Source organism: Oncorhynchus mykiss, chromosome 21 (genome assembly GCF_057628025.1).
Source record: "Oncorhynchus mykiss isolate SJ-2025 chromosome 21, ASM5762802v1, whole genome shotgun sequence".
In the NCBI taxonomy this organism is placed as follows: Eukaryota; Metazoa; Chordata; class Actinopteri; order Salmoniformes; family Salmonidae; genus Oncorhynchus; species Oncorhynchus mykiss.
This window is the reverse complement of record NC_143042.1, coordinates 32,635,690-32,707,778: the sequence shown is the minus strand read 5'-3', so window position 1 is coordinate 32,707,778 and position 72,089 is coordinate 32,635,690. Positions and strand designations below refer to the sequence as shown.

Below are 72,089 nucleotides of genomic sequence, written 5' to 3'. Positions count from 1 at the left end.
TCATGCAGCAGCTGTATTCTGTAGCTGTAGAGTAATTACACTTCTACATCATGCAGCAGCTGTAGTCTGTAGCTGTAGAGTAATTACACTTCTACATCATGCAGCAGCTGTAGTCTGTAGCTGTAGAGTAATTACACTTCTACATCATGCAGCAGCTGTAGTCTGTAGCTGTAGAGTAATTACACTTCTACATCATGCAGCAGCTGTAGTCTGTAGCTGTAGAGTAATTACACTTCTACATCATGCAGCAGCTGTAGTCTGTAGCTATAGAGTAAATACACTTCTACATCATGCAGCAGCTGTAGTCTGTAGCTGTAGAGTAATTACACTTCTACATCATGCAGCAGCTGTAGTCTGTAGCTGTAGAGTAATTACACTTCTACATCATGCAGCAGCTGTAGTCTGTAGCTGTAGAGTAATTCAACCTTTTACTGCAGTAGGTTAAATCAGGGTCACACAGTGTTTCTTGGTAGTCTTCAACATATCTACTTTGAGACAAAAGTACACACCTCACACACATGGCGATGGGCTTAAAAAAAGAAGACACCTGGACCATGTCAGATATAGAGTTGAAATGTGTTACATTTGTAGTTTGTATCCCAATATTAAACGTTTTATACATCACAGAAGACTGAACTACAACAAAATCGTTTGACATAGAAACACCAGATTTTCAGCGTTATTAAAAAAAAAAAAAAGTTGATTAATTATTAAAAATATGAATCAAATCAAATGTATTTATATATCCCTTCTTACATCAACTAATATCTCACAGTGCTGTACAGAAACCCAGTCTAAAATAACATTCCACCCATGAGGCCACTAGGTCATTTGACTGCAGGAAAGGGCTACTTTTCTTCAGCATGCAGCAGCTGTAGTCTGTAGGGTAATTCAACTTCTACATCATTCAGCATCTGTAGTCTGTAGGGTAATTCAACTTCTATATCATTCAGCAGCTGTAGTCTGTAGGGTAATTCAACTTCTACATCATTCAGCAGCTGTAGTCTGGAGAGTAATTCAACTTCTACAGCATGCAGCAGCTGTAGTCTGTAGGGTAATTCAACTTCTACATCACTCAGCAGCTGTAGTCTGTAAGGTAATTCAACTTCTGCATCATGCAGCAGCTGTAGTCTGTAGCTGTAGAGTAATTACAGTTCTGCATCATGCAGCAGCTGTATTATGTAGCTGTAGAGTAATTACACTTCTACATCATGCAGCAGCTGTATTCTGTAGCTGTAGAGTAATTACACTTCTACATCATGCAACAGCTGTATTCTGTAGCTGTAGAGTAATTACACTTCTACATCATGCAACAGCTGTATTCTGTAGCTGTAGAGTAATTACACTTCTACATCATGCAACAGCTGTATTCTGTAGCTGTAGAGTAATTACACTTCTACATCATGCAGCAGCTGTATTCTGTAGCTGTAGAGTAATTACAGTTCTACATCATGCAGCAGCTGTATTCTGTAGCTGTAGAGTAATTACACTTCTACATCATGCAGCAGCTGTATTCTGTAGCTGTAGAGTAATTACACTTCTACATCATGCAGCAGCTGTAGTCTGTAGCTGTAGAGTAATTACACTTCTACATCATGCAGCAGCTGTATTCTGTAGCTGTAGAGTAATTACACTTCTACATCATGCAGCAGCTGTATTCTGTAGCTGTAGAGTAATTACACTTCTACATCATGCAGCAGCGGTAGTCTGTAGCTGTAGAGTAATTACACTTCTACATCATGCAGCAGCTGTAGTCTGTAGCTGTAGAGTAAATACACTTCTACATCCTGCAGCAGCTGTAGTCTGTAGCTGTAGAGTAATTACACTTCTACATCATGCAGCAGCGGTAGTCTGTAACTGTAGAGTAATTACACTTCTACATCCTGCAGCAGCGGTAGTCTGTAGCTGTAGAGTAATTACACTTCTACATCATGCAGCAGCTGTAGTCTGTAGCTGTAGAGTAATTACACTTCTACATCATGCAGCAGCTGTATTCTGTAGCTGTAGAGTAATTACACTTCTACATCATGCAGCAGCTGTAGTCTGTAGCTGTAGAGTAATTACACTTCTACATCATGCAGCAGCTGTAGTCTGTAGCTGTAGAGTAAATACACTTCTACATCATGCAGCAGCTGTAGTCTGTAGCTGTAGAGTAATTACACTTCTACATCATGCAGCAGCTGTAGTCTGTAGCTGTAGAGTAATTACACTTCTACATCATGCAGCAGCTGTAGTCTGTAGCTGTAGAGTAATTCAACCTTTTACTGCAGTAGGTTAAATCAGGGTCACACAGTGTTTCTTGGTAGTCGTCAACATATCTACTTTGAGACAAAAGTACACACCTCACACACATGGCGATGGGCTTAAAAAAAGAAGACACCTGGACCATGTCAGATATAGAGTTGAAATGTGTTACATTTGTAGTTTGTATCCCAATATTAAACGTTTTATACATCACAGAAGACTGAACTACAACAAAATCGTTTGACATAGAAACACCAGATTTTCAGCGTTATTAAAAAAAAAAAAAAAAGTTGATTAATTATTAAAAATATGAATCAAATCAAATGTATTTATATATCCCTTCTTACATCAACTAATATCTCACAGTGCTGTACAGAAACCCAGTCTAAAATAACATTCCACCCATGAGGCCACTAGGTCATTTGACTGCAGGAAAGGGCTACTTTTCTACAGCATGCAGCAGCTGTAGTCTGTAGGGTAATTCAACTTCTACATCATTCAGCATCTGTAGTCTGTAGGGTAATTCAACTTCTATATCATTCAGCAGCTGTAGTCTGTAGGGTAATTCAACTTCTACATCATTCAGCAGCTGTAGTCTGGAGAGTAATTCAACTTCTACAGCATGCAGCAGCTGTAGTCTGTAGGGTAATTCAACTTCTACATCACTCAGCAGCTGTAGTCTGTAAGGTAATTCAACTTCTGCATCATGCAGCAGCTGTAGTCTGTAGCTGTAGAGTAATTACAGTTCTGCATCATGCAGCAGCTGTATTATGTAGCTGTAGAATAATTACACTTCTACATCATGCAGCAGCTGTATTCTGTAGCTGTAGAGTAATTACACTTCTACATCATGCAACAGCTGTATTCTGTAGCTGTAGAGTAATTACACTTCTACATCATGCAACAGCTGTATTCTGTAGCTGTAGAGTAATTACACTTCTACATCATGCAACAGCTGTATTCTGTAGCTGTAGAGTAATTACACTTCTACATCATGCAACAGCTGTATTCTGTAGCTGTAGAGTAATTACACTTCTACATCATGCAACAGCTGTATTCTGTAGCTGTAGAGTAATTACACTTCTACATCATGCAGCAGCTGTATTCTGTAGCTGTAGAGTAATTACAGTTCTACATCATACAGCAGCTGTATTCTGTAGCTGTAGAGTAATTACACTTCTACATCATGCAGCAGCTGTATTCTGTAGCTGTAGAGTAATTACACTTCTACATCATGCAGCAGCTGTAGTCTGTAGCTGTAGAGTAATTACACTTCTACATCATGCAGCAGCTGTATTCTGTAGCTGTAGAGTAATTACACTTCTACATCATGCAGCAGCTGTATTCTGTAGCTGTAGAGTAATTACACTTCTACATCATGCAGCAGCTGTAGTCTGTAGCTGTAGAGTAATTACACTTATACATCATGCAGCAGCTGTATTCTGTAGCTGTAGAGTAATTACACTTCTACATCATGCAGCAGCTGTAGTCTGTAGCTGTAGAGTAATTACACTTCTACATCATGCAGCAGCTGTAGTCTGTAGCTGTAGAGTAATTACACTTCTACATCATGCAGCAGCTGTAGTCTGTAGCTGTAGAGTAATTACACTTCTACATCATGCAGCAGCTGTAGTCTGTAGCTGTAGAGTAATTACACTTCTACATCATGCAGCAGCTGTAGTCTGTAGCTGTAGAGTAATTAAACCTTTTACTGCAGTAGGTTAAATCAGGGTCACACAGTGTTTCTTGGTAGTCTTAAACATATCTACTTTGAGACAAAAGTACACACCTCACACATGGCGATGGGCTTAAAAAAAGAAGACGCCTGGACCATGTCAGATATAGAGTTGAAATGTGTTATATTTGTAGTTTGTATCCCAATATTAAATGTTTTATACATCACAGAAGACTGAACTACAACAAAATCGTTTGACATAGAAACACCAGATTTTCAGCGTTATTAAAAAAAAAAAAAAGTTGATTAATAATTAAAAATATGAATCAAATCAAATGTATTTATATATCCCTTCTTACATCAACTAATATCTCACAGTGCTGCACAGAAACCCAGTCTAAAATAACATTCCACCCATGAGGCCACTAGGTCATTTGACTGCAGGAAAGGGCTACTTTTCTACAGCATGCAGCAGCTGTAGTCTGTAGGGTAATTCAAATTCTACATCATTCAGCATCTGTAGTCTGTAGGGTAATTCAACTTCTACAGCATGCAGCAGCTGGAGTCTGTAGGGTAATTCAACTTCTACATCCCGCAGCAGCTGTAGTCTGTAGGGTAATTCAACTTCTACATCATTCAGCATCTGTAGTCTGTAGGGTAATTGAACTTCTACATCATTCAGCAGCTGTAGTCTGTAGGGTAATTCAACTTCTATATCATTCAGCATCTGTCATCTGTAGGGTAATTCAAATTCTACATCATTCAGCATCTGTAGTCTGTAGGGTAATTCAACTTCTACAGCATGCAGCAGCTGTAGTCTGTAGGGTAATTCAACTTCTACATCACTCAGCAGCTGTAGTCTGTAAGGTAATTCAACTTCTGCATCATGCAGCAGCTGTAGTCTGTAGCTGTAGAGTAATTACAGTTCTGCATCATGCAGCAGCTGTATTATGTAGCTGTAGAGTAATTACACTTCTACATCATGCAGCAGCTGTAGTCTGTAGCTGTAGAGTAATTACACTTCTACATCATGCAGCAGCTGTAGTCTGTAGCTGTAGAGTAATTACACTTCTACATCATGCAGCAGCTGTAGTCTGTAGCTGTAGAGTAATTACACTTCTACATCATGCAGCAGCTGTAGTCTGTAGCTGTAGAGTAATTACACTTCTACATCATTCAGCAGCTGTATTCTGTAGCTGTAGAGTAATTACACTTCTACATCATGCAGCAGCTGTAGTCTGTAGCTGTAGAGTAATTACACTTCTACATCATGCAGCAGCTGTAGTCTGTAGCTGTAGAGTAATTACACTTCTACATCATGCAGCAGCTGTATTCTGTAGCTGTAGAGTAATTACACTTCTACATCATGCAGCAGCTGTAGTCTGTAGCTGTAGAGTAATTACACTTCTACATCATGCAGCAGCTGTATTCTGTAGCTGTAGAGTAATTACACTTCTACATCATGCAGCAGCTGTAGTCTGTAGCTGTAGAGTAATTACACTTCTACATCATGCAGCAGCTGTAGTCTGTAGCTGTAGAGTAATTACACTTCTACATCATGCAGCAGCTGTAGTCTGTAGCTGTAGAGTAATTACACTTCTACATCATGCAGCAGCTGTAGTCTGTAGCTGTAGAGTAATTACACTTCTACATCATGCAGCAGCTGTAGTCTGTAGCTGTAGAGTAATTCAACCTTTTACTGCAGTAGGTTAAATCAGGGTCACACAGTGTTTCTTGGTAGTCTTCAACATATCTACTTTGAGACAAAAGTACACACCTCACACACATGGCGATGGGCTTAAAAAAAGAAGACACCTGGACCATGTCAGATATAGAGTTGAAATGTGTTACATTTGTAGTTTGTATCCCAATATTAAACGTTTTATACATCACAGAAGACTGAACTACAACAAAATCGTTTGACATAGAAACACCAGATTTTCAGCGTTATTAAAAAAAAAAAAAAGTTGATTAATAATTAAAAATATGAATCAAATCAAATGTATTTATATATCCCTTCTTACATCAACTGATATCTCACAGTGCTGTACAGAAACCCAGTCTAAAATAACATTCCACCCATGAGGCCACTAGGTCATTTGACTGCAGGAAAGGGCTACTTTTCTTCAGCATGCAGCAGCTGTAGTCTGTAGGGTAATTCAACTTCTACATCATTCAGCATCTGTAGTCTGTAGGGTAATTCAACTTCTATATCATTCAGCAGCTGTAGTCTGTAGGGTAATTCAACTTCTACATCATTCAGCAGCTGTAGTCTGGAGAGTAATTCAACTTCTACAGCATGCAGCAGCTGTAGTCTGTAGGGTAATTCAACTTCTACATCACTCAGCAGCTGTAGTCTGTAAGGTAATTCAACTTCTGCATCATGCAGCAGCTGTAGTCTGTAGCTGTAGAGTAATTACAGTTCTGCATCATGCAGCAGCTGTATTATGTAGCTGTAGAGTAATTACACTTCTACATCATGCAGCAGCTGTATTCTGTAGCTGTAGAGTAATTACACTTCTACATCATGCAACAGCTGTATTCTGTAGCTGTAGAGTAATTACACTTCTACATCATGCAACAGCTGTATTCTGTAGCTGTAGAGTAATTACACTTCTACATCATGCAGCAGCTGTATTCTGTAGCTGTAGAGTAATTACACTTCTACATCATGCAGCAGCTGTAGTCTGTAGCTGTAGAGTAATTACACTTCTACATCATGCAGCAGCTGTAGTCTGTAGCTGTAGAGTAATTACACTTCTACATCATGCAACAGCTGTATTCTGTAGCTGTAGAGTAATTACACTTCTACATCATGCAACAGCTGTATTCTGTAGCTGTAGAGTAATTACACTTCTACATCATGCAGCAGCTGTAGTCTGTAGCTGTAGAGTAATTACACTTCTACATCATGCAGCAGCTGTATTCTGTAGCTGTAGAGTAATTACACTTCTACATCATGCAACAGCTGTATTCTGTAGCTGTAGAGTAATTACACTTCTACATCATGCAGCAGCTGTAGTCTGTAGCTGTAGAGTAATTACACTTCTACATCATGCAACAGCTGTATTCTGTAGCTGTAGAGTAATTACACTTCTACATCATGCAACAGCTGTATTCTGTAGCTGTAGAGTAATTACACTTCTACATCATGCAGCAGCTGTATTCTGTAGCTGTAGAGTAATTACAGTTCTACATCATGCAGCAGCTGTATTCTGTAGCTGTAGAGTAATTACACTTCTACATCATGCAGCAGCTGTAGTCTGTAGCTGTAGAGTAATTACACTTCTACATCATGCAGCAGCTGTATTCTGTAGCTGTAGAGTAATTACACTTCTACATCATGCAGCAGCTGTAGTCTGTAGCTGTAGAGTAATTACACTTCTACATCATGCAGCAGCTGTAGTCTGTAGCTGTAGAGTAATTACACTTCTACATCATGCAGCAGCTGTAGTCTGTAGCTGTAGAGTAATTACACTTCTACATCATGCAGCAGCTGTAGTCTGTAGCTGTAGAGTAATTCAACCTTTTACTGCAGTAGGTTAAATCAGGGTCACACAGTGTTTCTTGGTAGTCTTCAACATATCTACTTTGAGACAAAAGTACACACCTCACACACATGGCGATGGGCTTAAAAAAAGAAGACACCTGGACCATGTCAGATATAGAGTTGAAATGTGTTACATTTGTAGTTTGTATCCCAATATTAAATGTTTTATACATCACAGAAGACTGAACTACAACAAAATCGTTTGACATAGAAACACCAGATTTTCAGCGTTATTAAAAAAAAAAAAAAAGTTGATTAATTATTAAAAATATGAATCAAATCAAATGTATTTATATATCCCTTCTTACATCAACTGATATCTCACAGTGCTGTACAGAAACCCAGTCTAAAATAACATTCCACCCATGAGGCCACTAGGTCATTTGACTGCAGGAAAGGGCTACTTTTCTTCAGCATGCAGCATCTGTAGTCTGTAGGGTAATTCAACTTCTACATCATTCAGCATCTGTAGTCTGTAGGGTAATTCAACTTCTACAGCATGCAGCAGCTGTAGTCTGTAGGGTAATTCAACTTCTACATCCCGCAGCAGCTGTAGTCTGTAGGGTAATTCAACTTCTACATCATTCAGCATCTGTAGTCTGTAGGTTAATTCAACTTCTACATCATTCAGTAGCTGTAGTCTGTAGGGTAATTCAACTTCTACATCCTGCAGCAGCTGTAGCCTGTAGGGTAATTAAACTTCTACATCCTGCTGCAGCTGTAGTCTGTAGGTTAATTCAACTTCTACATCATTCAGCAGTGTAGTCTGTAGGGTAATTCAACTTCTACATCCTGCAGCAGCTGTAGCCTGTAGGGTAATTAAACTTCTACATCCCGCAGCAGCTGTAGTCTGTAGGGTAATTCAACTTCTACATCATTCAGCATCTGTAGTCTGTAGGGTAATTCAACTTCTACAGCATGCAGCAGCTGTAGTCTGTAGGGTAATTCAACTTCTACATCCCTCAGCAGCTGTAGTCTGTAAGGTAATTCAACTTCTGCATCATGCAGCAGCTGTAGTCTGTAGCTGTAGAGTAATTACAGTTCTGCATCATGCAGCAGCTGTATTCTGTAGCTGTAGAGTAATTACACTTCTACATCATGCAGCAGCTGTAGTCTGTAGCTGTAGAGCAAATACACTTCTACATCATGCAGCAGCTGTATTCTGTAGCTGTAGAGTAATTACACTTCTACATCATGCAGCAGCTATAGTCTGTAGCTGTAGAGTAATTACACTTCTACATCATGCAGCAGCTGTAGTCTGTAGCTGTAGAGTAATTACACTTCTACATCATGCAGCAGCTGTAGTCTGTAGCTGTAGAGTAATTACACTTCTACATCATGCAGCAGCTGTAGTCTGTAGCTGTAGAGTAATTACACTTCTACATCATGCAGCAGCTGTAGTCTGTAGCTGTAGAGTAATTCAACCTTTTACTGCAGTAGGTTAAATCAGGGTCACACAGTGTTTCTTGGTAGTCTTCAACATATCTACTTTGAGACAAAAGTACACACCTCACACACATGGCGATGGGCTTAAAAAAAGAAGACACCTGGACCATGTCAGATATAGAGTTGAAATGTGTTACATTTGTAGTTTGTATCCCAATATTAAACGTTTTATACATCACAGAAGACTGAACTACAACAAAATCGTTTGACATAGAAACACCAGATTTTCAGCGTTATTAAAAAAAAAAAAAAGTTGATTAATAATTAAAAATATGAATCAAATCAAATGTATTTATATATCCCTTCTTACATCAACTGATATCTCACAGTGCTGTACAGAAACCCAGTCTAAAATAACATTCCACCCATGAGGCCACTAGGTCATTTGACTGCAGGAAAGGGCTACTTTTCTTCAGCATGCAGCAGCTGTAGTCTGTAGGGTAATTCAACTTCTACATCATTCAGCATCTGTAGTCTGTAGGGTAATTCAACTTCTATATCATTCAGCAGCTGTAGTCTGTAGGGTAATTCAACTTCTACATCATTCAGCAGCTGTAGTCTGGAGAGTAATTCAACTTCTACAGCATGCAGCAGCTGTAGTCTGTAGGGTAATTCAACTTCTACATCACTCAGCAGCTGTAGTCTGTAAGGTAATTCAACTTCTGCATCATGCAGCAGCTGTAGTCTGTAGCTGTAGAGTAATTACAGTTCTGCATCATGCAGCAGCTGTATTATGTAGCTGTAGAGTAATTACACTTCTACATCATGCAGCAGCTGTATTCTGTAGCTGTAGAGTAATTACACTTCTACATCATGCAACAGCTGTATTCTGTAGCTGTAGAGTAATTACACTTCTACATCATGCAACAGCTGTATTCTGTAGCTGTAGAGTAATTACACTTCTACATCATGCAGCAGCTGTATTCTGTAGCTGTAGAGTAATTACACTTCTACATCATGCAGCAGCTGTAGTCTGTAGCTGTAGAGTAATTACACTTCTACATCATGCAGCAGCTGTAGTCTGTAGCTGTAGAGTAATTACACTTCTACATCATGCAACAGCTGTATTCTGTAGCTGTAGAGTAATTACACTTCTACATCATGCAACAGCTGTATTCTGTAGCTGTAGAGTAATTACACTTCTACATCATGCAGCAGCTGTAGTCTGTAGCTGTAGAGTAATTACACTTCTACATCATGCAGCAGCTGTATTCTGTAGCTGTAGAGTAATTACACTTCTACATCATGCAACAGCTGTATTCTGTAGCTGTAGAGTAATTACACTTCTACATCATGCAGCAGCTGTAGTCTGTAGCTGTAGAGTAATTACACTTCTACATCATGCAACAGCTGTATTCTGTAGCTGTAGAGTAATTACACTTCTACATCATGCAACAGCTGTATTCTGTAGCTGTAGAGTAATTACACTTCTACATCATGCAGCAGCTGTATTCTGTAGCTGTAGAGTAATTACAGTTCTACATCATGCAGCAGCTGTATTCTGTAGCTGTAGAGTAATTACACTTCTACATCATGCAGCAGCTGTAGTCTGTAGCTGTAGAGTAATTACACTTCTACATCATGCAGCAGCTGTATTCTGTAGCTGTAGAGTAATTACACTTCTACATCATGCAGCAGCTGTAGTCTGTAGCTGTAGAGTAATTACACTTCTACATCATGCAGCAGCTGTAGTCTGTAGCTGTAGAGTAATTACACTTCTACATCATGCAGCAGCTGTAGTCTGTAGCTGTAGAGTAATTACACTTCTACATCATGCAGCAGCTGTAGTCTGTAGCTGTAGAGTAATTCAACCTTTTACTGCAGTAGGTTAAATCAGGGTCACACAGTGTTTCTTGGTAGTCTTCAACATATCTACTTTGAGACAAAAGTACACACCTCACACACATGGCGATGGGCTTAAAAAAAGAAGACACCTGGACCATGTCAGATATAGAGTTGAAATGTGTTACATTTGTAGTTTGTATCCCAATATTAAATGTTTTATACATCACAGAAGACTGAACTACAACAAAATCGTTTGACATAGAAACACCAGATTTTCAGCGTTATTAAAAAAAAAAAAAAAGTTGATTAATTATTAAAAATATGAATCAAATCAAATGTATTTATATATCCCTTCTTACATCAACTGATATCTCACAGTGCTGTACAGAAACCCAGTCTAAAATAACATTCCACCCATGAGGCCACTAGGTCATTTGACTGCAGGAAAGGGCTACTTTTCTTCAGCATGCAGCATCTGTAGTCTGTAGGGTAATTCAACTTCTACATCATTCAGCATCTGTAGTCTGTAGGGTAATTCAACTTCTACAGCATGCAGCAGCTGTAGTCTGTAGGGTAATTCAACTTCTACATCCCGCAGCAGCTGTAGTCTGTAGGGTAATTCAACTTCTACATCATTCAGCATCTGTAGTCTGTAGGTTAATTCAACTTCTACATCATTCAGTAGCTGTAGTCTGTAGGGTAATTCAACTTCTACATCCTGCAGCAGCTGTAGCCTGTAGGGTAATTAAACTTCTACATCCTGCTGCAGCTGTAGTCTGTAGGTTAATTCAACTTCTACATCATTCAGCAGTGTAGTCTGTAGGGTAATTCAACTTCTACATCCTGCAGCAGCTGTAGCCTGTAGGGTAATTAAACTTCTACATCCCGCAGCAGCTGTAGTCTGTAGGGTAATTCAACTTCTACATCATTCAGCATCTGTAGTCTGTAGGGTAATTCAACTTCTACAGCATGCAGCAGCTGTAGTCTGTAGGGTAATTCAACTTCTACATCCCTCAGCAGCTGTAGTCTGTAAGGTAATTCAACTTCTGCATCATGCAGCAGCTGTAGTCTGTAGCTGTAGAGTAATTACAGTTCTGCATCATGCAGCAGCTGTATTCTGTAGCTGTAGAGTAATTACACTTCTACATCATGCAGCAGCTGTAGTCTGTAGCTGTAGAGCAAATACACTTCTACATCATGCAGCAGCTGTATTCTGTAGCTGTAGAGTAATTACACTTCTACATCATGCAGCAGCTATAGTCTGTAGCTGTAGAGTAATTACACTTCTACATCATGCAGCAGCTGTAGTCTGTAGCTGTAGAGTAATTACACTTCTACATCATGCAGCAGCTGTAGTCTGTAGCTGTAGAGTAATTACACTTCTACATCATGCAGCAGCTGTAGTCTGTAGCTGTAGAGTAATTACACTTCTACATCATGCAGCAGCTGTAGTCTGTAGCTGTAGAGTAATTCAACCTTTTACTGCAGTAGGTTAAATCAGGGTCACACAGTGTTTCTTGGTAGTCTTCAACATATCTACTTTGAGACAAAAGTACACACCTCACACACATGGCGATGGGCTTAAAAAAAGAAGACACCTGGACCATGTCAGATATAGAGTTGAAATGTGTTACATTTGTAGTTTGTATCCCAATATTAAATGTTTTATACATCACAGAAGACTGAACTACAACAAAATCGTTTGGCATAGAAACACCAGATTTTCAGCGTTATTAAAAAAAAAAAAAAAGTTGATTCATTATTACAAATATGAATCAAATCAAATGTATTTATATATCCCTTCTTACATTACTGATATCTCACAGTGCTGTACAGAAACCCAGTCTAAAATAACATTCCACCCATGAGGCCACTAGGTCATTTGACTGCAGGAAAGGGCTACTTTTCTTCAGCATGCAGCATCTGTAACGGCTTTCTTCGATCTCCTCCTCTGATGAAGAGGTAGAACAAGGATCGGACCAAAATGCAGCGTGTAGATTTTGATCCATGTTTTAATAAACAAACGTAAAACACTTATCAATACAAACACTACAAAATAAAGGACGTAATGAACGTAACGAAAACCTAAACAGCCTATCTGGTGAAAACACATAGACAGGAACAATCACCCACAAACACACAGTGAAACCCAGGCTACCTAAATATGGTTCCCAAACAGAGACAATGACGAACACCTGCCTCTGATTGAGAACCATATCAGGCCGAACATAGAACTGGACAAACTAGACATGTAACATAGAATGCCCACTCAGATCACACCCTGACCAACCAAAACATAGAAACATACAAAGTAAACTATGGTCAGGGTGTGACAGCATCTGTAGTCTGTAGGGTAATTCAACTTCTACATCATTCAGCAGCTGTGGTCTGTAGGGTAATTCAACTTCTACATCATTCAGCATCTGTAGTCTGTAGGGTAATTCAACTTCTACATCATTCAGCATCTGTAGTCTGTAGGGTAATTCAACTTCTACATCATTCAGCAGCTGTAGTCTGTAGGGTAATTCAACTTCTACAACATTCAGCAGCTGTAGTCTGGAGAGTAATTCAACTTCGACATCCTGCAGCAGTGTAGTCTGTAGGGTAATTCAACTTCGACATCCTGCAGCTGCTGTAGTCTGTAGGGTAATTCAACTTCTATATCATTCAGCAGTGTAGTCGGTAGGGTAATTCAACTTCTACATCCTGCAGCTGCTGTAATCTGTAGGGTAATTCAACTTCTAGATCCTGCAGCAGTGTAATCTGTAGGGTAATTCAATTTCTATATCATTCAGCAGCTGTAGTCTGTAGAGTAATTCAACTTCTACACCATTCAGAAGCTGAAGTCTGTAGGGTAATTCAACTTCTGCATCATTCAGCAGCTGTAGTCTGTAGGGTAATTCAACTTCTACATCATTCAGCAGCTGGAGTCTGTAGGGTAATTCAACTTCTACATCATTCAGCAGTTGTAGTCTGTAGGGTAATTCAACTTCTACATGCTGCAGCAGTGTAGTCTGTAGGGTTATTATATTTCTACATAATTCAGCAGCTGTAGTCCATAGGGTAATTCAACTTCTACATCCTGCAGCAGTGTAGTCTGTAGAGTAATTCAACTTCTACATCATTCAGCAGCTGTAGTCTGTAGGGTAATTCAACTTCTACATCATTCAGCATCTGTAGTCTGTAGGGTAATTCAACTTCTACATCATTCAGCAGCTGTAGTCTGTAGGGTAATTCAACTTCTACATCATTCAGCAGCTGTAGTACGTAGGGTAATTCAACTTCTACAGCATGCAGCATCTGTAGTCTGTAGGGTAATTCAACTTCTACATCATTCAGCAGCTGTAGTCTGTAGGGTAATTCAACTTCTACAGCATGCAGCATCTGTAGTCTGTAGGGTAATTCAACTTCTACATCATTCAGCAGCTGTAGTCTGTAGGGTAATTCAACTTCTACAGCATGCAGCATCTGTAGTCTGTAGGGTAATTCAACTTCTACATCATTCAGCAGCTGTAGTCTGTAGGGTAATTCAACTTCTACATCATTCAGCAGCTGTAGTCTGTAGGGTAATTCAACTTCTATATCATTCAGCAGCTGTAGTCTGGAGAGTAATTCAACTTCGACATCCTGCAGCAGTGTAGTCTGTAGGGTAATTCAACTTCTACATCATTCAGCAGCTGTAGTCTGTAGGGTAATTCAACTTCTACATCATTCAGCAGCTGTAGTCTGTAGGGTAATTCAACTTCGACATCCTGCAGCAGCTGTAGTCTGTAGGGTAATTCAACTTCTATATCATTCAGCATCTGTAGTCTGTAGGGTAATTCAACTTCTATATCATTCAGCATCTGTAGTCTGTAGGGTAATTCAACTTCTACATCATTCAGCAGCTGTAGTCTGTAGGGTAATTCAACTTCTACAGCATGCAGCATCTGTAGTCTGTAGGGTAATTCAACTTCTACATCATTCAGCAGCTGTAGTCTGTAGGGTAATTCAACTTCTACATCATTCAGCAGCTGTAGTCTGTAGGGTAATTCAACTTCTATATCATTCAGCAGCTGTAGTCTGGAGAGTAATTCAACTTCGACATCCTGCAGCAGTGTAGTCTGTAGGGTAATTCAACTTCTACATCATTCAGCAGCTGTAGTCTGTAGGGTAATTCAACTTCTACATCATTCAGCAGCTGTAGTCTGTAGGGTAATTCAACTTCGACATCCTGCAGCAGCTGTAGTCTGTAGGGTAATTCAACTTCTATATCATTCAGCATCTGTAGTCTGTAGGGTAAATCAACTTCTACATCATTCAACAGCTGTAGTCGGTAGGGTAATTCAACTTCTACATCCTGCAGCTGCTGTAATCTGTAGGGTAATTCAACTTCTACATAATTCAGCAGCTGTAGTCTGTAGGGTAATTCAACTTCTACATCCTGCAGCAGTGTAGTCTGTAGAGTAATTCAACTTCTACATCATTCAGCAGCTGTAGTCTGTAGGGTAATTCAACTTCTACATCATTCAGCATCTGTAGTCTGTAGGGTAATTCAACTTCTACATCATTCAGCAGCTGTAGTCTGTAGGGTAATTCAACTTCTACATCATTCAGCAGCTGTAGTACGTAGGGTAATTCAACTTCTACAGCATGCAGCATCTGTAGTCTGTAGGGTAATTCAACTTCTACATCATTCAGCAGCTGTAGTCTGTAGGGTAATTCAACTTCTACAGCATGCAGCATCTGTAGTCTGTAGGGTAATTCAACTTCTACATCATTCAGCAGCTGTAGTCTGTAGGGTAATTCAACTTCTACAGCATGCAGCATCTGTAGTCTGTAGGGTAATTCAACTTCTACATCATTCAGCAGCTGTAGTCTGTAGGGTAATTCAACTTCTACATCATTCAGCAGCTGTAGTCTGTAGGGTAATTCAACTTCTATATCATTCAGCAGCTGTAGTCTGGAGAGTAATTCAACTTCGACATCCTGCAGCAGTGTAGTCTGTAGGGTAATTCAACTTCTACATCATTCAGCAGCTGTAGTCTGTAGGGTAATTCAACTTCTACATCATTCAGCAGCTGTAGTCTGTAGGGTAATTCAACTTCGACATCCTGCAGCAGCTGTAGTCTGTAGGGTAATTCAACTTCTATATCATTCAGCATCTGTAGTCTGTAGGGTAAATCAACTTCTACATCATTCAACAGCTGTAGTCGGTAGGGTAATTCAACTTCTACATCCTGCAGCTGCTGTAATCTGTAGGGTAATTCAACTTCTACATAATTCAGCAGCTGTAGTCTGTAGGGTAATTCAACTTCTACATCCTACAGCAGCTGTAGTCTGTAGGGTAATTCAACTTCTACAGCATTCAGCAGCTGTAGTCTGTATGGTAATTCAACTTCTACATCATTCAGCAGTTGTAGTCTGTAGGGTAATTCAACTTCTGCATCATTCAGCAGCTGTAGTCTGTATGGTAATCCAACTTCTAGATCATTCAGCAGTGTAGTCTGTAGGGTAATTCAACTTCGACATCCTGCAGCTGCTGTAATCTGTAGGGTAAATCAACTTCTACATCATTCAGCAGCTGTAGTCTGTAGGGTAATTCAACTTCTACATCCTACAGCAGCTGTAGTCTGTAGAGTAATTCAACTTCTACATCCTACAGCAGCTGTAGTCTGTAGAGTAATTCAACTTATACATCCTACAGCAGCTGTAGTCTGTAGGATAATTCAACTTCTACATCCTACAGCAGCTGTAGTCTGTAGAGTAATTCAACTTATACACCATTCAGAAGCTGAAGTCTGTAGGGTAATTCAACTTCTGCATCATTCAGCAGCTGTAGTCTGTAGGGTAATTCAACTTCTACATCCTACAGCAGCTGTAGTCTGTAGGGTAATTCAACTTCTAGATCCTGCAGCAGTGTAATCTGTAGGGTAATTCAACTTCTACATAATTCAGCAGCTGTAGTCTGTAGGTTAAATCAACTTCTACATCATTCAGCAGTGTAGTCTGTAGGGTAATTCAAATCCTACATCCTGCAGCAGTGTAGTCTGTAGGTTAAATCAACTTCTACATCATTCAGCAGTGTAGTCTGTAGGGTAAATAAACTTCTACATCATTCAGCAGCTGGAGTCTGTAGGGTAATTCAACTTCTACATCATTCAGCAGCTGTAGTCTGTAGAGTAATTCAACTTCTACATCCTGCAGCAGTGTAGTCTGTAGGGTTATTCAATTTCTACATAATTCAGCAGATGTAGTCCATAGGGTAATTCAACTTCTACATCCTGCAGCAGTAACGTCTGTAGAGTAATTCAACTTCTATATCATTCAGCATCTGTAGTCTGTAGGGTAATTCAACTTCTACATCATTCAGCAGCTGTATTCTGTAGGGTAATTCAACTTGTACATCATTCAGCAGCTGTAGTACGTAGGGTAATTCAACTTCTACATCATTCAGCAGCTGTAGTCTGTAGGGTAATTCAACTTCTACATCATTCAGCAGCTGTAGTCTGTAGGGTAATTCAACTTCTATATCATTCAGCAGCTGTAGTCTGGAGAGTAATTCAACTTCGACATCCTGCAGCAGTGTAGTCTGTAGGGTAATTCAACTTCTACATAATTCATTAGCTGTAGTCTGTAGGGTTATTCAACTTCTACATCATTCAGCAGCTGTAGTCTGTAGGGTAACTCAACTTCGACATCCTGCAGCTGCTGTAGTCTGTAGGGTAATTCAACTTCTATATCATTCAGCATCTGTAGTCTGTAGGGTAATTCAACTTCTACATCCTGCAGCTGCTGTAGTCTGTAGAGTAATTCAACTTCTACATCACTCAGCAGCTGTAGTCTGTAGCGTAATTCAACGTCTACATCATTCAGCAGCTGTAGTCAGTAGGGTAATTCAACTTCTACAGCACGCAGCAGCTGTAGTCTGTAGGGTAATTCAACTTCTACATCATTCAGCAGCTGTAGTCTGTAGGGTAATTCAACTTCTACACCATTCAGCAGCTGTAGTCTGTAGGGTAATTCAACTTCTACATCCCGCAGCAGTGTAGTCTGTAGGGTAATTCAACTTCTACATCATTCAGCAGCTGTAGTCTGTAGGGTAATTCAACTTCTACATCATTCAGCAGCTGTAGTCTGTAGGGTAATTCAACTTCTACATCCTGCAGCAGTGTAGTCTGTAGGGTGTTTCAACTTCTACATCCTGCAGCAGTGTAGTCTGTTTGGTAATTCAACTTCTACATCATTCAGCAGCTGTAGTCTGTAGGGTAATTCAACTTCTACATCCTGCAGCAGCTGTAGTATGTAGGGTAATTCAACTTCTAAATCATTCAGCAGCTGTAGTCTGTAGGGTAATTCAACTTCTCCATCCTACAGCAGCTGTAGTCTATAGAGTAATTCAACTTCTACATCCTGCAGCAGCTGTAGTCTGTAGGGTAATTCAACTTCTACATTATTCAGCAGCTGTAGTCTGTAGGGTAATTCAACTTCTCCATCCTACAGCAGCTGTAGTCTATAGAGTAATCAACTTCTACATCCTGCAGCAGCTGTAGTCTGTAGGGTAATTCAACTTCTACATTATTCAGCAGCTGTAGTCTGTAGGGTAATTCAACTTCTACATCATTCAGCAGCTGTAGTCTGTAGGGTATTTCAACTTCTACATCATTCAGCAGCTGTAGTCTGTAGGGTAATTCAACTTCTACAGCACGCAGCAGCTGTAGTCTGTAGGGTAATTCAACTTCTACATCATTCAGCAGCTGTAGTCTGTAGGGTAATTCAACTTCTAAATCATTCAGCAGCTGTAGTCTGTAGGGTAATTCAACTTCTCCATCCTACAGCAGCTGTAGTCTATAGAGTAATTCAACTTCTACATCCTGCAGCAGCTGTAGTCTGTAGGGTAATTCAACTTCTACATTATTCAGCAGCTGTAGTCTGTAGGGTAATTCAACTTCTCCATCCTACAGCAGCTGTAGTCTATAGAGTAATTCAACTTCTACATCCTGCAGCAGCTGTAGTCTGTAGGGTAAATCAACTTCTACATTATTCAGCAGCTGTAGTCTGTAGGGTAATTCAACTTCTACATCATTCAGCAGCTGTAGTCTGTAGGGTATTTCAACTTCTACATCATTCAGCAGCTGTAGTCTGTAGGGTAATTCAACTTCTACAGCACGCAGCAGCTGTAGTCTGTAGGGTAATTCAACTTCTACATCATTCAGCAGCTGTAGTCTGTAGGGTAATTCAACTTCTACACCATTCAGCAGCTGTAGTCTGCAGGGTAATTCAACTTCTGGATCATTCAGCAGCTGTAGTCTGTAGGGTAATTCAACTTCTACATCCCGCAGCAGTGTAGTCTGTAGGGTAATTCAACTTCTACATCATTCAGCAGCTGTAGTCTGTAGGGTAATTCAACTTCTACATCATTCAGCAGCTGTAGTCTGTAGGGTAATTCAACTTCTACATCCTGCAGCAGTGTAGTCTGTAGGGTGTTTCAACTTCTACATCCTGCAGCAGTGTAGTCTGTTTGTTAATTCAACTTCTACATCATTCAGCAGCTGTAGTCTGTAGGGTAATTCAACTTCTACATCCTGCAGCAGCTGTAGTATGTAGGGTAATTCAACTTCTAAATCATTCAGCAGCTGGAGTCTGTAGGGTAATTCAACTTCTCCATCCTACAGCAGCTGTAGTCTATAGAGTAATTCAACTTCTACATCCTGCAGCAGCTGTAGTCTGTAGGGTAATTCAACTTCTACATTATTCAGCAGCTGTAGTCTGTAGGGTAATTCAACTTCTCCATCCTACAGCAGCTGTAGTCTGTAGAGTAATTCAACTTCTACATCCTGCAGCAGCTGTAGTCTGTAGGGTAATTCAACTTCTACATTATTCAGCAGCTGTAGTCTGTAGGGTAATTCAACTTCTACATCATTCAGCAGCTGTAGTCTGTAGGGTAATTCAACTTCTACATCCTGCAGCAGTGTAGTATGTAGGGTAATTCAACTTCTGCATCATTCAGCAGCTGTAGTCTGTAGGGTAAATCAACTTCTGCATCATTCAGCAGCTGTAGTCTATAGGGTGTTTCAACTTCTACATCCTGCAGCAGTGTAGTCTGTTTGGTAATTCAACTTCTACATCATTCAGCAGCTGTAGTCTATAGGGTAATTCAAATTCTACATCCTGCAGCAGTGTAGTCTGTAGGTTAAATCAACTTCTACATCATTCAGCAGTGTAGTCTGTAGGGTAAATAAACTTCTACATTATTCAGCTGCTGTAGTCTGTATGGTAAATCAACTTCTACATCCTGCAGCTGCTGTAGTCTGTAGAGTAATTCAACTTCTACACCATTCAGAAGCTGAAGTCTGTAGGGTAATTCAACTTCTGCATCATTCAGCAGCTGTAGTCTGTAGGGTAATTCAACTTCTACATTATTCAGCAGCTGTAGTCTGTAGGGTAATTCAACTTCTAGATCCTGCAGCAGTGTAATCTGTAGGGTAATTCAACTTCTACATAATTCAGCAGCTGTAGTCTGTAGGGTAATTCAAATTCTACATCCTGCAGCAGTGTAGTCTGTAGGGTAATTCAACTTCTACATCATTCAGCAGCTGTAGTCTGTAGAGTAATTCAACTTCTACATCCTGCAGCAGTAACGTCTGTAGAGTAATTCAACTTCTACATCATTCAGCATCTGTAGTCTGTAGGGTAATTCAACTTCTACATCATTCAGCATCTGTAGTCTGTAGGGTAATTCAACTTCTACATCATTTAGCAGCTGTATTCTGTAGGGTAATTCAACTTCTACATCATTCAGCAGCTGTAGTACGTAGGGTAAATCAACTTCTACATCATTCAGCAGCTGTAGTCTGTAGGGTAATTCAACTTCTACATCATTCAGCAGCTGTAGTCTGTAGGGTAATTCAACTTCTATATCATTCAGCAGCTGTAGTCTGGAGAGTAATTCAACTTCGACATCCTGCAGCAGTGTAGTCTGTAGGGTAATTCAACTTCTACATAATTCATTAGCTGTAGTCTGTAGGGTAATTCAACTTCTACATCATTCAGCAGCTGTAGTCTGTAGGGTAACTCAACTTCGACATCCTGCAGCTGCTGTAGTCTGTAGGGTAATTCAACTTCTATATCATTCAGCATCTGTAGTCTGTAGAGTAATTCAACTTCTACATCCTGCAGCTGCTGTAGTCTGTAGAGTAATTCAACTTCTACATCACTCAGCAGCTGTAGTCTGTAGCGTAATTCAACATCTACATCATTCAGCAGCTGTAGTCAGTAGGGTAATTCAACTTCTACAGCACGCAGCAGCTGTAGTCTGTAGGGTAATTCAAATTCTACACCATTCAGCAGCTGTAGTCTGCAGGGTAATTCAACTTCTGGATCATTCAGCAGCTGTAGTCTGTAGGGTAATTCAACTTCTACATCCCGCAGCAGTGTAGTCTGTAGGGTAATTCAACTTCTACATCATTCAGCAGCTGTAGTCTGTAGGGTAATTCAACTTCTACATGATTCAGCAGCTGTAGTCTGTAGGGTAATTCAACTTCTACATCCTGCAGCAGTGTAGTCTGTAGGGTAATTCAACTTCTACATCCTGCAGCAGTGTAGTCTGTTTGGTAATTCAACTTCTACATCATTCAGCAGCTGTAGTCTGTAGGGTAATTCAACTTCTACATCCTGCAGCAGCTGTAGTATGTAGGGTAATTCAACTTCTAAATCATTCAGCAGCTGTAGTCTGTAGGGTAATTCAACTTCTCCATCCTACAGCAGCTGTAGTCTATAGAGTAAATCAACTTCTACATCCTGCAGCAGCTGTAGTCTGTAGGGTAATTCAACTTCTACATTATTCAGCAGCTGTAGTCTGTAGGGTAATTCAACTTCTCCATCCTACAGCAGCTGTAGTCTATAGAGTAATTCAACTTCTACATCCTGCAGCAGCTGTAGTCTGTAGGGTAATTCAACTTCTACATTATTCAGCAGCTGTAGTCTGTAGGGTAATTCAACTTCTACATCATTCAGCAGCTGTAGTCTGTAGGGTAATTCAACTTCTACATCCTGCAGCAGTGTAGTCTGTAGGGTAATTCAACTTCTACATCAGTCAGCAGCTGTAGCCTGTAGGGTAATTCAACTTCTACAGCATTCAGCAGCTGTAGTCTGTAGGGTAATTCAACTTCTGCATCATTCAGCAGCTGTAGTCTGTAGGGTAAATCAACTTCTGCATCATTCAGCAGCTGTAGTCTATAGGGTGTTTCAACTTCTACATCCTGCAGCAGTGTAGTCTGTTTGGTAATTCAACTTCTACATCATTCAGCAGCTGTAGTCTATAGGGTAATTCAAATTCTACATCCTGCAGCAGTGTAGTCTGTAGGTTAAATCAACTTCTACATCATTCAGCAGTGTAGTCTGTAGGGTAAATAAACTTCTACATCATTCAGCAGCTGGAGTCTGTAGGGTAATTCAACTTCTACATCATTCAGCAGCTGTAGTCTGTAGAGTAATTCAACTTCTACATCCTGCAGCAGTGTAGTCTGTAGGGTAATTCAACGTCTACATCAGTCAGCAGCTGTAGCCTGTAGGGTAATTCAACTTCTACAGCATTCAGCAGCTGTAGTCTGTAGGGTAATTCAACTTCTACATCATTCAGCAGTGTAGTCTGTAGGGTAAATAAACTTCTACATCATTCAGCAGCTGGAGTCTGTAGGGTAATTCAACTTCTAGATCCTGCAGCAGTGTAATCTGTAGGGTAATTCAACTTCTACATCATTCAGCAGCTGTAGTCTGTAGGGTAATTCAAATTCTACATCCTGCAGCAGTGTAGTCTGTAGGTTAAATCAACTTCTACATCATTTAGCAGTGTAGTCTGTAGGGTTATTCAATTTCTACATAATTCAGCAGATGTAGTCCATAGGGTAATTCAACTTCTACATCCTGCAGCAGTGTAGTCTGTAGGGTAAATCAACCTCTACATCATTCAGCAGCTGTAGTCTGTAGGGTAATTCAACTTCTACATCATTCAGCAGCTGTAGTCTGTAGGGTAATTCAACTTCTACATCCTGCAGCAGTGTAGTCTGTAGGGTAAATCAACCTCTACATCCTGCAGCAGCTGTAGTCTGTAGGGTAGTTCAACTTCTACATCCTGCAGCAGTGTAGTCTGTAGGGTAATTCATCTTCTACATCAGTCAGCAGCTGTAGTCTGTAGGGTAATTCAACTTCTACAGCATTCAGCAGCTGTAGTCTGTAGGGTAAATCAACTTCTGCATCATTCAGCAGCTGTAGTCTATAGGGTGTTTCAACTTCTACATCCTGCAGCAGCTGTAGTCTGTAGAGTAATTAAACTTCTACATCATGCAGCAGCTGTAGTCTGTAGAGTAATTAAACTTCTACATCCTACAGCAGCTGTACTCTGTTGAGTAATTAAACTTCTACATCATTCAGCAGCTGTAGTCTAGCTTTAGGGCAAATTCAACTTCTACATCATGCAGTGTCTATTACACACCATTTAAAACCAAGCTAGAGGCCTTTCCTGAATATGCAATATGGCACTATCATCAACTTTTTTTGCCATTGGAAAGGGAAATGGAATTTATATCACCACCAATGTGTCTGCATGCCTGCCTGCCTGCCTGCCTGCCTGCCTGTCTGTCTGCCTATCTGTCTGCCTATCTGTCTGCCTATCTGTCTGTCTGCCTGCCTCTGTAATAGCTGGATGCAAATTAAAGTTTAAGATCATAAATAATTCTCTATTAGCCTACACAACCTCACTAAAAACCTAGCCTACAGGCCTTTCCAGAATATGCAATATGGAACTATTATAGGCCTTTTTCGACATTAAAATAGGAAATAAGGTGCGGGTTTTAAATCACCACTGTGTCTGTGTGTCTGTCTGCTCTCTGCCTGCCTGCATTTGTGTGTGTGTGCGTCTGTCTGCCTCTGTAATAGCTGTAGGCGAATGAAAGTTAAACATCATGCATAGTCTATTACACACCCTCACTAAAAAAACAAGCCTACACGAGATTCCTGAATATGTCATATGGCATTTACACAATTGGAATAGAAAATAACGGGATTTAAATCACCACGGTGTCTGTGTGTCTGTCTGCATCTGTAATAACCTGAAAGGAACCGCCCTACGCCGCCGTTGTAACGTATGATTCCACCACGCTGTGGCTTGTGCTGCTGCGCCAACCTACCACCCCGTCGTTTCTCCACCAGCGCACAGCGCCATATTCGCACTGCAGACTTTTGGGTTCAGTTGCAGCAAACTGTTTGCCACTGTCGCACGGGTGCCGCCACAAATAAATATTTTTTGTAGATCAAACTAACAAAAAACTGTTAGATTGCAGCAACCAGACTCACGGATAAAATATACGTCGATTTATGGTTACAGTGTAAAGTTATTGTATCACTCGCTTCAGAACCAGTGTCGATTCAACACCGGACGGACGAATTTCAAACATGGGCACATTTTCGGCATGGTCGATCTTTCTGGTGGTCTCGCTGCTTGCTGTGAAAGGTAAGCGTTTCGCCCAACCCCTCTCTCTCTTCTTTGTTGCAGTTCACGCTATTGCATAGTTCATCAGTTTTTTGTTGCCTCGGTCTGTTGTTTGTAACCAGTAGGCCCAATTTCTTTATTCTAAAGAGAATAACGGTACACGGGCAGCAGCAACTCACCGCTGCATAGTTCATTAGCCTACGATCGAGACAGGGTTATTGCATAGTTACGCGTTGCGGTCTAACATATGTTTTAGCCTAACTACCCAGTCATGCCTGTATGTAGCCTGCTACGTTAGTCTGGTTTGGACTTAGAGCCATATTGACCAGCCAGTCTGGCTGCGAACTAATGTTCCATATGTTTGATTCCAGGACCCAAATGAATCACGTTCTAATCACGCTTTTGTCGAGGTGAATATTCGAATTAATCAAACAAGAGGAAGCTTTATGTGAAGATGTGGGGTGGAAAAACGTTCCCCGAGATGCTGATTTCGTTGCAGTCTAGTCACATAACAGTCAGTATGATCAATAGAATTCATCTTACAGGCAAGACAATAAGAACTAATATTCAGGATTGATATAGGCGTTATTCTGGGGGTAATATGGATGGATTTTTAAAGGGTAATATTGTCTTTGTTTATCACTAACGATGGATTAATTAAATAAAGAGATATGCAAATTAGCTATTGATGATGATTGTCTGAAAGTAATTTGTAGTCCAGTTAACATTTTTGCTGGATCCCTTAGGCAGTTAGGATACACTCACAAGACAGCATGGTTTTTGATTGAATGGTTAGATTGTGAGCTAAGGAGCTAAGGAGCTACGGTCTCGTTCAGTGAGTGGAGTGTCTTTCGTTCTCTCCATCATGGCAGGTGCAGGTTCAAACCTCGAGGGTGCCAGTGTCCTCCCTCCACACAGACGCAGGCACACGCACGCGCGCACACACACACTGAGCGTGTCATTGTGAGACAATGAGACCTGTCGAGTCCTCAAGTCCTATTCTGTTCTATTCAGATTATTACTGCATTAATGATCTGAATGATCTGTCCCAAATGGTACTCTATGCTATGTAGGGATAGGGTGCCATTTGGGACAAACCCCTGCATGTTTAAAGTTCAGTCTGCCAGCTCTGCCACCCTTCACAGATTAGTGCGTACTTGGCTCATTTTTAGCTAGAGGGGTTTGGATTGTGGGATGAGGGGATGAAGGAGGGGGGAGAGAGGGAGGAAAGGAGGGGGGCATAACCTTAGCTGCAGTATTTTCTTCGGGAGAGGGAGATGATGGGTGTGTGTGTGTGTGTGTGACAGAGAGAAAAAGAGAGCTGTTTGGGTTGTGTGTGCGTGTCTGTGGAGGAGGAGAGGAAGGGTGTGTGCGGTGGATCTGTGGAGACGGGAGAGGGGTGTATGTGCATGAGCACACATGCGTGTGTGTCAGCTTTCTTTTTGGCTTAATGAAGAGTAATAAGATCAACCCCCTAGACCGGCAGCGAGACAGAGCCATGTGGTGTTCGTCAATGAACAGAGGAATCGATTATTTATTCACTTTGTTACACACCAGCTGGGGATCCAAACAGGTCTCTATAGACAACCGTTCGTATTGTGAATTCAGCGTTGACCTGATAAATTATATCTAATTAACTGCTATGGTATAGAGATGACTGTTGATGTCTAGGATGTAGAAAGTAACTAGTTGTTACGAGCAAGATTCATGTGGGGGGGGGGGGGGGGGGGGGGGGGGGTGAAATGTTCTTCAAATAGCAGCGGAGGTCAAACGATGGCGTTCGCTGGACAAGCCTTCATCGGCGCTTGAAGAACATCTACGCATGATCGCGTCGCACGAGTAAGAGAGCGATGGTCAGAAGTCATGTGGTTGCTTCTGAGGTCGTCACCAAGCTCGTATGGAATCCGCACACACAAAATTCCTATGACAATCTACATCATTTCAAATGTCGTTTTTCCTCTATAGCAGGGCTGGACAAATATCCTTACACCCCGGGTGGGAGATAGCCTACATAGCTATAAGTCCTATAAATAATGATAGCGTAGCAATAGAAATAGAGCTGAATACTATGCAGAATAAAAGCTATGTTATAGCATACTAATAGCAATAGCCATAGCTAATAAATTGCAATAATGAAAGTCATATTATTAGTTAGGGCCCTATTAATAATTGAACCATGGCTGTGCTGCAGAGGTGCATGGCGACCCAGCCTGGCCTGCAGTCACACAGTCACATAGACAGTGGTCTTCTTAGCCTTGAATCTATTTTTAGAGTTACCAGCCAGTGTCACCCACAAGTTGCCTGCCAGATCTCAGAAGGGACAGGGAGAGGGCAGCAGTGTCTGTGTGTTTGCGTGAGTGTGTGTGCATTGCATGCATGTGAGTGTGTAACTAGGCAAGTGTGGCTACTCTGTGTTCTTGGTGCTAAGCATCTTTCTAATTTCGGAAGGGGAGGAGAGAGGGTGCGACTTGCAACGAGAGAGGGTGGAGCACATACAGTATAGACCTCGAACTTAATCGAGCGGCTGACAAATTACACAAGACTTTAGTTCTGGGTTGACCAACATTATTCCTGGTTTAAAGATTGAGCCTTCAGTACTTGGCTAGTAGGGTTAGCTGAGTCTGTGTTTCTGCTTCCTCTCTCAGACCAGTGTGTGTGTGTGTGTGTGTGTGTGTGTGTGTGCGCGCGTGTGTGTGCGTGTGCTAGGATAGTTCCCTTCTCAGACCAGTGTAGAATGCTGCTCTCTGGCCCTTACAGATATGATTAGAAACAGGATGCTTGCTACCTTACGCTAACATGCCTCCTAATGAATTTCACTAAGAAACACAGGAAATGCAGCAGTTTCATAACGATCATTACATAAATTGCACTGTAAGTGTTTAGAAGGGTAGTAGGTGCCTGTAGACACAGATCTAGGATCATCTTATTTTTCCCTGAAGCCTAACCCAGCACCATTAGGGTGCACAATTAGGAACAGACCTTAGACCAGTAGAGGGACAGCTTCCTCCTACTTCCACTTAGCCCTGCTAGAGATAACCTTTGACCCGTCTGATGATAATGAGACACACAGATTGTATCTGCCCTGATTGAAAACGTTCCAAATTATTTTGTTGGAGGGCAAAACCCCTTATGGGCTTTTTGAGATCTTTCATGATCACTCATTGTAGCAAGAACATTTTGAAAAAAAGATGTGTGTGTGTGTGTGTGTGTGTGTCACTACATGGACACAATAGCTATTCTGTCCCATGTGCAGGAGGAATGCATTGGAGTCTGTCATGGGTTGTGTCGCAAATTAACACCCTATTACCTTTCAAGTGTACTACTTTTGACCAGAGCCGGCCATCTCAGTTGATATCTAGATCTGACAGAACGCAATGCATCCTTCACTACACTGCAAAGAAAGATGGGTTGGCTGCAGAGCTGGGTTCAAATGCTATTTGAAATCATTTCAAGTACTTTACCTGAACTATTGAACTTACCTGTTAAAAACCCTGCCTCGCCTGACACTCCAGGCAGGCTAGTGCAACCGCTCGATGTGTTTGAGAGATTTCAAATAGTATTTGAACCCAGGTCTGGTTGGTAGTGTTGCTGCACTCAGAACTAATGTGTTGTGCACATGTTATATACCGCATCATTATGGCTGTCGTATGGAAAGATTGTAACGCATTGGTGTAGATAGAGTAGCAGAATCACTGATGTGGGGACTTGGGGTAGCAAAATATTTGATTCCGATTGTTTAATGGTCACATGTACAGGGTGACTAGAGCAAAGTTCCTGTCCTTTTCTCCGCAATGGATTGTGTAAAAACCCTCCGCGCTTCTCCCTCCCTTCCTTCCACCCTTCCTGTATTGCAGTCCTGTCCCAGGAGTTTGGTGACTTTGACCTGTCTGATGCCTTGGATGATGGCGATGTCACTAAAGCGCGTAAGTACAGAAAGACAATACCGTATTCATATTCATATTCATATTAGACTTGCTGCTGTCTTTTTCTATTTCTGGCAAAACCTGGATTCATGCTTTCGGTCTATGGAATCCTACATTTATTACGACGAAGTCACGAACAACGCATTCGGTTGACAATGTTTTTCTAACAGGGTTTGAGTCCATTCCATATCCATACAGTCAGTTCAGGAAGTAAACTGAAATTCCAATTGTTTCTCACACAGAAGCATTGAGGTTTAACTGCATTTGAAATGTCAGTTTACTTCCTGAACTGACAATGATTTATTCTAACCCCGATTTCCCGCGTTTGAGGACGAAGCTGTACATTCTGTGTAACATCGTCCTCTTCTCTTTTCCTCAGCAGCGGCAGCCACACCGAAACCCAAACCGGTTCCATCGGGAGCAGGTAAACGATCGCAGATTCACTGATTCATCTAGATATGGACTTTCTCTGTTATTGATTATATCTGCCTGTACCGTAGATACTGGGCTTACATGAGTAAGCACAATGCTCCTAATTTATTACCATTTTTAAATTGGCAGGCATTTAAGCCGCTATTGACCACTTGAAAGACTACTAATAAGGATGTAGTGTATCTTCTGCTAATGATTATACAAGGTTATAATATTAGAATAAGCAATTCTCCCTATATCAGCCGAATACAGATACTGCGTGTGCCAAGATGGCTGATACATTGTCATCTAAAAGGCATAAAAGAGGCACTGAGAAATAGTCCTAAAGGTACTTTTTAAAAAACAGCTGATTTACACTTCCGCTCCACTATAGATGTCGCGTTGCTTTGACCTCAGCGCCGGCGTCAATGTGACATTCTACCTGCAACACAGAGCGTTGTTTTACAGCAGCCTTCAATGAGTTCAAAGGAAGAATTCCCTTGATGGCTCATGGCAATGGCGGACGCCAGGTGGCTGTAGTGTCTCAGGGTCGTTACTAAGTAAACGCACATGACTGCTGGCCAAAACAGATGGCTCTCCCACAGTCAGGAAACACCTTTTCCAGAAAACACAAGCCCTGGTTACACATTGCAGGCACCTGTACCAATGAGCAGTGCAATACAACAGAAAAGGTTGCCGGTGATAGAAAGCGCGGATTAATGGATTAAATGAATGAATTTATACAGAGCATAAATAACATTGCACGATGTCAATACACACTTTGAATCCATATGTTTAAAAAGAGTAATTTAGTACTTAGTGTTACGGCTCTCCCTCACATTCCCTCCGCCTTGTCCAGTTTCACAAAGCTTGAGTCAGTGAGACAGGAAGAGAAACAGCCACCCGTGTAGTTGCCATTGAGTTCACCTTAAGTGAATTACTGTCCAACCTTCACCTTGCTATTGTGCATACTGAATGAAATACACCTGAACCAGCGCTCTCTCCAGGCAGTAGCAGCAAACATTTACCCCATCCAAACAAGGGTTGTTCCTTGCTGCTCCTATACCAAGCTCCGCTGCTCTCCTCGGGGCTGAGCAACTGTCTACTCCTGCCCATCCTGGACTCTCCTCCAACGGAACACTTGCACCACTGTGGTTAGTTGACCTCCTCTGCTGCCGGTCTGCATCCTCAGGACCGTATCTGCTCGAGGGCCACTATCACTGGCTGTTAATTCAGTCCATCCTGGAACCTCAGTCTCCTAAAAACCTTTTAAAACCATAGGTCACCCCAAAGGATAGGGGCTAATCCACAATTCTGACACGTAAATGTGACAAGCTGGCCGATGCCTTCTCATCTAAAAGGCATAAAAGAGGAACTGAGAAATAAATAGCTATAAAATGACTTTGTTTATTTTAAAAACTGCAGACCTGCAAAGTAAACTTCTTCTTCTATGAGGTTTTACGGCGGTTGGCATCCATATATGTTGCATTACCGCCACCAACTAGACTTGGATAAACACATTATAATTTGCGCCACAAAATAAAATAAAGACATTTAAAAACGGCGAAAGGGAAAATGTGGAAAAAAATAAACAATTCTCGTACCATCCCTGCAGTACAGTTGATAACCATTGCTATGAATGCTAAGAAGCCAATCTTACTGAAGCATCTATCACTTGTTGGCCTATCCCTCTTTGCTGGCACAGATCCACTTACTTACACGGATCCTCTCAGGATCTTTCCCCCTTGACCCCTCTTTCCTCTACTTTCTTCACTGTCTCAGCATACGACACCTCCTGGACTACTCCCTTGCACTGGCACTTCTGATCCCCAGCACCTTGGCCACCGTTACAATTAACACATACCACTTCTTAGTAATCACAATAATCTATGGTTTAAACATGCCAATATGTACTTTGAATCCATATATTTAAAAATACCTTTACCCTCTACTGTAGCTACAGTGCCTTCAGAAGTATTCATACCCTTTGACTTATTCCACAGTTTGTTGTGTTACAGCCTGAATTCAAAATGGATTAAATATATATATTTTCTCAACCATCTACACACAATACCCCATAATGACAAAGTGAAAACATGTTTTTAGAAATATTAGCAAATTTATTGAAAGTTAAATACAGAATTATCTCATTTACTTAGGTATTCACAACCTTGAGTCAATACATGTTAGAATCACCTTAGGCAGCGATTACAGCTGTGAGTCTTTCTGGGTAAGTCTCTTAAGAGCTTTGCACACCTGGATTGTACAATTATTGCACATTTTTCTTCAAAAAATTCTTCAAGCTTTGTCAAGTTGGTTATTGATCATTGCTAGACAGCCATTTTCAAGTCTTGCCAAAGATTTTGAAGTTGATTTAGGTCAAAACTGTAACTAGGCTACTCAGGAACATTCAACATCGTCTTGGTAAGCAACTCCAGTGTATATATGACCTTGTGTTTTAGGTTATCATCCTGCTGAAAGGTGAATTTGTCTCCCAGCGTATTCAGGACATAAAGTTAATTTCTTTGCCACATCTTTTGCAATTTTACTTTAGTGCCTTATTGCAAACAGGACGTACATTTTTGAATATTTTTATTCTGTACACGCTTCATTCTTTTCACTCTGTCATTTAGGATAGTATTCTGGAGTAACTACAATGTCGTTGATCCATCCTCAGTTTTCTCCTATCACAGCCATTAAACTCTGTAAATGTTTTAAAGTCACTATTGTCCTCATGGTGAAATCTCTGAGTGGTTTCCTTGCTCTCCGGCAACTGAGTTAGGAAGGACACCTGTATCTTTGTAGTGACTGGATGTATTGCTACACCATCCAAAGTGTAATTAATAACTTCACTATGCTTTTTTTTTAACCTATCTACCAATAGGTGCCCTTTGCGAGGCATTGGAAAACCTCCCTGGCCTTTGTGATTGAATCTGTGTTTGAAATTCACAGATAATTGTATGTGTGGGGTACTGAGATGAGGTAGTCATTCCAAAATCATGTTAAACACTATTATTGCACACAGAGTCCATGCAACTTATTATGTGACTTGTTAAGCAGACTTTTACTCCTGAACGTATTTAGGCTTGCCATAACAATGTCTAAAAACATCATTCCACTTTGACATTTTGGAATTTTGTGTGCGGGCCAGTCGGTGACAAAAAAAATCCAGGCTTTAACACAACAAAATGTGAAAAAAGTTAAATGGTGTGAATACATACTTTTTCTTCTCCTTTCTTTTTCTCCCAGAACTAATCAGGCTCGACCCTGAGCAGGCGTGTTCAGGGTGGTATGGCCACAAGCGTATTTTGTTAATTCCGTTTTCTCCCTGAAGTTGGTCCCTTGGCTCATCTCTGTGTGAATACTTTCTGAAGACACTGTATGTACTAAAGGGCTACTTACCATGTGCATGAAAATAATTCCTAGTGCAAATTTAGACCAATGACAAAGACCTATAGGTGTACGGGCATAAAGCAGGCAAATAATCTCTTAAGCAGGTAGGCAATAATAAGTATGTCATATACGGGCTTTGTCTTAACGTGTATCCAATCTAGCCGTGGTTTGACTGTACTGACTTCGGTCATTTTGATGTTGTGTTCTTCAGACCTGGACCTGTCAGATTTCTTTGGAGAGGGTGACAAGATTACCACCACCAAGGCTCCTTCTAAGGTTCCTCCTAAAGTCCCAGCAACCAAGGCCCCGCTCAAACCCAAACCCAAACCAGGTGAGACATGAGGGAAGAAACCGCCATAACATACAGGCTTTCTAATCAGACCCGTTACACTTAACAAGGGAATGGAGAAATCCCTGCAAACGGCCTGCTTACTAAACCCGCATGCATTAAGTCTCTCGTTTAGGAGAGGCTTTTACGCTAAGTGACTCACAAGTAGGCTATGCAGAAGACAGGTGGTGTACTTAAAAAACGCAATGGCCGCAGTAGAGTCGTGTAGAGTCAGCCAATACTGCTTGTCAATAGATATTGATTATAAGCTAAATGTAGTCTCGGGTTTGAGTCAGCTGGAACAGATGATGGGTAAACTATTGACAACAAAGTCTGGACAATGCTTCAGATGGATCACTACACTCAAACCATTTTGAGAAACCACTGCTATAAGATAGCACGGTGCCATCAACACATGTCTGTCTGTATCTCTCTGGTGAACAAGGCTGTCCCTTATTTGTTAGTCACAGTCTTGGCCTTGCACCTCTTGTTTATGTCGTGCAGAGGAGGCTGGTGGGATGAGCTATCGGAGGACGGGCTCGATGTAAAGGCTGGAATATAATAGATGGAACAGAGTCAGATATGTTGTTTTTGTGTGTTTGATGTTTGGTACCATTCCATTGATTCCATTCCAGCCATTACAATGAGCCCGTCCTCCTATAGCTCCTCCCACAAGCCTCCTCTGATGTTGTGGTATTAACATGTATGTAAATTTGTAAATCGCCATACTATTCTCAGATCATCTCTAGCTAAATCTGCTACAACTCACAAGCACCTCTACTATAGTACTGTATGGGATTCCATTAACCCTACTAGCTATCCCTAGAGTGATCACAGCACTAACAGATCTGTACAGAACTTGTCCTAACACCACTTAAACAAAGGACTAGATTCAATCCGGAGCGTGGAAGAGCCGCGTTATCGCGTGATTTACATTTAAAGGGGATTTCCGATCGAGCCGGGCATATGCAGCGTTTACTTTGAATGCAGTCCCTGCGAAGGGAGAAACATTGCCTTAAAATTCCAATCACGCTATAGCCAAATCTTCCACTCTCTGGATTGAATCTAGTCCTAAGCCTAGCATTAAGCCTTGTTAAACCAGACTGAACGCTAACTAGGCTATACTAATTCCTGAGCACTCACTATACTAACAGATGACACCCAGGCTGATTTTGACTTTGGGCCCGGCCTCCGCCCGGGCCTGCTCCCCCGTGCCACCAAGGGCCCCCGTAACCCACCTAGGCCCCATCCTGGTTGGTACCGCTACCACTTAACGAACAGACGTGGGTTCAAATACTATTTGAAATGCTTCAAAACGTAAATACTTTTAGCGTTTGCTCTAGCCTAATGAAGTGCCAGATGGGCGGGTGCTTGCAGTCTTTGGACTATTCTATTGGTCCATTAAGCTAGGTGAGCTCAAACAAGCACAGATAAAGTATTTCAAATGATTTTGAATAGCGTTTGAACCCAGGTCTTAGAACCACCATCCCACCCTCCCGTCCGTTTTCACATCTGCGGGCGTGTCCTAAATGGCCCCCTGTTCTCTATATAAGCGCACTACTTTTGACCAGGCCCAGGTGTGGGGAACAGGGTGCCATTTCAGATGCCGCCTATGTATCAGTGTCAATATACATGTATATTCCCGTTGTTGCACATCATCATCCCGTCTGCACTGTTGGTTCGAAAGACTAGCTCTGCTTGTGGGTGACGTAGGCCTCTTGTCGGAAGACAACGCCTATGTCCCATCAGTCTAAAACAAGAGGTGTAGATATACAGAGTTTGGCAAACTGAGTTTTAGATTGTAGAATTGGTATAGGCACCATTTTGACACCATTCTAATTGGAATGCATATTAGAAGGTTAATGGCATAGAATGTTTGGATCCAACATGGAGGCTAGTTTGCCAAAAATCTCTATACAATATCAATGGCTCTGGTCTAAACTAGCTTCCTTGTTCCTGGTCTCTGCTTTGCCTCATGAACACTGGTCTGATTGGACTGGACAGATGACAACTCCTAATGGTTATAATGGGGGAGAGGAGATGAGGAAAGGATGCGAGTAAAGATTATTGGAACGCACTCCATGTCTATATTCACACACATTATAGTGGTATCTTGTCTGCATCAATTACATCTTGTTCTCCTATAGCACACCATTGTAGACACACTATAGACACACACACCATGTTGTTTTCATGTTGTTGTAGTTTGTCTGTTGTCTGTTGTCACACATGTTGTTGTGTGTGTAAATATTGTGTTTTGAGTCAGTATCTTCGTTTCACTGTTGGGCTTTTGAGCCATAGAACACTGTCACATTCTGGAATGCAACCAAGTGACCAAACAACAATTTGACCTTTGAATGACCTTCGGACCTATTTAGTATGTATTCAATCCCAAAATGTCTTGTTGTCCTTATTTGTGGTCATTGTAAGTTTGTATGTTTGTTATATACAACAGCTTGTTGTATATTGCTCTATTTCTAGAATGCTTGGTATATTTTGACATAATTGTAGCCTAAGTGCATGTTTGGCTTGACAATGACAGCAATGGAATTGGCAAGAGCACAAACAGATCTTGGACCAGGCTAGCAGAAGTCACTACTGCAGTGGTTTCCTCTCGGTTGAGGTGTGCTAGATGCCCTAATGCATCGTAGCAGTGGTTTGTTCAGGCTCCCCTTTGATAGATTTTCCCCACATTTCCTGGTTTTTCAGAAATCCCAGTTGGAGAGAATAAGCACGAAATCCAGAATCCTCCAATGAGGATTTCTGGAAAACTTGAGTATTTTGGGAAAGTTACTGTCATTTTGCAACTCTACCTTTGACCTGTGACCTTTCCCTGCAGCAGGTGATGAGTTTGACCTGAGTGATGCTCTGGACCCCAAAAACGACATTGGAGGGAAGGACAAGAACAAGGGACAAGCAGGTTACCTATTATTTTATTATTTGTCTATTTAAGTGTTTTGTATATTTTGTTAATTTCTCTGTATATGACATACTTATAGTTGGGGTTTGTAATAGGTATGGTGCAGGGCAACAGAACGAATCAGTTGGACGGGCCTTTGATTTCCAGAGGGGGGCGCGCTTTTTCATAGGACCTCCTATGTGTGAACGAGCTTGGCATGAACACATCCAGTCATGATGTTTTCATCTGATTGTCAAAGAAATCACTTTAAAAAAGTAGGTTATCTTCGCACATTCTTACGAAATAAGTCAAACATCCGAACAGCACATTCGCCAACTTTCCTTCAATTCGCAAGTAGCTGAAACTATCTCACCCGAGAAAGCATTCGATCGAGCGAAACAGCGCCCCCTCTGCCTTACTATATGTTAATCAAATCAAATGTGGTGACATACACGTGTTTAGCAGATGCTATTGCGGGTGTAGCGAAAAGCCCATGTATCTGATGCTGTCTGACCTGTCCTACTCTTTCTGGCCAGACAGCATCAGATACATGGGCTACATATAGTAACTAATCAAAATAGAACCATCGCGTTCTCCCAGAAGCTTGGCTGGTGCGTAAACCCGGGAATTCAGACAAACAAAGAGGTGTAATGGGTTCGCACTAAAAAAAACACACACAAAAAAATATATATATATATTTTTTAAATATATTTTTTGACTGCATCAGGGATAGCGTACACAGATGTTTCGGCTTTACAGTCTTCTTCAGTGTGTAAGTCCAATTTTACGTCATTCAAAACAGCATTTGCAAAGATCAACAGCTGTGCAGCAGGTGCTTCAAATCAGAGGTTGCATTCATCTGCCAATCAAGGATATCGCTTTTCTGGTCTACCTGCATACAAATGAGTCACAAAGAGATACAGAATTCTAGGATATGTGAGCGGGCACGGGCAACTCACAAATCAATCGCCCCCAGGTGTCCACTCACCTAAATACTTCACATCAATTCATCAGATAGTCTACCACAAAGGACATCAGGCAAAGCCGGTCATAAATATGTCGGGCCAACTCATGAACGATATGCAAAATCTGATATGAACAGTTCTTATATAACAGTTCTTAACAGTTCTTATAGTCTAAATGTGGCATATAGGAGGTGAAATCGAATTCTTTGTTTAAACCGTGTACAGAGATAGAATTGAATGTATACATCCACATGGCTTCGTTTTGGAGTAATTTGTTGTCATAGTCACCTCCTCTACGTGGTGGATTAGCTTTTTCGATCCCGACGCGACGCACTTCATTTAATAAAATGGTGTTGTTTTATAAAGTGTTTCGTAACTGGCGAGGTGATATCTTGACGTCTAGTGGATGTATGTTCTCCAAGAGGTACTTTCAAGACGTGGGATGTTTTTCCAATATAAATCTAATTGCAAGAACACTGTAACATATACATCACGTCTTTAGTCGTGCAAGTTAAACGTTACTTCATTTAATAGGTCCTAGAAGTCTGAGGGCATACAAAGTTGGAACATTTCCTTATGTTGCTACAAGAGGTAGTACATGGGAAGATCTACAGGGGGAAGCATCCTTTTATGAATGCCTCTTTTCTCTCTCTGACCACATCTGTTTTTAACCAATACATTTGATAGATTTCTCGATCGTTTATAGGCGAATAAAGGTCGATTCTAAAAAGCAGAATTTAAAGAGGAGTCTGATGATAATGTACCAGTGTTAATTGACAATAGACTCGATGCCATTACGGCTATCATTGAAAGTAAGTATATAGTTTACAGGAAACAGTTTCATCTTTTTGTGGGGATTTATTAAGTAACTGGCTTCTGTTCAAGCTTTGAACTTGTTTTGGAGCTTAATCAAGCCAAGAATCTGGTATCCTCTCAAGCGGAAACGCTCAAGAAGAGAATTTGATTGTCTATCATATTCTTCGTTTGTGTCATAGATGCGACGCAGTCTATGAAGTGGGGTTACTGGTAAACCTCTTTTTAGAGGGAGAGGTGGATAACTATCAACTGTCGATATAGTATTTTCTGTAAACTGTAGTACTTAAGAGATTGTCCCTTCTTTGTATCAAGTACATCTAAGACATGTATAGAGTTAATGTTATTTTCCATAGTGAATGAGATTGATTGTACTCCAGAGTTAATGTAGTTAAGAAATGTAATTTCATTCCGTAACCCGACCAGATCATAAAGCAATCGTCTATATATCTGGTCCAATATTTAACAAGATCTTTGTAAGGATTATTTTCATCAATAAAATCCAATTAGAATTTCCCCATAAAGGGATTTGCATAGTTAATGGCTCTAATGTAGTTCCCATTACTGTTCCAAAAGTCTGTAGATAGTCATATTTATCAAATAATGTTGTTTTTTTAGGTTTTCTTTGCACTAGTTATTGCAAGCTCAATGATGTAATTTTGTCGGCACCTCGCTTAAGCGAGAGGAAGAATTTGAGGGCCTCCATACCGCCATCATTTGGAATATTGGTATGTAGAAATGAGACATTAAAAGTGACTAACCAGTCTCCTTCAACAATAACTGGTATACTTTGTAGTTTCATTAGAACAAATGCTGTTTTGAATGAAAGAAAATTGGACCCACAACACCGAAGAAGGCTGTAAAGCCGAAACGTCTGTGTACGCCAACCCTTGATGCAGTAAACATGTTTAGAATATGGAATATTGAAGTAAGCTTTATGCGACATATTTTTGAGTGCGAACCCATGACACGTCTTTGTTTGTCTACATATAGTAGAGGGGCGCTGATTCAGACACTTGCAGATTTAAGGAAAGTTGGCGAGTGCGCTGTTCGGATGCTAGAATTATTGTGGACGCACGCCATCTTTCTGTTGGCGCGCGTCTCGGTTAAATAAATGATCAATATTCTATATTTTATTTGGACGGTAAGGAGGTACGGTAAGGCCGACCAGGTCCCCTAAGACCCGCCCACAACGCCGTCCCTGTTCAAATCCAGGTTTATTGTTCGCGTACGCAGATTTGCAGATGCTATCGCATGGTCCTGCGAAGTAGTATGGTATTTACTAGGCCTCGATTCAATCCGGACCGTGGAAGATCTGCGTTATAGTGCAATTGACATTTACAGGTCATTTCTGATTGAGCATATGCAGCGTTTACCGTGAGGGAGTTCTCTGTAAAGAAAAAAACATTGCCTTTAATGTTGTAGTGTAGTATTAAGTAGTATAGTCATAGTATAGCTGTACAATAGCAGTAATGTTCTAGACACCAGAAATAGTAGTATTAGTGGTAGTATTAGTTTAGTACCAGGGGGTTGATGGTGTGTAGGCTATAGTACTGTAAAGTAGTAATAGTAGTACAGTATAGTGGTAATATAGTAGAGCAGTAGTATTATTATAGTATTAGTATACAGAAGGTTGATGTGGTGTCATTTGCTCGTCAGATAAAGGTATCGGAGGCGGGGGCAAGGGTGCCGGAGCTTCCAACAACAGAGGGGGGAATGGGGGTAAGAACCCTGCCTGACCTACCCTATACCGTGCCTACCCTAACCAACATGGTCTACCTGACCAAACTAAACCCTACTGTGCCTGTCCTGCCTCTGTCTACTGGGCTGGGTACTAGCTTTTTGGATAATACCTTCTTGGATAATACCTAGTTCAATTTAACCTCATTCCTCTCTTTATTACCGACTATATCTGTCCTGTCTTTATGTCACTCTCTCTATCTTGTATGCCTGTCTCTCTCTCTTTATCTCTCCCTGTCTCTCTCTCTTACTTTCTGCCTTTCCATCTCCATTTATCCATCTCTCTATCCCCCCGATTTCTCTCTCACACCATTAACAAGGCCTACTGGGGAGTTATCGACTGGGCACACACTGAGCGTGTGTACTGCGTTTGGATGTGTACTGCGTTTGGATGTATTTAACACACACTCTACTAAAAGCTTCCTCTTGGCAAGTTTGTACTGTGGGTGTACTGCGCAAGAAAGCAGGACTGATGGTCTATATCCAAAACCCACATCCTCAAAAAGCCACCACTTCCGTTTTCCTGCCAATGTGGTCATAATATCTGGCAACTTGCATGGGGATGGTGGCTGTAGTTTCACTGGGTCTTGTCAAAGGCTAATCTTCTCTTTTTCCTCCCCGGGTGAAATCTGGCAACCAGCACTGTGATTGACCCCTCGTCTGCTGAACTTTGTCCTCTCTCTCTCGTGACCTTCCTTTGGAGACACTGGCGTTGTTTGTATGGGGACCGTCCCTGGCTTGGAGCCTGGTGTGTCAGATTAGGGTTGCCAGTTAATGTAATCCTATATCCCGCATTTTAGGTGGCTCCTTCTCAGACGATGATCTGTTTGACGTTGGAAAAGACAACACCTATAACCCCGACAAAGGGAAAGGTAATGATCTCAGATATGGGAAATGATGAGATCTTTTTTTTTAAAGAGCTTAAGGACAGACTTCTGTGTTCAGACCTTTGCTTGTATTTCTTATGATGGATTATTGAAGATACTCTTGTTTTAATAGGACAAATAAATATATTTACATCTGGCTTGTTAAGATTCTCTTGTCAGGACACAAGATGTAAATACTGCATATTTATTGGCATTGGTTGCACATGAATGCACGTGAATAAATAACGCGATTAGACTACCTCGCAGTACATCTTTCAAATTTGTCCATGTAGGTGGACGCAATGGTGGCCCATCCACTGCTGATGACAACAACTATGGTATGATGACAACAACAGCAATATTGGTTGACAACAACAACAATATTTCTATTAAAAAAATAAGATTTACATGGCCGTGGTCTTATATTGATGGTTGATCATGGATTATACCTCTCGGTGTTCTCCCTTCGTTCCAGACACCATGGCGGAGACCGGAACCATCGCGGGGATCGTCAGTGCCGTTGGCGTGGCGCTGGTTGGCGCGGTTACAAGCTACATCTCCTACCAGAAGAAGAAGTTCTGCTTCAGCATACAACGTACGTGACCAGCTGGGATAATTGTCCTCTATAATCTATAATCTAGAGATAATAATACATGAATCTTTATTATGAATTAATTATAATAATCTAGATTTAATTATAATAATTATTAATTATAATAATCTAGACGTGAGATGATCTCAGACTGTTGTCTCCTCCCATCACAGAGAGCCTGAATGCAGATCTGGTGAAGACTGATAACCCGGACGCTGTGGTGGCCACAGAACCACAAGGTAACCACCCGTAGAGAGCTAGAGCTCTATTCAATCAGATCCGCTTTAGCCCACATTTGCATAGCAGTTGTTTTTGCGGTGTCAGAGGTGGAACTGCGTTAGAGCTGACAAATCCACGAGCAGCTCCTCTGGCATTATACCTAAAGCGAACATTGCCATTGGCTGCGCGGAGTGGCATTACGAGAAATCCCATGCATCTGTGATTACAAGTTCGAACTCTGGAATGTGAGATGTAATGGACACCTTGATTAGGCTGATAGAAATCCTCATTATTTCGTGGAATGATTTTCAATTTGAGCGCCATTATTTCTATATACTACTTTCTCGTTCTTAACTTCTAACGCAAGTGGGACGGGCAGTGCTTCATTCGTAAATCGGGAGGTGCCGGATCAAAAAGTGAGCGCGAGAGGGGGGTGACCTGGGGAGCTCTGAGGTACCGGAACACATGAGGGAGAAAAAAAATCACCTTTATAATAAAGCATTTCATGCATATCATCACATTTGCGTAGTGACACAAAGCAGTAGAGTAGAGGCACTTAACAAAAGTTGCACACATGGGGAACATTGTAGTAGCCTAGGGTCCGGGGAAAAATGTGGTCTTTTATAAACGGATTTCATGCAATTCTACATCATTTTACATGACTGGAGACTTTGGCAGAATCTTTTTTAATACCGCACAAATTATCGAAATAACAGGCTACTTTGACGCTGACGAACTGAGATCAATAAAAACAGCCTTAAATCCATCAACATCATAGGCCTACGTGTGTGGAGACACATATTGTAGGCTACGATATGAGGATGAAATTATAGTCCTAAAAATGTTTTTCAGTTTCACTGACTCACCCAATGATGCATTGCTCACTTGCTGGTGAGTATTGATAGTTTTGCGGTGTTGTTGGTTGACACGAGAGTGAAATATGAAACCGTATTCTCTCCAGTTAAAAGGGTCTGTCAGGGAGATGGGGAGGGAAGGAAAGGGAGGAAGTGGGAGGGAGATGGAGGGGGAGGAACAGTTTTTTTTTTTGGTAACTCAATACTCTGGGGTGTCTCCAATCTGGTGAGAGAAGGAGACAAAAGAAAAGTGAGGGAATGGTTTTCGTTTTCAGAACTTATACCATATATGACCAACACCTTTCTTATGATGGAATCCATGAGAAGAAGTGATCTTTGTGTTTGGACAATCTGCAGCCTATTTTACTTAACTTCAAATGAAGTAGATTAGAGTAGATAAAATGATCTCCAATTGAAAATGGTGATAAGGCATAATGAAGGCATTATTAAGCTTTAGAAGTTTCAGTTTGTGAGACCTACCGTTTGGCGCAGCGGTCTAAGGCACTGCATCGCAATGTTGCGGCATCACTACAGCCTGGGGTAGGATCCCCGTGACCGGGAGTCGATGTCCGGGTTAGGGGAGGGTTTGGCCGGGGGGGCTTTACTTGGCTCATCGCGCTCTAGCCACTCCTTGTGGCCGGCCGGGCGCCTGCAAGTTCAACAGTGTTTCCTCCGACACGTTGGTGCAGCTGGTGTCTGGGTTAAGCGAGCGGTTGTCAACAGTGAAGAGGCGACTCCGGGATGCTGGCCTTCTAGTCAGAGTTGCAAAGAAAAAGCCATATCTCAGACTGGCCAATAAAAATAAAAGATTAAGATGGGCAAAAGAATACAGACACAGAACAGAGGAACTCTTCCTAGAAGGCCAGCATCACGGAGTCGCCTGTTAACGTTGAGACTGGTGTTTTGCGGGTACTATTGAAGGAAGCTGTCAGTTCAGGACTTGTGAGGCGTCTGTTTCTCAATCTAGACACTCTAATGTACTTGGCCTCCCACTCCTTTTTCCATTTTGGTTAGGGCCAGTTTGTGCTGTTCTGTGAAGGGAATAGTACACAGCATTGTACGAGATCTTCAGTTTCTTGGCATTTTCTCGCATGGAATAGCCTTAATTTCTCAGAACAAGAATAGATGGACGAGTTTCAGAAGAAAGTTCTTTGTTTCTGGCCATTTTGAGCCTGTGATCAAACCCACAAATGCTGATGCTCCAGATACTCAACTAGTCTAAAGAAGGCCAGTTTTATTGCTTCTTTAATTAGCACAACAGTTTTCAGCTGTGCTAACATAATTGCAAAAGGGTTTTCTAATGATCAATTAGCCTTTTAAAATGATAAACTTGGATTAGCTTACACAATGTGCCATTGGAACACAGGAGTGATGGTTGCTTAGGCCTCTGTACGCCTATGTAGATATTCCATATAAAATCTGCCGGTTTCAGCTACAATAGTTATTTACGACATTAACAATATCTACACTGTATTTCTGATCTATTTGATGTTATTTTAATGGACAAAAAAATGTGCTTTTCTTTCAAAAACAAGTATATTTCTAAGTGACCCCAAACTTTTGAACGGTAGTGTACATATAAAAAAAACAAGTTGCAGTTTGTGATCAGGTTTATAACCATCAGTTTCATGTCTCCTCTCTTTCACCAACAGTTCAACAGACTCTTCTGGAGCCCCCCAATGCTGAGCCCCCTAGTGAGGAGAACGCTGTCTAACACCCCCCCCCCCCCCCCCCCCCCCCCCCCCCCCAGTTCTGCCTCGTCCCCCCAACCTACACACACGCACAAACAAAGAGGGCATGACAACACACACGTACCCGCTCCCACCTTATGGAATATCTCTCTCCACCTGACACACACACACACACCAACACACACACACACCATTTTGAATGATAGTTCCCCCCCCTTATACCTGGCTATACAGAGATCGGCAAACTCTATTTGTAATGTAACGTTCCATGTTGACACCGCCAACTTGCATGACATTCTAAGGTCAGAATGTCATTGTGGCATAACTTGGTGCCAACATGGAGGGCAGTTTGCCGACCTCTGTAGACCTACCCCTGCCAAACTATGTGTAAATATCATTTTAATTTATTTTAACTGTTTTGAATACCACTAATATGCCTGTTTCCTATATGATTATGTAGGAGATGTTAACCTGATCCCGGGATCAGTTTGAGTTTGACAATGATAGTCAGAGGACTTGCTAAACTAAAACACATACAGATCTCGGACCAGGCTTCCATCTTGGTATTTCCTGAAGAGATAGTGTAGGACATAGTATAGCTCACATACTTGTCCCGTAACTCTGTTTATCCAATCAAAAAGCGTCTCTAATCGACACAAGCCCTATGATCGGTGTGGATTTGTTTGCTTAGGCATATAAAAAAAAGAAGTGATTTGAACTGTTCAACTGTTGATGCTAGAAATCAAACGTCGATTGATATCCGACCTGCACTTTCTATCTGTTGGATTGCCTTCAATATTAGTTGAATTGGTTGAATTCAATTGGTTGTACGTATATCCCCCGTGTGATTTTGTACCATTTCTACCTTCATTGTATATACTCGTCTTGTCCTAAAGACACAAAGCGTTTTTTGCAGTGGTTACTTACACAGGTTCATGTCTAAAAGCTGCATTTTTATAACCTCGATGCCAGCCTGTTTGTGCTTTTTAGGCACGTCCTTGTCACTCATTGTAATGCTAGCATTTTTATAGTGTTGATTTGAGGATGGGGGAAAAAAATGAAGCAATTTGAAAAACGTATTTGTTACCTACTAAACCCCCAGAGCTGCTGCTTTATTGTCCATCATATAGTTTGCGCTTTTTAAAGACACTGAAGAGAAAATAGTCTCTTTTCCAATATCCTTAATAGCATACTACTTAGGGAACGAACCAGTAGGGTATGAACCAGTGTATTGGGTCCTAGCGTTCTAAGTAGTATTCCAGTATGGACATCGGAGGGTACACAAAGGCTCTGTTCCAATATCCACACTAGCACACTACTTAAGCTGCGTTTATACTGTCAGTCCAATTCTGATATTTTGCCCAATTATTGACAAAATATCTGATCTGATTAGTCAAAATACCAATTAGTGGCAAAAGATCAGAATTGGGATGCCTGTGTAAATGTAGCCTTAGGGAACGAGCCAGTGTATGAGGTCCTAGCATTCAAAGTAGTACGCTAGTATGGATATTGTAGCGTAGCCTTTAAGTCTACTTGTGTGGAAACGTGTTTGTGATGAAGATAATAATACTACTCTTTGTACGTTGTATATCTATTTTGTCTTATTGAGATAATGCCAGTGCTAGAGAAAGTTAAGTCAATGTGAAATCGAAGCCTAGTTGAACTTTAAAACCTCTTGATATTGAAGTAACATAATGGTCGCGTTCCAGGCCAACTACATTGTAGATGTTGCAGATATTCCAGGGCATCAACCAATAGTTGCGTGCCACATCATCAACTTGGCGGTCAGGCATCAGGTTGCTATATCATAGTGTGGTTAGCTGGTGTGTTAAAGTCTTATCCAAGCATTGTGAGATCTGGAAGGCGTCTGCAATGTAGACAGTCTGTAACGCGCCCAGTGGCAATCTAGAAAATGGAAGTTTGTTTTTGTAACAAAGTCATTTATGGCTATGTATAGACTTCTGAAGTCCTTCAGATTTAGCTCTTTGCTAATATGAAAGCATAGTTAGTTAGTCTTAGGTTCTTTGGGTAGTCTTCATACTAGGTGTTGATGTGCTGCAGTCAGTTGCTTGTTAGGATGATTGGGGTCAATTCCATCTCAAACCAGCCAATTCAGGAAGTGATTTAAAATTCCATTTCAAGAATTGAGAAAATGCACAAGAATTTATAAAAATCCTTAATTGAAAAACAATGGCACATTTCAGTTCATGAATTGGTATTTGAAATCACTCCCTTGAATTTACTTAATTGAAATGGAATTGGCCCCAATCCTGGTTAGGAGACTAGTAGTGAAAGTGAAGCTTGTAAATTGCGGTGTTTCTGTGTTTTTACTATTACTTGTTGTATGAGCATATTCCTTGATATTACGGTGTGACCTGATGATCTATACACTCGTTCCTAAGTGTGTTTTTGCGAGAAAATAATTGCGTCTCTGCACCCCCACTCTTTCTACACTAATGTTTCCTAGAGTGGGTTTTGTCTTAACTTCTTAGCTCAACTTATTTAACATTTCTTTTAGATATAGAAGAACGTTTGTTTCCAAGTCACTTTTATTCCAGAAATGAAAACCTTTTTAGGGCGGATCTAAAATGGCCCCCTATTCCCTTTGTAGTGCACCTACTATATAGGGAAGAGGATGTGATTTGGGATGTAGTCCTACTGTGTGCCGCACCCTGTTCTGTTTGGCTCCCTTGTTGCCTTGGAAACACAGCTCTAGAACCACTCCTTCTGTGATGTTCCAGTATTCTCCCTACCTGCAGTAACTCACTGTCCCTAACAACTGCACCAGGATCAGTTGTATCATCTTACTTATAATGGGTAAGTTAAGGATTGAGTTCGGAGGAACTGTTGTAAAACCGTGTAAAAATACGGACAGAATATCCCGAAGACACATTTCAGTTCAAGGCATTCAGTTGTACAACTGACTAGGCATCCCCCCTTTCTCTTCCTTTAACATGTACCGTAGTGTTGCGGAATACAACACAGGACAATAGAACTGTCCTAACATTCAATTTCACACAGGTTAAAAGGTCCAATGCAGCAGTTTATTATCTCAATATCAAATCATTTCTGGTTAACAATTACCTTACTAGCTAGGTTTCCATCCAATTGGTGAATTTCTTGCAAATACAGTATGCTAAAATCCACATGAAAACATTATGCACATTTTCCCACCAGAGATGTGTTTCCACCAAATTGACGTGTTGCAGATGAAAGGCTGTGTGTGATGACGTAGTGCACATTAACATACCTTTTTTGCGGTTAAATTCCCATGTACCGAATAAAGAAATACAAGTTCCTGTAAATGGGTTTCCATCGCATTTTCAACTCTACTGATGGTTTTCTCCCCAAAACAATTGCATTATATAGCGCGTGCCCACTCTGGTATTAGCAAGTGCGCTCGAGCCAATAGCTTGCAGATAACTTTGTGGGTATAGCCTACATGATTATGGACAAACGGCAGCCAAGCATCGATGATCATGTCGCCAGAATAAAACCCTCTATAGTTATTGGAAAGGAGCATCAAGCACATCACCGTGCACGTTCACCACCCTGTGAAGTTCATCGTAACTTATTTCATCTGTAGCCCAATGAACTGCATGCTTTCCCGACGAGTCGTAGGGGGAGGACCACACAACATGTCATCGTGTGACTCCCAAGTTTACTTCGATATGATGGTTATTATATCAATATTTGCGCATTAAAGCATTTCCACCAACATTTCTTGCATAATTAATTTTACAAACACAAAACGATCCCACCTTGTCTAGCGTATTTTGTTTTGTCGACATTTGAAAAGTTTACCGACAAATTTTCTGTTTCCATCACAGACATTTTTTAATTGATGTACTTTATGCGCATAAAAAGGTTGGATGGAAACCTGGTTATTGTGATTGGTTTCAATTAAAATAGTCAAAAGGAAACTAAATTTGCAATTTCTCAAGCAAGAATTTTGGTAGGACTGTCAGGGAGTGGTCTGAGTGGGGAGGGGAAAACTGATGTCACCAGGCAGGCCAAAACTCCAACCCACTAAAACAGGCCAAAATTTCAGCAGGCCTTTTCAAACACTAAAAAGGCATTATCATAATTTTCACAATTTCACAGTATTATTCTAACCTTACAATGGAAATATATATAAAACAAAAGTCACGTTTTTGACTGCACTGGACCTTTAACTAAGGGGCAGTGAGTAACTGGAGAACCATAGTTAACACTTTCCTCTTCTGTCACCCAGATTCAGGTGTGCATTGCTAACCTCTCTCCCATGACACTGCTGTAGTAGTTATGGTGCTTCTCTATGCCTTATAACCTGCTAGCTCATGCTGGGTCCCACAGTACTAACCACATAGACTAGAATCAATAGAATGAACAACGTTGTCTCCGAGCATTTGGTATGGTTCTGTATGTAAACCCAAGACACTCCATTTAATATGATATGTTACGTTTCATATGGTATGTATTAATTTGTGGATGTCCTTCATCCATTTCATGATACGTTACAAATTGCAATTCGTACAATATGTTACGAATTCCAATTTGTTGTTGCTAATGTTAGCTAGCTGGCTAGAATTAGCTTGGCTAGGGAATAGGGGTTAGGGATAGGAGTTAGGTTAAAGGGTTAAGGTTATGGTTACGGGAAGGGTTAGCTAACATGCTAAGTAGTTGCTAATTAGCTAAAATGCTAAAGCTGTCCGTGACGAGAATTGAACACAACCTTTGGGTTTCTAGATTTTCGCGTTATACCAAATGTAACATCATACTAAATTCAGTGTTATGGATTTGCATTTACTATGTTACGTCTAGTCTATGAGACCAGTCTGGAATGGCACATTCAATGGCTAGAATGGCTAGAATTTTCTCAGTGTTCTACACATGCAACAATGGTGTGGGAACTAGAGATGATATTTCTATGGGAACTACCAATTGAATTCCAGTGGTCTAAGGGCATGTGTCCATTCTATGCATTCTATTTCTATGGCTAAACCCCCCCCGCCCCCTGCCCCCCCACCCCAGTGACTGAGATCTGTGCTTACACGCAAAAAAACAACAACAACGAATGTTAAACGAATGTAATCTTTCTCTTAACTCAGATGCGACAGCGCCTACCGCGGTGCTTTTCGCTCGTAGCAAAGATGTTAAAAAACCCACCAAAGATGTAGCATTGATGGATTTGACCATTGGAAGATTTTCAGATATCAGATCTTAGTGTTGTGCTTTGGGTTGAATGTTTCACTTTATAACTGCCACTAAATAGTAGAGGAAGGCACCCCCTTTCTTTTTACTATTGCATGCGAGGTAGTTTTGGGCACAACCAAAAATAAAACACATGTGAAGACATTCGATTCTGGACCAATTGAATGTTTAGGAGTGTCTTCCACATGATAACATCACATAGCTACATAAAAATCCCCCAAATAAAATGACATAGAAATTCCTCACAAATATTCACTTTTTAAACGTGGATTGAGACTGTTAGGGCGAAGAATCCCACCATCCCGTCATAGACTTGTTATAGGCTTGGTAGATATAAGAGAATTTGATTTGAAGAGCACAAGAGTTGTGTGTGTCAGAATTGCCTGTGAGATGATTATCTTGTGGTACTATGGTTTACTCTCGTGGTATGGTGTACTCTTGTGGTACTATGCTATACTATGGTGTACCATGGTTTTGAATGGTAGTATTGTCCCTCTTGGATGCAGTATGGATAATTTGCCTGATTTGGAAATTAGATCATGTCAAGTTTTCAAAGACATAAGGAAACGTATATACAGTAGTATACGAGTCAATGACCTAGGAGACGCTGCCCAGTAGTTTGCAGTCCTACGGCTTCAACGTTTCCCTTGGTTTCTATGGTTTACGATAATTGGGAACTAAAGGTAACAGACATGGCAGCAGTTGGATAACATGCCTTAAATCTAGAGGCTCCTCTGCTACACATACGACCGTATGGGCTATAATGGAACTGTACAGAAATACAATGCATGTTTTGGGATAAGTAGCAGTAGTCTTTGGAAGTTTCCCTCATTGGGTTTGCATTGAGAACGCCTGGGCGCCAGTATGTTTCCGCTCTCTTGCCAACTCCTTATGACTTGACGCATGACAGCAAAGGAGCTGGCAAGAGCACAAACAGCTCTGGGACCAGGCTAGCATTGCTAGGCTTGGTCTGATGATAATGTATTTGGATCAGGAGTAGTAGTTGGTGGTTGAATGTGAAGGTATGTATGAACTGGCAGTGAAGTCTAGGATGAGAACTATAAGGATTGGACCGGCATGTCATAATAGAAACCTGGAAGTGCGCAAGAGTGCCAAGTTCTCCTATCCAGTTCCATTCACTGGTGGCTCTGTTGAAATGTAGTGCACTAATATCTAGGAAATAGGGTGTTCTTGGAGACACAGTTCAATTTGGTTCCAGTGCAGATGTACTTCATTAAGAATGATCTATTACACCACTGTCTCACTCTTCTTTATCTCATTCTAGAGCGACGTCATCCAGTCGTTGCACTAGCTGTCACTCCAACCCCACTGACCAGTTAGAAGTAAGAACGCAGGGCTCTTATGACATCGCAATGTAAACAATGTATTCCGACTGTAGCATTCACTTCAGATACGTACTAACAATATGGCCTTCTGCATGCACAGAATCCACGCCTGATTCACTAGTGCCTGTCAACTGAACTACACACACAATTTACGCACGCACATATGTATGCGCAATCACACACACAAAACACACATTTGACATGTATGCACACACACACACATACACAGTCAATGAATGCCACTGGTTTTCTAACTAACAATGAGCATCTGAATGTTGGACAATCTTGGATAAATCTTATGCTAACAACAGAAATGTGATGATTCCTACTGAGGCTTTCTATATTGCTGCAGTTCTATACTATATCTCACTGCTGTCTCTCACTCTCACTGGCAATACATTATGGAACAACATTCGTCAATCAATGAAACCCAATAAAATCATTTGAAAAGAAAAGAAACCCCAAGACTCTGGACTCTGCTTTCATTTTTTATATCTGTGGAATGTCTGAAGGTTTTTATTGACAATGGCTCAAACACTGGACTGGGTGCAAGTCTGTTTCTGTTCTTGCCAACTCTATTGCTGTCGTTGTCAGGACAAACAGTTTGGTGTAACAGGGAGTAGGCATGATAACACAAACAGACAGGCACTCAGGCTAGCTCATATGCAGATATGACATGTTTCCAAGGGGGTTGGGATTCATTTAGAGTATTCACAGAAGCACCAAAAGATAATAATAATAATTGAGTGTAATTTGAGTCACTTTTATTATAAATAAGAATATAAAATATTTCTAATCCAAATTAATGTGGATGCTACCATGATTACGGATAATCCTGAATGAATAAAAAATAATGATGAGTGAGAAAGAGGGTTAAAGATCATACCCCCTCACAGCCGGACGTGACCGGGAGACCCATGAGGCGTCGCACAATTGGCCCAGCTAAATCCGGGTTAGGGGAGGGTTTGGCTATGTTCCACCCACGTAATATGGCAACCATATGCAATATTTCACATTGTTTGTCTGCATAATTTAAATCTGACACATTTTTATGAGGCAAAGTCCGCCTGACCAATAGTTATTGCTCTAGTATCCAATGGTGCCACTGACATCTATAGTCCCACCAACTGGTCTGGTGCGGCCAACTAAGGTCCAGGCTGTATCACACCTGGCCGTGATATCACAACCCGCAGCGTCGTCCAGGTTTAGCTGGTGTAGGCCATCATTGTAAATAAGACTTTGCTCTTAATGACTTGCCTATTTAGATAAATGTTCAATAAATGTTTTTTTTATTTTTAAAGGTAGCCGTGAATTAATATTCACACAGCTTCTAAGGCCCATATACATACGGTTTAAATACCAAATTCCATGGCCCCATGTCCACCGGTTCATTTCTTATAGCCCTGGTGTGGGTGAAGCAAACTCCTGCGACTGGCATACGCCCCCAAAAGACATTTGAAGCTACAATATTACTGTTTGTCCCTCTTCAGACGCCATAGCAACAACATAGCCAGTATACACTTCCTCAAAAAAAGTCTGAATTAACCTAAGTTAAATCAAGAATTCTGTAATTAATGTTGACATTTTTGGTCTTAGTCGTGCAATTGTACATCTAACTAGGATGTTTGGTGCAGTATTTATCAAGTGAGTTTTTTTCTCATGAAAACTAGTTGTCTCTCGTTGAATAAAAAACACTTCATTGAAGAATCCCGTCCATAGTTCCCACTCCTACTACTAGTAGTACTGTTGACCATCAATGGGCGTAGACTTGACTACCAAACTGACTTGAAACGTCAAAATGTTGTCGTAATATTTGCACGAACTGTTTTGACTGGGAAGCATGCGACAGGCTTTATGGTTCACGAGAAGATGATTTTTCCATTATTTTTCGCATTAGCATATGTGCTAACGTGCATCTATATGTACAGTGTGGCCATATCTGAATACGGCAACTATTTTTACTCAAAACCATTAGACTGATGTAACGATGTAAATACAACATCTTGAGTGAATCTGCCGTTACGGTTCACGAGAATATGATTGCAGATGATTCTGAGCATTAGTGTTACATATGCAAAGAATCTTGCCACCAACAAAATGTTGAATATTTGGGGCATAAAATAATAGAATAATCGAAACATAATAAAAAGTACATTTGAATCAGCCTGAGGCTGATGCCACGCAGGTGTTTGTCCACATGCATATACACACTCTCATTCAAATAAACACATACAAGAACACACACAAACATATACAGTTGGCATTGCTGTTAGGATTTTAGTTGTCCTTGATGTCCTTTTTTTAAAATGTATTATTTGGTTTTATTATATTCTTTGTGTTGTTTCCTTTTTCTCTCTTTAGTTCATTCTCTTGGTTGTTGGTGCATTGGGGGATTCTTGGAGGTGGGGAATGGGATTCATTGTAGTTCTTGGGAGGGGTCTTGAATGGTTGAGGGACAGCTATTGATTGGGGAACTGTGGGGGGGGGGGGATCTTGGAGGGTTCGGGTTCACGTTTTTTGGCCTGGCGGTAGATCGGCCAACGTGCCCTTGAGCAGGGCGTTGACCCTGGATGCTTCTGTGTGTCGCTCTGAATGGGAATCTGTTGAATGACTGGTATGATGTAGTTGTTGAGCGGCTTCACTGCAAGTATATTGTATGTTTCGAATATTCAATAAATATTTGCTATTAAAAGTTTCCTTGTTTTTAAAAATATTAATACCAAATTAAGATATGAATACCAAAATAGTGACAAGTTTCAAGTTGAATGTACACAAACTCAGATTTTTGATTTGTCAATAACTCAGCCATCTTTTGACCAATTCCTTAGCTTTTCTCAAACTATGGGCCTACATTCAATTTGGTCTCATATGATACCAATTTGGTGTCATTTAGTCATATAGTTCAGGAGACGAAGATGAAGTATTTTTAGCATATATGCTAATGCACAATATGCACAATATGTGCTAATACTATTTCTCAAACTCCTTAGGCACTATTGTGAGTCCAAATACCAAATTGAGTTTCTGACTTTTAGTCCATGAGAAGATTTATGATTATTTGATGCATAGTTAAAAAATGTAATTTCAATGCCAAACTTAACATTTCCAGTTGATTCCAGGCCATTGTGGAGTGGATTTACAAAGGATATAAATAAAATCAAATTTCCTGATTTATCAATAACTCAGCCATCTCTTAACCAATCAGGGGTATCAAACAGAGGGCCGAGTGTCTGCAGGGTTTTGGTTTTTCCGTTCAATTAAGACCACCAGGTTCCTTAATAAAGGGAAAGAGGGATGCCGAGTCAGTTGTCCAACAATGTATTCAACTGAAATGTGTCTTCCGCATTTAACCCAACCCATCTTAATCAGAGGTGCGTGCGGTGGGGCTGTCTTAATAGACATCCACGTCTTCGGCGCCTGGGTTAACTGCCATGCTCACCACAGATTTTTACCTTGTGAGCTCGGGATTCGATCCCGCAACCTTTCAATTACTGGCCCCACGCTCTAACCATTAGGCTACCCGCCGCCCCTTAATTAGTGACCTTAATTCATCAATCAAGTACAAGGGTGGAGCGAAAACCTGCCGACACTCAGCCCTCCGTGGAATGAGTTTGACGCAATGTACTTTAGCGTTTCTCAAGCAAAGTTAAAAGATGGGCCTACATACCGAATTTGGTGTTATTTGTACATTTTCAAGATGGAGGAAAATCAATCCTGACCTTATGGGTCCTTGAAGCAAATTTGTTCACCTATGTACAATGTTTCAAAGTCTCTAGGTCAAACGGGGCGACGGATATGAGCGGGTAAGTGAGACTGCTTATAACAGCGCCACCTATAGGCCAGTTGGTGACATGTTTTATTTATTTATCAAGTTACTCATGGCCTCTAGGTTTTGTGTGCCAAATTAGAAAATATGTTACCAATCTATTCTTGAGTTATTTGACCATGTCAACCTAAAAAAATAACTAAGAGAAAAACAATAGGTTACAATAATTGGAAAATAATCACATTTACCACAGAAAAGTTCAATGAAGTTGCAGCACAGTAATGAGAACATAAGCTTGACACAGGAAACAGTGGTTATAACCATCACATGACACAGGAAACAGTTACAACCACCATAATACAGTAGGAACCATACATAATATCAAAGACATTAAGGTTAGTTAGACTTAAATGATATTGATCTATTCCTCAAGGAAAAGGATATGGGTATCACAGGATGTCAGTATTGCTGCAGTGTGTCTTCAAAGCCACAAAGGGGATATGAGCTCAGACCACATTACCATTGATTAACGTCGGCAGAGGGCAAGGAGAGCATCTTGGTGCAAATGGTAACCTAAAATAAGGATTTGGCGTCACCACAATGAAAGAAAAGTCACAAAGGAATACCAAAGATAACAAGAATACAAGATATAATACAGATCATATGGATATCACCATTGCATAGAAATGAAACACATTGAATAGGAAAAAAATGACGTAAAAAAAAAACACGTGCACAGAGACTTTCAATGGAACGTGTTGATAGGAACACAACATACACAAAAAGGTAAACCTCCAGTCAGGGCACATTAAACGGACGGACAGGAAGAGAGGAATAGTTATGGCACAGCTGGATCAGGTTAAGTTAGTACAGAGAGATAGAGATCTTATTCAGTCTACACTCCAAATGGCACCCTATTCCCGACATAGTGCACTACTTTTGACCGGGACCTATAGGGAATAGGCTGCCATTGAGTTGATAATACATGCTTACTGGAATGTGGCAGTTAAGAAGTGCTGTTGATAGTTTAGAAATATGAATTCAACTCAATTAGAAATTGTTGTCATCCGTAAAGAGTATACTTTTGGTAGGTATAAATATATTAGTTACATCTATTTATATTTACACTTTCAACGTTCGACAAAATATTATGGTGCATTTCTCTCAATACTGTAATATTTCTTTCAACAATTACATTACCCTATATCTTATTTGAATACAACCAAGAACGAAACTTTGTTTCAAGTGTGTACTTATTTTCTCTATGATAAAAAACACTTATGGAAAAATAGGGGAATACAAAGACAAATGTGTTGGTAGGGGTATGTGTGTGTATTCAGACGGTGGTGTGTAGGGGCGTGCCCCCGCTGTGTGAGGGTGATGATGTGTGTTCTGATGAAGAGGAAAGAGAGCCGTGTGATGAAGATGCTTCTCTCTGTAACTCTTCAACCTTCCTCTGTAACTCAGCTTTCAGGAACAACAACTCCTTCAGGTTCTGGTGCACTGGCATCTGATGGGGAGAGAGAGACATGGTTAGTACGATATACACAAACATACAACGCGTTTGGAAAGCATTCAGACCCCTTCGCTTTTCCCACATTTTGTTACGTTACAGCCTTATTCTAAAATATATATCTTTTTCAAATCTAGTTTTTCTAAATAGAATATAGTACGATTGGTACACAGTAAGCAGTTTATGTAAGTAGTAGGCAAGACAGATTTCAGACCTCCCTCCCTCCCTCAATCACTCACCAAGCGCACTACCACCCCTACCTGTGGCCTCATACGGGGGTTCCATCGCACATAATACCCGGTCCACAGCTCCAGGTGTCGAACACTAGCCAGAGGGTACAGGACGTGGTGCTCATAGTCCACATAGAACGGGTTGGTGAAGTCCTCTGGTTGACTGTTGATGTAGGACCATAAAGAGACTGTCTTGGTCTGGACTTCCTGTGGAGGAAGAAGAAGAGACAGATGGTCAGGAATCAATTAACATTCCATAGACAGTTTTACTGTAAGAGACCAGCTGAGGACTGTAACACTCAGCCTCCCACCCCCGCCGGTGAAGAAATGATACTTACATTGACGACTCTCTCCTGTTCGCTGTTGTAGAGGAACGTACCAAAGAGGCAGCTGTAGAGGTGGTCCAGAATGGTGATTAGGAACAACTCATTGAACTCAAATGCTGCAGGGAACTTTGAACAAATAAAGAGACAGAAAGACAGATTGAGTATAACTACACAATTATTACACAATTACCTGTGTGTGTGTGTGTGTAGCAGGGAAATCTCACCAGATGTGTGTCTACATGTACGTACTGTGTGTGTTTGTGTCGGTCTGTGCGTGCGTCTCTGTGTAACACTCACCTGTCGGGTCATCTGCCAGACACAGTCTATAAATTGGATGAAGAGAGGTGATCTCTCCGAGTTGGCATGGTTCTCATCCCCATGGCCCACACGCTGAGAAACACACCCACACAGGTTATTAAACACACATGCGCGCGCACGCACACACACACACACACACCTTTAAGAAAACACACAAGAAACAATGCGGACACATCACACACACTCCTCACCGCGGCAAACTTGTGTCCGAAGCTGATCCACTCCTTCTCCAGCAGCACCTGAGAAGACACACCTCTTATACTTTACTTATAACACAAATGACGAGAGACAAAGGTTTCCCTTCCTCACTCACCACAGTCTGCTCTCCCTCTTCTCTTCCCTTCCTTCCCTCCCAACCTTCCTTCTCACCTGGAAGCCCCTGAGGGTGCGGTAGTGGCCGTCCCCTCTCCAGCCCTTAAACATTCTCTTCCTCCCCATTTCCCCATCACCTTTTACTCACCTGGAAGCCCCTGAGGGTGCGGTAGTGGCTGTCCAGCATCAGCATGGCCAGAGAGGTGAGCTGGGCTGTCCGGTCCCACCCATCACTACAGTGGACCACCACAGAGGTTTTACCAGACTCCAGCTTGTCAGCTATACGCACTGCACCCGCAAGGAGGACCTGGGGGGGGGGGGTATGTAAGGACTTGTGAAAATGTGTTGTGTGCGTATCCGTCTCTCTCCCTTGAGCTAGTGTGTCTGTATGTGCGTGTGAACGAGAGAGGGCAAGAGAGAGCGAGAGAGAGAGAGTCCTCACCCGCATGTACTCTAGCCAGTGTGTCTGGTCGACGGCAGAGTGCCAGTGGGCCTCGTCTGTACTAGGGTAGACCACTTCTTTCAGTTTCCTCAGTGACTCCCTCATCACGTGGATGTTGGGGATCTCCAGGAAGTTGAGTTCCACGTTGGGATAGAAACTCTCACTCTCATAACCACCATCCTTAGCCTGGGGGAGAGAGGGGTGGAAAGGTCATTTAGCAGAGCGGAAAAAAGGAGGAGTGGCAAAAGAAAAACAAGAGAAAACGTTAAGGGAGTAAAGAAAAGCAAGAAGAGAAAAAAAAGAAAATGAAAAAGGGAGAGGGTAGGATTGAGAAGAGATGGAAACAGACACAAAGTAATCAATAGCCCTTGGAGAGCTGGTGGTGTGACATAAGAGTGACCTCCTAAAACAGGCAGACACAGTTACAGGACATTCACCAAAATTGCTCAAAACACCGTACATACCAGACATTTACCATACCGTCCCTTTACGGTCACCATAAAACACGTCGTGATATAGAAACATAGCTGAGATTCAAGTCAAACTTAGCTTGAACACCAATGCTTACATCACGGTCTCCAGTTGACGACATCGGTCTTAAATTGCAATAGATCACCTTGTTGTTGTCTGCCACGCTGCTCTGTCGGGCGTCAAATATGGTGAGTTTGTGAGACTGTGCGTTAGCATCCATGATGGTCTGGAGGTATCTTTCATCCTCCTTACAGCGCCGGTCAGAGGGTCCCACTAAAGGCTGACTGCTACGGACTATAGTGGCCTGGCTCTCCGGGTGGATCCATGACAATACCTAAAGAAGAGGAAGGAGAGAGAGAACAAGCAAGGAAGGAAGGAGTTAGCTGGCTGCTAACGACTATAGTGGCCTGGCTCTCCGGGTGGATCCATGACAATACCTAAAGAAGAGGAAGGAGAGAGAGAACAAGCAAGGAAGGAAGGAGTTAGCTGGCTGCTAACGACTATAGCGGCCTGGCTCTCTGGGTGGATTTATGGTAAACACCTAGCGGGGTACAAGGTAAGTTTCGGCATAAGGAAGAAAAGTTGAGGAAACTTTCCAGGTAACTTTCAAAATAACAGCACATTTAAACATGTACACAGTATACACACAGCTAGCACCAAGAGGTAAAACCACATATCTTTTTTTACATGTTTTTTTTTTACACATACACCCCCCCCCCCCCACACGTCCCCAGACGTACCGGTATGCGGTGCCTGGCCCTGAAGGCCACAACTCGTTTGAGGTCGTCATCCTTGATGCTAGTGGGGATGACCAGCAGGGCAGGGTAGGTGTCACACACCTCATAACTACTGTTCATCTTACTGATGGCCCAACTCTCGTTGGGAAGACCCTGGTGTGGGGAGAGCAGGAATACAAGAGCTTCTAAATGTAGTGAGCAACAGTTCATTCATCAGTTCTTTGACTACAGCATTGTTTAAGACTGTTTTCTGATTGGCAAGAAGGGCATTCTAGAAATGGGCATTAAAAACAGATATACGGGACAGTTGGATGTCTCTGGGATAGATACACTGCACACGCAAGACCATCCTTGCTACAAAGTTACAGAACGCGAAACCAACATCCACACAAACGGATATCGGATACATTGTAAACGCAGGCCGAACGAGGGAAAAAAACGTAGCTAGCTAGCATTCATTTGTTTGTTTTTGCAGAGACATCTGATGACCTAACGTGGCGAGTAATGGGATGAACACGAATGTCCTCGGTCCTTCAATGTTGCAGTCATGACGCAAGTGGCGCTATGCTGTCAAATCCTCCCACATATTTGTAGTTTGACCAGTGGTTTTCAGCAACTGATATTGTTGAATTCAGTTGTCACATTGGCATGTTTCCTGGCAACAAACTATTTAGCTAGCTTCTAGCCTAGTTTTTGATATGCAATGTGAATGATATCCTCGTAATGAACAAAGTCCTGACAAGAAGACACTGAGCGTTGTGCTGTGATTGGCTCAGTGTTCTGTCACTCAAGGGGACAGCGTCACCGCCAAGTCTAAGAGTAGAGCAAAAAAATTCTAGCCCCTTGGGTGCCGTCATAGAGTTACATTAGAAGTGCCCATCCAAGAAGGCTCAAAGTTATTGGCCACAGATAAAATGACATCAAATCACATATCTACAGTAGCTTTGATTAGACTGATCATGTCAACATCATACTTTCAAAATCCTAGCCAGCAGTTATCCTCATGAATCAACACTCTACTGGCAAATCCTTTTTAATCCTTGTCATATGAAGAGAAATTATAGATAAAACATATCGGTGCTCATTGGCCATAAACATTACACAACAAGTTGGAAATCGCAAATTCAACAAATGAGTGGTTTGGAAGGAATCAGTGTGACTAAATGCAAGCATTGCAAAATCATTAGCCTGCTATTCAGTGGAGTAGCTGTGTGGTCCAAAGTCTAGGATTAAGGGTCTCTTTTCTTAGTTTAAAATGATAAACATTCAACATTGGCCATGCTGTCAATGCCGCGCTCAAAACAACTTAACTCGGAACTGCAAAATCTGACTTCAGAGAGTTCAAGACAACTGGGAACGAGCTACGACTGGGAAAATACGTTTTGAACTTTCATCCAAATCAGAATTGTAAAAAAGTTTAATGACAGAATTTGCCAACGAAGGGCCGCCGCGCCACCTTCCTGTTCAAGTGACACAGCACAAGAAAGTGTTTCCAAAAATGTCTTGTATGCTATTGCATTAATTATTTGATATGCATACTTTAGCTAAGAAAGTAATACTAAGTGTATGTTGTGTAGTAAGCTGTTAGTAGCCCATGTTTATCACCCTAATAATTTGGTCTATTTTCACCTCTTAATTTGCCTATTTGTTCTGACTTGTGGTGCACATGTAGCCTATAACCTGTTTTAGAGAAATGTAATCATTGAATATTGTAAGAGCTTTCGTTGTTTGCTTATATGCCCCCTTTATTTATCTTACGGTTCTGAATTGGTGTACAGGAAGGACACTAGGAACAGTCCATGTTCTGAATTATGTTGCTGTACATTTCAAAAGTGCTGAACAAATAGTTATATTGACTGACTACGTCCATCCCAGCTCGCTCATTAATGTCTTAATCAAAATGATGGATTGTCTCTTATCCGCTTGCCGTCCCCTTATGCCATAGTTTGTACATCTCAATTGTCAGCAGAAACCACATCAGCTATGTTTTTTTTTAAAGGAAGTAAATGAGGCTGAATTAACTGTTTGACTGCCAAACAAGGCTCCGCTGATAGCCAGGTGTAGCAGTGGTAAGGTGTGGGGACTGCTGTTGGGACAGCTTTATCTAGGCCCTAACAGTTTGTGGGCACCGTTTATTACCGTTCTAGTTCAATTAATGTATTGTTTAGTGATGTGTTGTGGCTTTGCTGGTATGTATTCCACGTTTTTTTGCCCCGCCAAGATTTACATGCTAAAATCGCCACTGGAACTAACAACCACCAGATTTAGTGGAAAAAATTTGAAGGTGTGTATTCACATATCCAACTGAAAATAGAATTTAAAACATGTTATTTCTTCCGGTAAACGTGTGATAAGTTGTCCATTACTTCCAAAGTAATGTACCGAAACGTCTGCATTTATCCATTACATATACGTTAGTCTTACATGAACCCTTTCAAAAGGACTTCGAGACTCAAAGCAAATAAATCTCAAGGGATTTCTCCAATTACACAGAAATGTTCTGATTTTCTAATGTTGGAAAATCAGGAATACTATTTCATCTGTTCTCTTAGCTAATATCAACCATGGTTACATACTATTTCATCTGTTCTCTTAGCTAATATCAACCATGGTTACATACTATTTCATCTGTTCTCTTAGCTAATATCAACCATGGTTACATACTATTTCATCTGTTCTCTTAGCTAATATCAACCATGGTTACATACTATTTCATCTGTTCTCTTAGCTAATATCAACCATGGTTACATACTATTTCATCTGTTCTCTTAGCTAATATCAACCATGGTTACATACTATTTCATCTGTTCTCTTAGCTAATATCAACCATGGTTACATACTATTTCATCTGTTCTCTTAGCTAATATCAACCATGGTTACATACTATTTCATCTGTTCTCTTAGCTAATATCAACCATGGTTACATACTATTTCATCTGTTCTCTTAGCTAATATCAACCATGGTTACATACTATTTCATCTGTTCTCTTAGCTAATATCAACCATGGTTACATACTATTTCATCTGTTCTCTTAGCTAATATCAACCATGGTTACATACTATTTCATCTGTTCTCTTAGCTAATATCAACCATGGTTACATACTATTTCATCTGTTCTCTTAGCTAATATCAACCATGGTTACATACTATTTCATCTGTTCTCTTAGCTAATATCAACCATGGTTACATACTATTTCATCTGTTCTCTTAGCTAATATCAACCATGGTTACATACTATTTCATCTGTTCTCTTAGCTAATATCAACCATGGTTACATACTATTTCTCATCTGTTCTCTTAGCTAATATCAACCATGGTTACATACTATTTCTCATCTGTTCTCTTAGCTAATATCAACCATGGTTACATACTATTTCTCATCTGTTCTCTTAGCTAATATCAACCATGGTTACATACTATTTCTCATCTGTTCTCTTAGCTAATATCAACCATGGTTACATACTATTTCATCTGTTCTCTTAGCTAATATCAACCATGGTTACATACTATTTCATCTGTTCTCTTAGCTAATATCAACCATGGTTACATACTATTTCATCTGTTCTCTTAGCTAATATCAACCATGGTTACATACTATTTCATCTGTTCTCTTAGCTAATATCAACCATGGTTACATACTATTTCATCTGTTCTCTTAGCTAATATCAACCATGGTTACATACTATTTCATCTGTTCTCTTAGCTAATATCAACCATGGTTACATACTATTTCATCTGTTCTCTTAGCTAATATCAACCATGGTTACATACTATTTCTCATCTGTTCTCTTAGCTAATATCAACCATGGTTACATACTATTTCATCTGTTCTCTTAGCTAATATCAACCATGGTTACATACTATTTCTCATCTGTTCTCTTAGCTAATATCAACCATGGTTACCTGTCTCTTGTACTCAGATATGGGATCGTACACCTTCCATCCGTCCACAAGAAACTTCTCCTTATACAGGAAGGCAAACAAGGGCTACAAAGGGATAAAAACAGGGAGAGTAAGTGACAGGTCTCAACAAATGAACAAGCAAGGATTTTAACTAAGATCACAACCCATATTGCGTCTTACCAGGCCATTTGATAGGGGGAAGGTGTGTTTTGTTAGAACCTCCACTATCTCTGGTTGGCTGGCGTCCTCCTTCTTATAGGCAAACCGGGGACTACGCATGTCCTGATGGAGGTAGAGAGAGAGAGAAAGGGGAGAGAGAGAAGAGTTTTTATAAGTAAAATCTATGAATACAAATGAAACCAGATCTTCCAACAATCCTTCCTTCAACTCTCATACACAATTCGTAAACCTGTGGGCAAGCACATGCATTTTAACAGAGAATACTACGTGTGTGTGTAACTCCTGGGTTGTAATTCTCTCTTACCTTACAGAATATCTCCATGTCCTATGTGTTCCCTCCATGACTCTGGCCACTGATGGCGGTTGTTATGACTGCTTATAACAGCCTTGTGCAGGCTTAATAAACAGGCTTTATAACAGTAGTAGGGTGTGCTTTCTCACCTTACAGACTATCTCCATGCCCTGTGTGTTCTCTCCATGACTCTGGACACTGATGGTCTCGAGACGACTGATCGCTCCCAGGTTCACATCCAGGATGAAGGGAGTATCCTGGGAAAATAGTGGGATGAGAATGGGACGGGAATGAGACGGGAACAGGATGGGGAAGTTCACATATAAAAGTTTTAAATAAAGAATTGGGTGAACGAGGGTCAAACCTGAGAGTGTATGTGGGTGCTCTTACCCTCTCCAGGCTGACAAAGTATAGTTTATAGTCGGTGCTGGTGAGGGTTCCTGTCACCAAGCCAGTGAAGGGACAGATGTACATCACATCCTTGGCTGAGGGGACAAACAAAAAAACAAAAAACAAACAGAAACATGTTAACAACTAGAGCTCCTCTCATAATAGGCTGAAAACAAGAGAGAGGAAAACAGAAAGGTATAGAAAATGGGAAAATAAGTCCAAATGGAGAAAAAGAGATCTAGAGGGAGAGAGAGGGAGAGGCACACAGAAAAGTAGTGGCTGGATGCGAGAGAACGTGGGCGCGACAGAAGACAGAGACACAGAATGGATGCCCACCCACAGCCTTGACGGTCTCTCCCGGAACCAGTGGAACCTCGTCCATCTGCACCTGCTTGGTTCCGTCTCTGAGAGCCTAGAACATAGAACCATAGAGCCATCTCAGAGATCTAGAACTCTCAACAGAACTTCTGGTTCTAAGCTGAACCATTTCTCACTGTCCGAGCTACAGCTACACAGCCAAAGAGAGGGGGAGGCAGAAGGATAATGAAACGAAGGTTGTAGGTGGAAAAGAAGGAATGGAGAGAGCGGGGGGAAAGAGAGAGAGCGAAAGAGGCAGAGGAATAGGGAAAGAGGCAGCAGTAGATAAGGAACAGAGGAGGCCGAAGGGGCAGGAGAAAGGGATGGAGGGAGTGATGGACAGAGAGCGAAACTTGCCAAAGCGTGGGGGGGAAGCGCAGAGTCACTATCGCCTTGGTAACAATGTCCCCTTTCCATAAAGTCCTGGACCAAGATGGGAGGCAAGGCAAGCGTGGAAGCAGAGAAAGAGAGAGCGAAGGGAAGAGTTAATTCTCTTACAGTTGCAAGTTATCGTGAGAGAACAAGAGAGAAAATGAGGAAAGAGAAAATGAGAGCGAGAACGTGAGAGAAAGAGAGAATGCAGAAGTGGCAGAGAGGTTGATAAAAGGGTCTTTGAGGTCACGGACGTGAAGCACTGTGGATCAATTAGAATAGTTAGTCAGTAGAGTTCTAACAGGAAGTGAAGAAGGGAGCAAAGCCACAACCTCGCTATGGAAAAAAAAGGTGATGTAATCAACGGCTAATGTTTAGTATATTGCAAATCAGTCTGACAGTACTTTTGACAGCATTCCAATATGTAGGAAGTATGGTTGGAAATGACAAATGCATCAGAAATGGTATAGAGAAGTTGAGAAGATCATCAGTTAATGTGTTTGTAGGATCTTCTGTGTATAAAAGAACATCATCATTAGCCTGGTTTCCATCCAATTGGCAATAGATTTTAATGAGAACATTCTAAAATCTGCATAAAACAATATGTACATTTTCCCACCAGAGAAGTGCTTACATCAAATTGACTTGTTTAACTAGGCAAATCAGTTAAGAACAAATTCTTATTTACAATGACGGCCTACCCCGGCCAAACCCTACCCCGGAGGACGCTGGGCCAATTGTGCACCGCCCTATGGGACTCCCAATCGCGGCCGGTTGTGATACAGCCTGGAATCAAACCAAGGTCTGTAGTGACGCCTCTAGCATTGAGATGCAGTGCCTTAGACTGCTGCGCCACTCGGGAGCCCACTAAATTCCACTGATGGTTTTGCCACACAAATTGTTGCGTTGTATAGCGAGAGTGTGTCCTCTCTGGTATTGCCACGTGTGCTCTAGCCAACAGCTCACAGATACAGTGTGGGTATAGCCTACTTCACGATAAGATTATTATGGACAAAAGAGCGAGATTCTTTTTATTTGTCAAACGGCAGTCAAGCATCTATCATCATGTCACCAGAATAAAACCCTCTAGAGTTATTGGAAAGGAGCATCAAGCTCATCACTGTGCACTTTCACCACCCTGGGAAGTAACTTACTTCATCTGCAGCCTTAATAAACTGCACGCTTTCACGAGTCGTAGTGGGAGGACCACAACACATTATCATGTGACTCCAAGTTCACTTCGATATGATGGTTATTATATCAATATTTGCGCATGAAGGCGATTCCACACATAATACATTTTACCGACACATTTTTTGTTGTTGTTGACATTTGGAAAGTTAAGCGACAAATTTGCTGTTTCCATCAGGCCTGTCATGACATTTTTTTATCCGGCATTTACCTTACTCTAATAAAAAGATGATTGGTTATTGATTCTATTATTTTCCCCCCAGTTTGATTTAGAAACGATAGAGCCACATTTGTAGGAAGTAAACAGAAACTGCTCTGTTTATTACAACCATATCTAGTGGCTACCGGAGACTACTGACGAAACCAGGGTTCTATGAATGAAGTGCAACAGAAAAATATATTTCGGACTTTCTCTCGCGACCCCATTTTTAAATCAGGCGAGCCCACATGGGGTCGCGACCTCTGGTTTGGGAAACGCTGGCCTTGACCTTGAAGGCTGTAGACCCGCAGTCTCTTTATCCTTGAAAGTAATATCTACAGGTACAAACAGCATGACAGCTCCTACAAACTACTACACAAAGAACTAGCTGACAACCATAAAAATAGCTGTAGAACATCACAAATAAACGATATATAGGTAATCACAAAGAAACACACTGTACTTTACACACTCCTTGACAGGTTGTCAAGTACTAAGGTAACCTAGGAATGTTAAAAAGGCTGTTGGGTGGCCACCAGCCTTCAAATCTTACCCTGAGAACAGGCCTCTTGGACACCTGTTGGTTACAGACAACCGCACACACCAAGTTACTACACACACACACTCCGGGTTAACACTCACATACACAAAACACACAGAGCTAAAGGATAGGCCTAGAAGACCCCTGAACAGTGGTGTATCACCGGATGGCAAAGCTGCAGCAGACGGTGAGAGAAGCATTGACCCGCTGAACACAAAAGCTACAACCTCAATACAGAAACTAAAATAACTAAAATAATGCTTTCTGAATGGTGCAAAGAGAGAGACAGACAAAAAGGTTGACTGTGGCCTTTACAAAAAGAATGACATTGCATGACTACGTCAGTTGCTATAGAAAAGACTCAGCATAGGAAGACTACCCAAATCACCTGACCCAGGGTACATAGAGCGCACACACACAAGCAACACTGCTGCTGCTATGGTTAACCTTACCCTTGGGAGATCTGTCCTTCTCCCAACCTGTCAGTCAGAAAACACAGGTTATGACGTGGGTGTCTAAACCTGTTATTGTCTGCGCATTCGTGTGTGTTGTTATAAGCCTGCTATTACAAACAGCAAGTGTGTGTGTGCGTGTGCGTATCAGTGCTAATGCATACGACCGTGTGTGAGCGCGTCAGTGCTTGTGCGTGCGACCGTGTGTGAGCGCGTCAGTGCTTGTGCGTGCGACCAACCACGCGTGTTTCCCCCACCTTGAAGTCTCTGGATGCAGTGTCTGGGGTTATGGATGATATCTGGCTGGAGATGGTGGCTGCTATCAGCTGCTTACACCACTCCACATGAGAACCTGTAGGACTGGGCGAGGGATGAAGGGAGAGAGAGAAACAGACAGACGAAGGTATATAGGGGACATACAGAAAGACAGAGACAGAGAGAGAGAGACAGAGAGACACACACAGATAGACAAAGGAATATGGGGGATATACAGAAAGAGAGGGAGAGAAAGACATGAGGGAATAGTCAGAGAGAGAGTTCAAAGGAGAGAGGGACAAGGGGCCACAAAAACAAAGAGACAGACAGAGGGGGACAGAGGGCTCAATAGTGGTTTCAAGGGAGGGAGAGAGAGAGCAATGTTTAAGAGATACCAGAGGTAGGCAGTCAGTCACACACAGTAGTAGGCTGCATCACATTAAAAAAAAGCCTGTTTGCAACATCTGGGCAAAAATAGGTCGCGGTTAGGCTGATTCCTGCTGGGCAAAGCCACTACTTTATAACAGGGGCGTGTTCACTTGGCACAGATTAGTGATGGGCATTCCGAGTCTTTTCGGCGAGCCGGCTCATTTGGCTCCCAAACGGCTCTTTATTCAAAATGCTTTAACATAGAACAAAACAAAAAAAAATACTAATCTCCAATGTGAAGCCCAAAAGTCTGCCATTATGTCAGCTCGTGAAATGCGCATTCAAATACATTTTTAACTGGCCAAATATGGAATATTACGTTTTTCACACTGCAAAAAAAGAGCGTGGACCAGATTGACTTGCTCTCCCCACTATTTATTGTTTGTGCAGTGAGGATTCATCCTCATTATTTTGTAATTTATCTGTAGAAAATCTTTTGAGCTCAAAAGGCAGTGTGAAAAATCAGGGAGCCAAATGAACGGCTCTTACACCGATGCGATTCAGTTCCCGACCCATTACTAGCACAAATCCCCTACGCCCATCTGGCGCTCTCGTTGCCGAATGCCGAAATACACAAGAGACACGGTAGCTTACAATGCATTTACTGCATGTTACAGCACAATTAAACGCTTTGAGGATTAACGTTAAACTCGTTGAAAACAACACTAACAACATATGTCAAACAAGTACCTAAATGATGCATGCAGGCAGGCTATTGCCTAGGAAAGAGCAAGTCACATTTCTACAACGATAGGCCTATACACGACACCGCCCAAGAGCCAATACACACACAACTAACGCTGTAGTAACATTCTAAACGCTTTGTAACAACATATGACAAGCCATGTCTAACAACTGCAGCCACGAAAGGGAAATTCGCTCTTATATTTCTACTGTCCAGTGCAAAATCCATCATAACAGTGTAGCTAGTAACAGTTTTGTAGCGAGACCGGAAAAGCTATATATTCACCTGTCCAATGTCTCCACGCTAGCCTGTGTCGATCCAGAGTTGGCCAGCGTTCGTGGCTGGTTGTTTCGATTCGGTACTCCCGGCAGCGCAGGGCTATCTCCTCCTCCAACCGAGTGCTTTTCCATTTTAGTCTCCACTCAACCCAGTTTCCTTCCCGCTAGATGACGGATCAAATATGCTTCCTTTCTGAATGTCGACAAAATCTGTGTGGCGGCAACGTGTTTAAGAATTGACGTTGTTTTTATACGGATGGGACTGACTCTTCCGCTAGCTAGCTCACAGCACGAGAGAGAATACGGATGTTCGCTAGCTTCCGAGTCTCGTTCTGTTAATGAAATAGAGCCGGTGTGTTTATTTTGCAGATTTGAGGAAGCAGTCAGTAAGCTCAACCCTGGAGCAGGACAGCACACACCTTGCCCAGGCGAACCATTAAGATCACCCAAAATGCTCACATCCTTACTAACCAGCTTCAGCAACACATAGATTGAGGATAAATTTGAGGCCTGCTTCCAATAAATGGTTATTACATTGTTAGTGTTCTTGCAAAAACAGGTCACAAAAGGCTTACTACATGTTGCCTATTGTAACTAACGACTGGCTGAGGGCAAATGGCATAAACCAGCCTCATCAGCAACACATGCACAGACAGGAAAATGAAAAAGGGTGTAGGGATTTTATAGTAAGCCTGGATCATACGAGGTTACTACAACATATAGCCTGACGTAGCACCTGATGTATCCCCCATATTAAACATATTGATCACTTCAAAGGTCACTGGGTCGTTCCACGAAATCAGTCCCATTTCGGTAATGTAAGTTTATTTCACATAATTTAACATTCAGTTATATAGAGCCATGTTCAACTTAATAAACAGCACATTTTCCCATCTCAAAATATTAAATAAAAATGGCTATATTAAGTGCCAAATAAAGTAAAATGGTTAACGATTTCATCTTAATTCATCCAAAAATCCCAGTGTGAGAGGAGAAATGGAAGCTTATTGTGTGCAACATGGAGGGGCAATTAAATGCAAGCTTAGTTTTCTACCACAAAACACCAGAAGTTTGCCAGAAAGAGTAGAACCAGCTTACCTGCATTTACAATGTGATTGTTGTTCCAATGTTCATTTTGAAAATAATATTTATAAATGAATAATTTCACCATATTAAAATAGCGATCAGTTCACATTACAGAGTTGACCTTAAAATGGGTCAGTTTTTTGTAAACATTTTTTTTAACCTTAAAATCAAATCACATCACTAATAGCCGTCTATTTTCCACCACAAACCGATGCTGGCGCTAAGACCGCACTCAACCGGCCATAAGCAAACAAGAAAATGCTGATCCAGAGGCGGCGCTCTTAGTAGCCGGGGACTTTAATGCAGGGAAACTTAAATCAGTTTTACCTAATTTCTACCAGCATGTTACATGTACAACTAGAGTAAAAAAAAACCTCTAGACCACCTTTACTCCAAACACAGAGACATGCACAAAGCTCTCCCTCACCCTCCATTTGGCAAATCTGACCATAACTCTATCCTCTTAATTCCTGCTTAAAACCTCTAAAGGATCGGACTCTTTTTTCAATTTTCGCCTAAAATGACATACCCAAATCTAACTGCCTGTAGCTCAGGACCTGAAGCAAGAATATGCATATTCTTGATACCATTTGAGAGGAAACACTTTTGAAGTTTATGGGGGGAGTCCCCAATCCGGTAGAGGTTAAAAGCAAAAACTAAAGCAGGAAGTACCAGTGACTTGCTCAATACGGAAGTGGTCAGATGACGCAGATGCTAAGCTACAGGACTGGAATATATTCCGGGATTCTTCCGATTGCATTGAGGAGTACACCACATCAGTCACTGGCTTCACCAATAAGTGCATCGATGACGTCGTCCCCACAGTAAATACCCCAACCAGAAGCCATGGATTACAGGCAACATCTGCACTGAACTAAATGGTAGAGCTGCCGCTTTCAAGGAGCGGGACTTATAATAAATTCTGATATGCCCTCCGACGAACCATCAAACAGGCAAAGCGTCAATACAGGACTAATATTGAATCCTACTACACCGACTCCGATTCTTGTTGGATGTGGCAGGGCCTGCAAACTATTGCAGACTACAAAGGGGAGCACAGCCACGAGCTTCCCAGTGACACGAGCCTACCAGACTAGCTAAATGACTTCAATGCGCGCTTCGAGGCAAGCAACACTTAAGCATGCATGAGAGCACCAGCTGTTCTGGACAACTGTGTGATCACTCTCTCTGTAGCCAATGTAAGCAAGCTCTTTAAACAGGTCAACATTCACAAGGCCGCAGGGACAGACAGATTACCAAGACGTGTACTCCGAGCATGCGCTGACCAACTGGCAAGTGTCTTCACTGACATTTTCAACCTGTCCCTGACTGAGTCTGTAATATCAACATGTTTCAAGCAGACCATAGTCCCTAGGTAACAACACATCTGCCACACTGATCCTCAACACTGGGGCCCCTCAGGGGTGTGTGCTCAGTCCTCCCCTATACTCTCTGTTCACCCATGACTGCATGGCCAAGCACAACTCCAACTCCATCATTAAGTTTGCCGACGACAACAGTGGTAGGCCTGCTCACCGACAACGATGAGACAGTCTATAGGGAGGTCAGAGACCTGGCAGTGTGGTGCCAGGATAACAACCTATCCCTCAACATATCAAGACAAAGGAGATGATTGTGGACTACAGGAAAAGGAGGGCCAAGCACGCCCCCATTTTCATCGACGGGGCTGTAGTGGAGAAGGTTGAGAGCTTCAAGTTCCTTGGTGTCCACATCACCAACAAACTAGAACGGTCTAAACACACCAAGACAGTCGTGAAGAGGGCACAACAAAGCCTATTCCCCCTCAGGAAACAAAAAATATTTGGCATGGGTCTTCAGATTCTCAAAAGGTTCTAAAGCTGCACCATCGAGAGCATCCTGACTAGTTGCATCACCGCCTAGTATGGCAACTGGTCGGCCTCCGACTGCAAGGCACAACAGAGCACACCTTCAGCCCAGCACATTTTATTTTTAACTTCAGTTTATTTAGTAAATACTTAAAACACTTATTTTTCTTAAAACTGCATTGTTTGTTAAGGGCTTGTAAGTAAGCAGTTCACAGCACATGTGACAAATAACATTTTATTTGAAATACATAATCTCCAGAAATTACTTTGTCAAAACAACAAAATAACTAGGGCTCAACAACAATAGTGAAACATGGGTTAAAATCTTCCTAGAAGTCAGAGGGTGCACAGAGGGACATGCCAAAGTGACTCATTTCGTGGAACAACCCCACTAATGGAATAGACCTAGAGAACGTTCAGTAGTCTGAATGTCATTTTTAGTAGGGTTCAATTCTAGGGAGCTAGAAAGTGTCTCATTTAAATGCAGCTATAATGTATAAAACAAGCATTTTGGACCAATTCCAATATCCTAAGGAGACGTGAACTGGTGCTTCTGTTATATTTAGGGCTGAGATATGCTATGATGGGACAAGGTCTGAATATCCACAATCTTCTCCGATCCACAATTTTCACATCAGCAGACATTACATAAGATGTTTTGCACATTTCCTTATGATCTCCTGAATAAATAAAGGATAAATTACCACAAGAATTTGAATGACAGAATCAATCCATTTGAAAAAAAGTGAGAAATGTTTAAATTAATTTAATCAGCATTATTTACACAACAAGAGCCGGTCAAAACAACCAACAGTGGAGCACTCATACATGAGAGGGAGTAGTACAGCCCGGATCCCACATCGATTCGTGTTGTCTAGCCAAAACTCCTATGTAGTCTGGGTGCAAGTCTGTTTCTGCTTGTCATGGCATGAACAGAAAGTAAACCTCGTCTGAGCCAGAACGTCCCATAGGGCAAGAGGCCATCTCCTATTTCAGTAGGGTGAGGCAGGTGGTTGTAAAAGTGCACCCCCTGGACAGAACACCCCCTGAAAGACACTCAAGCTAACTCCTATGGTCACGAGTCATGACTCACAAGGACTTTTGCAAGACAGCACAAACTGATTTGGAACCAGGCTAGGGAGTCGTAAGTAGGCATTACTATGACAAAGAAACCCCCCTTTATTAAACCCCCTATATTACCTACGTTAAGATATAATAAATGAAGAAAAAAAATAAATAATCATGAGTGACAGTTTTTCTGCGTCCCAAATTGTGCCTTAGTCCCTATATAGTGCACTACTTTATCAGAGTCCTCAATTCCTCAAGGTCTGGCATTCAATCCAACTTGCTATGGGAATGTTTACTTACGGCAGTGCCTTTGTTTACAAACTACTGTCCATGCATAGACTTCTTATTGTGGAAAATGTAATAATCTACTTGTCAGAGGAGTCTACTTGGTAGTAGTAGTAGGTTTTAACAGTTCCCATGAACCATTCTGGCATTTCATTTGACCAAGGGGGAAAAAGAGCTACTCCTTAAACACCGAAATTCGAGTTTGATTGAATCACACACCAGGTTTCACAATCACAGGTAAAGAACCAAAAGGAACTGAATAGGTTCCCGATTGAATCAAATATCCCACGAATCATGATTCAAACATGATTTACTGTCCTCTCTTCTATGTTAGAAAGCAAAAATGCCCGTAAGGTAAAATAAAACAAACTAAAGAAACTAAATTTATGGAACAACAAATCCACAAATTATTAACCAACCATTCAAAGCAACAAAAAAAGACATGTCTTATTACTTTCCTTTTTATAAAACGTGTCAAATTACACAAAATACAATTATATTTTACAACAATATAACTTTTCTACAGTAAAATAGGTTTTGTTTGAGGTAATTATACTGAACACAAATATAAAAGAAACATGTAAAGTGTTGGTCCCATGTTTCATGAGCTGAAATAAAAGATCCCACAAATTTTTCATATGCAAAAAAAAGCATATTTCTCTAAATTTTGTGCACAAATGTGTTACATCCCTGTTAGTGAGCATTTCTCATTTGCCAAGATAATCCATCCACCTGACAGGTAAAACGCCACTCTAAAATGTG

At 41.3% G+C, this 72,089-nt stretch overlaps 3 protein-coding genes across 21 annotated transcripts in view; 1 reads left to right on the top strand and 2 right to left on the bottom strand.

The window, feature by feature from the left end:
- Nucleotides 1-23,623: 23,623 nt before the first annotated feature.
- On the top strand, nt 23,624-49,870 carry LOC110500347 (CD99 antigen-like protein 2). Of its 9 annotated transcripts, none has more exons than XM_021577664.3 (12): nt 23,624-24,189; nt 28,023-28,091; nt 28,471-28,515; nt 32,107-32,226; nt 33,378-33,476; nt 35,066-35,143; nt 38,560-38,622; nt 39,441-39,512; nt 39,800-39,844; nt 39,982-40,101; nt 40,272-40,337; nt 42,824-49,870. In XM_021577664.3, the coding sequence occupies exons 1-12, from the start codon at nt 24,132-24,134 to the stop codon at nt 42,883-42,885; spliced, it is 897 nt and encodes a 298-aa protein (XP_021433339.3). In that variant the 5' UTR covers nt 23,624-24,131; the 3' UTR covers nt 42,886-49,870. The 9 variants fall into 9 exon arrangements, with proteins under 9 accessions (XP_021433339.3, XP_021433338.3, XP_021433341.3 ...); XM_021577663.3 differs by having other exon boundaries at nt 35,063-35,143; XM_021577666.3 differs by lacking the exon at nt 38,560-38,622.
- A 3,524-nt stretch (nt 49,871-53,394) lies between these two features.
- LOC110500344 (phosphatidylinositol-3-phosphate phosphatase MTMR1) lies at nt 53,395-67,677 on the bottom strand. 8 transcript variants are annotated; one of them, XR_016490279.1, is made up of 18 exons: nt 67,049-67,673; nt 65,652-65,754; nt 65,395-65,421; nt 64,955-64,978; nt 62,619-62,694; nt 62,283-62,377; nt 62,042-62,149; nt 61,601-61,702; nt 61,421-61,504; nt 57,520-57,669; nt 56,925-57,113; nt 56,309-56,494; nt 56,015-56,173; nt 55,746-55,793; nt 55,534-55,626; nt 55,249-55,300; nt 54,941-55,117; nt 53,395-54,677 (listed from the first exon to the last, which is right to left on the bottom strand). XR_016490279.1 is itself a non-coding variant. In XM_090214432.1 (18 exons), the coding sequence occupies exons 1-18, from the start codon at nt 67,171-67,173 to the stop codon at nt 54,504-54,506; spliced, it is 2,034 nt and encodes a 677-aa protein (XP_090070558.1). In that variant the 5' UTR covers nt 67,174-67,673; the 3' UTR covers nt 53,395-54,503. The 8 variants fall into 8 exon arrangements, 5 of the variants coding, with proteins under 5 accessions (XP_090070558.1, XP_090070559.1, XP_036813669.1 ...); XM_090214432.1 differs by having other exon boundaries at nt 55,249-55,362; XM_090214433.1 differs by lacking the exon at nt 64,955-64,978 and adding an exon at nt 62,997-63,062 and having other exon boundaries at nt 55,249-55,362.
- Nucleotides 67,678-70,195: 2,518 nt separating this feature from the next.
- The window catches only part of LOC110500343 (myotubularin), a 63,107-nt gene continuing 61,213 nt past the window's right edge, over nt 70,196-72,089 (bottom strand). For 3 of the 4 annotated variants that reach the window (XM_021577658.3, XM_021577659.3, XM_036957768.2), the window contains one exon: nt 70,196-72,089. This exon is cut by the window's right edge. The gene's annotated coding sequence lies outside the window, so the exon portion shown is untranslated. The other variant, XM_090214435.1, reaches the window with a different exon arrangement.

Bases quoted from the DNA above. Each gene is read 5' to 3' on its own strand.
- LOC110500347 (XM_021577663.3), top strand. From the start codon at position 24,132: ATGGGCACATTTTCGGCATGGTCGATCTTTCTGGTGGTCTCGCTGCTT. The intron at 24,190-28,022 runs GTAAGCGTTTCG...CCTGTATTGCAG, and splicing joins CTCGCTGCTTGCTGTGAAAG to TCCTGTCCCAGGAGTTTGGT. The intron at 39,513-39,799 runs GTAATGATCTCA...TTGTCCATGTAG, and splicing joins TAACCCCGACAAAGGGAAAG to GTGGACGCAATGGTGGCCCA.
- LOC110500344 (XM_090214433.1), bottom strand. From the start codon at position 67,173: ATGGAAAAGCACTCGGTTGGAGGAGGAGATAGCCCTGCGCTGCCGGGA. The intron at 65,755-67,048 runs GTGAATATATAG...TCCCTCGCCCAG, and splicing joins AGCGTGGAGACATTGGACAG to TCCTACAGGTTCTCATGTGG. The intron at 56,174-56,308 runs GTGAGGACTCTC...CCCCCCCCCCAG, and splicing joins ACTGGCTAGAGTACATGCGG to GTCCTCCTTGCGGGTGCAGT.